At 47.4% G+C, this 68,317-nt stretch overlaps 4 protein-coding genes and 1 long non-coding RNA gene across 5 annotated transcripts in view; all 5 read left to right on the top strand.

Moving 5' to 3' along the window:
- The first annotated feature begins 15,057 nt into the window (after positions 1 to 15,057).
- LOC137462189 (uncharacterized) lies at positions 15,058 to 18,383 on the top strand. The gene is made up of 4 exons (XR_010993614.1): positions 15,058 to 15,338; positions 16,619 to 16,736; positions 17,055 to 17,142; positions 18,239 to 18,383. It is a non-coding gene; the product is annotated as an uncharacterized lncRNA (long non-coding RNA).
- A 756-nt stretch (positions 18,384 to 19,139) lies between these two features.
- On the top strand, positions 19,140 to 42,430 carry LOC137462013 (multiple epidermal growth factor-like domains protein 6). The gene is made up of 25 exons (XM_068171958.1): positions 19,140 to 19,499; positions 22,230 to 22,334; positions 25,563 to 25,755; positions 27,153 to 27,289; positions 28,780 to 29,004; positions 29,573 to 29,714; positions 30,480 to 30,708; positions 31,719 to 31,910; positions 32,460 to 32,588; positions 33,230 to 33,412; positions 34,008 to 34,202; positions 34,661 to 34,809; positions 34,959 to 35,127; positions 35,671 to 35,805; positions 35,897 to 36,040; positions 36,125 to 36,326; positions 36,676 to 36,816; positions 37,731 to 37,913; positions 38,299 to 38,370; positions 38,721 to 38,847; positions 39,070 to 39,209; positions 39,986 to 40,189; positions 40,610 to 40,759; positions 41,857 to 42,036; positions 42,216 to 42,430. Exons 1-25 carry the CDS (start codon positions 19,298 to 19,300, stop codon positions 42,413 to 42,415), a joined length of 4,128 nt encoding a protein of 1,375 aa, XP_068028059.1. The 5' UTR covers positions 19,140 to 19,297; the 3' UTR covers positions 42,416 to 42,430.
- Positions 42,431 to 42,701: 271 nt separating this feature from the next.
- On the top strand, positions 42,702 to 52,084 carry LOC137462014 (platelet endothelial aggregation receptor 1-like). Its single transcript, XM_068171959.1, has 14 exons — positions 42,702 to 42,835; positions 43,555 to 43,770; positions 44,528 to 44,632; positions 44,715 to 44,859; positions 45,388 to 45,487; positions 46,099 to 46,265; positions 47,341 to 47,574; positions 47,942 to 48,039; positions 48,589 to 48,766; positions 49,411 to 49,638; positions 49,851 to 49,943; positions 50,106 to 50,279; positions 50,917 to 51,072; positions 51,960 to 52,084. Exons 3-14 carry the CDS (start codon positions 44,585 to 44,587, stop codon positions 52,082 to 52,084), a joined length of 1,746 nt encoding a protein of 581 aa, XP_068028060.1. The 5' UTR covers positions 42,702 to 42,835; positions 43,555 to 43,770; positions 44,528 to 44,584.
- LOC137462015 (proline-rich protein 36-like) lies at positions 51,958 to 56,622 on the top strand. The gene is made up of 6 exons (XM_068171960.1): positions 51,958 to 52,672; positions 53,182 to 53,433; positions 53,534 to 53,725; positions 55,047 to 55,196; positions 55,314 to 55,417; positions 56,352 to 56,622. Exons 1-6 carry the CDS (start codon positions 52,487 to 52,489, stop codon positions 56,620 to 56,622), a joined length of 1,155 nt encoding a protein of 384 aa, XP_068028061.1. The 5' UTR covers positions 51,958 to 52,486.
- A 4,298-nt stretch (positions 56,623 to 60,920) lies between these two features.
- The window catches only part of LOC137461984 (uncharacterized), a 20,883-nt gene continuing 13,486 nt past the window's right edge, over positions 60,921 to 68,317 (top strand). Inside the window, exons 1-8 of the mRNA XM_068171892.1 lie at positions 60,921 to 61,022; positions 61,202 to 61,353; positions 62,586 to 62,754; positions 62,980 to 63,088; positions 63,874 to 64,019; positions 65,879 to 66,004; positions 67,255 to 67,434; positions 67,805 to 68,029. Of these exons, the coding sequence (XP_068027993.1) occupies positions 60,983 to 61,022; positions 61,202 to 61,353; positions 62,586 to 62,754; positions 62,980 to 63,088; positions 63,874 to 64,019; positions 65,879 to 66,004; positions 67,255 to 67,434; positions 67,805 to 68,029 (1,147 nt within the window). The 5' untranslated portion in view covers positions 60,921 to 60,982. The remainder of the gene's footprint in view (positions 61,023 to 61,201; positions 61,354 to 62,585; positions 62,755 to 62,979; positions 63,089 to 63,873; positions 64,020 to 65,878; positions 66,005 to 67,254; positions 67,435 to 67,804; positions 68,030 to 68,317) is intronic.

A 68,317-nucleotide genomic window follows, 5' to 3' on the forward strand; every position in this document is an offset into this window, starting at 1 on the left:
GAAAATCAGGCAGCTGAGGCAATGCACTTCGCTGGCAGAAAATACTGGGAAAATCTGCTTGTGGTCTAAAGTTCAGTAGTGAGAGTATGAAGTTCTTCTAAGGGGTGGCAAATGAAAAGGAATTCCTAATTCCAAAAAAACCTTCTTTTGTGAATGCTTGGAAAGGCTTGGCAAGGGCAGGAGTTGTAACACAGGTTTTGTTTCCCTTCCATCCATTTCTTGTGTGAGACTGATTATTTTACTGGGGTTCTTTTTCTTTTTTGGTCCTGCAGCTGCCTCTACCACGGTATTTATTTGGAAGAAAACCCAACCTAACAACTTACAAATATGCATTTGCACAGAGCAAGTATTTGTGGATAAACAACAGACTCCAGCTTGCTTTTCCTCTGCTGACACAATATTTCAGAAATAATGGTCTGAATAAACGCTATCAAAGCAGAGTGCTTAGCTCAGGCCTTTGCTGCTGAAGGAATTGATTATTGTAATGCTTTGTTTTGGGGATTATATTGTGTTTTACCTCCTTTAGTCTCTCTTGGCTGGTTGCTGGTTGGTTTCTAGTTGGTTTTAGAAGCTGTTTAAATTTCAACTTTGCTTTGGGTGCTTGTATTTTCTCACTTCTATTTCTGTGTTGCTGTACAAAACCATTAATTCATCAGAAAATTACTTCACTGGGGTTTTTCCAGCAGTGGTGAGAAGAGCTTTCTTCAGGACAGATATTTATTAATAAATAAATATTCCCTTGACTTCTGAGGGGTCTGGACATTCCTGTCTGGAGTCTGATCTATAGCTATCCTGAGCAAGGATTTATTCTGAAATAATGGTGCTGAAAGCCCAGCAGGAGGGTTTGGACTACTGGTTGCCGCATAGAGAAATTTAGGGATTGAGAGGGAAATTCTGATTAAATAATTTTGAAGAGTGATTCCCCCTCCCTAGCCAGGTTGGCCTGATATTGTCCCCCCTTCCTGTCCTGTAAATCACATTATTGAGCCCATGGACAAGTTCCTCTGCTCTGGATCTGCATGAGGGAATATAATTTTAGGGATGTTCTCATTCTGTCTCCCTCAGCCTCCAGGATTATCCTTGGAGTGAGCTCAGCACTGAAGTGCAACTGTGCAGGTGTTGAAGTGTTGGCACTTGGAGTTGATCTGGGATTTTTCCTGTGCCTTCACACCCAGGGAGGGCAAAAATTCATCACCTTTAATCCTCCCCTTAAAGAACTGCAAGGTTAAATTTCCCTAAGTTTCACTGCTTAAAACAACCTCATGTGGGTTATTCTGTATCAGCTAAAATGCAGAGCACTCCCCAAAAGCAGAAATTGAATCTCCCTTATTGCTGTTCTTTCCCCAGCCACTGTGTTCTTTTGATGATTAATATTGGTTCTCATTGTCTTAAAGCCAGATGGGTTTCCACACCTGCTGTGCCATCCCGAAAATAAAGCACCTTTTTCCTGAACTTGCATTGCTCCCAGTTTGGTGGGAGCTGGAGCTGTAATTTCCCTCTTCTGAGGTTACTTGGTGCTGAAATGGCTTTGTAGCTGTGGCACATGTCTTGATGCTCAAAAGCAGAGATTGAAGAAGGAAATGAAAGCCCAGAATGGAGAAGAAAATGAAACCCCCTGCTTGGAAAATTATTCTCTTGCACTCATCATGAATACAACTCGTTCTCTCCAGGTCCTTTCCCTGCCAAGATTTCCCAGCCCCAGCTCTCAAACCGGTGTTTTTCTGCCTTTGTCTCTCTGAGCTGACAATTAAGCTGCAGTTCAATTTCCTGAAGGGTCTCCAGCCCTGACCTTGCCATGATTGCAGTGTCAAAAGGGAGGCAGAATATGAAATTGAGTGCTGGGATTGCCCAAGGACCAGGACAGCTCTGCAAACTGGCACTGGGAAAACACTTCCCACTCGTTCAGGCATCGAACATTTCATCCACTTCACATTTTACAGGTGTCTGTGGCATTGCTGATGGCAGGGCTAATACAGCTTTGAGAAAATAACCTGTGTCTGTGAATTACTGCAAAAATCTGATTTTCTGTTTATTTTAAGCCAGTGTCACTTTTTTGGCATCTTTTCCTCCAAGTATCAACTGCTGGTGATACCTGATGGTGCTGGTGGCAGACCTGTGGATGTCGGGTGTGTTTTTCTTGTTCCAGCTGGCAATGCCCCTCAGGGGCTGCTGGGGCTGTAATCCAAGGATCACACAGGGGAAATCTGGGGTCAAAGCCAAGCTGGTTTCCACCACAAAAGCCACAGCAGCTGCTGGTGGTGCAAAGTATTTTGGCTCTGGTCTCGTGATGTGAAATCTCTGTTGAATTGAGAAGGTTTGAGCAATGGGAAGGGTCTAAGACAGGGATGGTGCCTGATCTGCCTCATTAAGTATGGGCAAGTTTTGCTCTCCTTAATTGTGGATATTCTCAGTTCAGTCAGAGAGAAAAAGAGAAAGATTTCTGCCAGGCTGAGCCTGGGAAAAAGTCCAAGAGGAATGTAAACAATCTATTATCTTGCTTTCCATTCATATTGTTTATGGATGTGTTCTACCACGCTGACCTAACTCCAGTGCACCAATCAGGTGAAATGTTTTTACTCTAAGACCAATGGAATTAATGTTCATGATGTTCTCTATAAAAGAGAGAGGTGTTTTTGAATAAAGATCATTCTTTGCCTTCTGAAGATGGAATCTCTTCATTCCCGTCCCTGCCTCAACAGCGACACTTAATGAGGATGGAACCTGAAGCCAAGGGGTGAGGAAGCAAATCTTCTCTGCCCCTGCAGAATGACAAAAAACATATTGCAAAATTCTCCAGCTGCTGCTTAAGAAGGCCCTCTGTGTCATCCAGCCCAGCTGAGCCTTGGTTTTTATCTGTACAATCCCAACCCTTCCCTGTTAAATTTGAGTTTGGATCCCCCATGGTACAGGATGGACACATCCCAGGGAGCAGAAGGGTCAGTCCCAGACCTGATTTCAGGAGTGCTGAGTAGGAATTTATGTGGAATGAGCTGAGAAGAGAACCCCTGGGCCTTCTCCCCCAGGCAGCTGCCCAGCTGGTGAGTGCAGCTGTCCCCTATGAGGGCTGCTGTCCCAAATTTCATATGCAAACAATAATTAAAGCAATAAATGCTCTGAATGCAAATTCTTTTTAGGGCTGGCTTTGAAATTATGTCTCTTTTCTGCTGCAATGGGGATGGGAGAACAATGGAAGTGAAAACCATCATTTTCACAGAAAAATCTTTGTGAATATCTTTGTGGCTTTAAAAGAAAACAGAGTACAAAAAACCATAAATACAAAATGCTTTGATTTTGAAGTGGAATTGACATTCACTTTTTCAGATGTAAACAAAAAGGGTAAATATCAAGAGAAAACAAGTTTCAGTTCTTTTTCTCCCTAGCAAATGTCCCTAGTGACATTTCACCAAGAAATCTTTTTTTTCTTCCTTGAATTTCCAGTAAGAGAATCTAACGTGTGATTGGTATTCTTGGAAATTGGTCAAACAGCCTTTCCAGGCAAGTTGGATGCTTTGAAGTGAGCTCAGCTATTAGAGACTGACATTTCCTCCTCTAAGAGCTCTGTGCAGAATTGTAACACTTGTAAGTCTTCCAAGGGCTCAGATTTCCAGAGGAGTTGAGGTCGAGGGATGTGTGGAGAAGAGAAGTCACATCTGTAACTTTTGGGGCTATTTTGATGAAAAATATCTTAATGTAGAGGGCTTTAAGTACTCAGTCCTGTCATTCTTGCGCATGATGAAGAATAAGAAAAATTGGATGCCTGGCCCAGAATAGGGTGCTAAATAAAACTTCCATGGGTAAGAAGAGCTCCAAGTGACCCTGAAGTGTAGGAAATAAATTCATTGCTGCCTTTGTCCAACAGAAATTATGATCAACAAATTAAAAGTCAGCTGTGTGATCTCCTAGGAGGGAGATGGGATTCCTGTAAAGCCTTCTCCAGTCAGAAAAAACCTCCTTAAATTTTTCCAGTTGTGGCAGCTCAGGAAGGAAAATGAGAGTGAAGTAATGGTGGCTGAAAGGAGCAAGGATCAGGGGAAAAGGGGAAAGAAAGGGATGGCAGAGCTGTAAAGATGAAGGAGCTGAATTAAGATAACTGAAGATAAATGAAGATAAATGAAGAGGGGAGACAGAGAAAACAACAGGTGTGGGGGAAACTTCTAAATTGGAATTGCAGTGGAACAATGGAACTAATCTTAGCTGGGGGTTAAACCTTGCCCCAGCTCTGAGAGGTACAAAATTAAACACAGATCCCTCACTTAATACAAATCCCCACGTTTAGTTCACCTGGTGAAAGAGATGAATTGTTCCAAAAGATGCCTGGTTCTGTTTTTCTAAGGAAAAACACAGTTCAGACTGGAAAGAAAGAAGATTAGTGAGAAGCAACTCCTCAGTTTTCACTGTCCAGCAAACCTGAAATGACAAACAACAAAATCAAAAAGGCTTTTTGTAACAAAACCTTTTGTCTCGAGCAGTCAGAGAACTGTCAACCATCCCTCCGTGTGAGGAGCTGTCTGCTTTGTTTAAAAGTGAAAGCACTGCCTCAAATCCTCAGGGCAGGGGATATGCAGTGACAGGAGATGCCAAAGAGCTCGTGTGACACAGCTGTTGTGACACTGCTGATAAGGGGACGCCCTGGTTCAGCACGGGCCTCTCCAGCTCAGCAAATTACCCAACAAGGGGAGAAGCTGCTGCAGAATTAATCTCTACCTGGAAAACAATTTCATGCTAGGCTAAACAAGGATTAAAAAAATCTCCCATGGCTGCTTCACAAGCCAAGCCTTGGGTTTGGAAAAGAATAAAAGAGTTATCTCCAGGTGTGACTACAAATCTGTCCTGTAAACAAGACCTGGGTTGGGGTGGCCTGACCCAGGTGAAGATCTACAGGACACTTGGCTACTGATTATAAATTTATTAAGCAGTATTTTTTTATAAATAAAAATTTATTTATTTTAGCAGTATAAATTTATTAAGCAAGGATGTCTTAGGTTGGAAATGGGGCTGCGTATTCTGTTCCTGTCTGTCAGAGGTGGGGCAGTTCTCTGCTGTTCATTGGGCAGTTTTTTCTTTATCCCTCCCACAACCAATCCTCCCTCCAGGATATCTCTTCTGTTCATGGACCATTAATTATTAATTATCTCCTGTTCATGGCCAGTGAGTGTCCCTGCATGGCTGAGAAAATTCCATCATCCCATGGGGAGAGGCTCCGCCCAGGGGGAGGAGCCAAGCATTCCTACCTGGATACAATCTGACTTTGGGAACACCACAGCAGCCTTTGCCCACTGCATTCCCAGACGAGCAGCTTTCTTCCCCACTGCATTCCCAGAGGAAGCCCAGGCCCATCCACACCAGCCCTGGAGCTGCAGAGGAAAACTCCACCCTTGTGCAGGATTCCTGCTCCAGCAGAAGCACAGCTGGCACTGCAGGAGGGCTGAGCCACCATGGGATGGGACTGCTGCCACCTCCCTGACCCACAGAGTGCCAGGGCCCGCTCTGACTCTGGCAGTGTTGGTTTGTATTACTGCTTTTTTTTTTTTTTTTTCCTAGTAAAGTACTGTTATTCCTATTCCTGTATATTTGCATGACAGCCCCTTAATTTCAAAATTGTAATGATTTGGAGGGAGGGAGTTTACATTTTCTATTTCAAGGGAGGCTCCTGCCTTCCTTAGCAGACACCTGTCTGTTCAAACCAAGGCAGCAGACATCTGCAACCGGAGTGAGTGGGGAAGGAGGGGTAATGGGAGAGCATCCAGAGGGGGTGAATGGGAGGATTTATCAGTCCCTTGCAGATCAGGGTGTAATCCAGAGTCCAGATGTTTAAAACCAAGTGCACTTATCCTGCAGAGTGTTGAACCTGGGGCTGGATGGTTTTCTTTATAATTTGCACTGACCTGAAGGAGAACATGGACAAGAATCTGAAATGCAGCATTTGTGTGGATTAAATGTTCACTGGCAGGGGCCACTTTGGGGCTATTCCCAGGTTTTCTGGATGGGAATAACCAACAATCCATCCAAATTTACTGATTGGATGGGAATAACCAACAATCCATCCAAATTTACTGGCTCAATGGAAATAGCTTTTCTTGAAGGAGTTAATGGGGAATATCTGCTTGAATTTTCAGGTTCTGTGGTGAAACAGCAGCTTGACCTGGGTACTTGCAGGAAATATTTTGTTCAGGTGGAGCAGGAGGCTCTTAAATTTGGGAATTCTGGGGCTCTGCTCCCTGAAGTGCTTTAAATTCTTTTTGGCCTTAGGCAAGGCACTAAAGGGAGAGTCTGGAAAAATTTTCAATGCTGCATCCTAAGGCACTGCCACTTCTGGGAGGTAACTGGGCATCCAGTGGAGCAGAAACCACTCCATTCCAGGTTGCTCTTCTGTGTTTAAACCAAATCCAGTCAAACCAGTAGGAAACTCGTCTAATTACACAGGATATTGCAGGTGCCCGAAGGGTTGGGTGTGTACCTTGGTTAACACAGAATAAAACCTCCCAAAAAGCTTTTCCTTCATGAATTTGCATCAAATATGCCTCAGTATCCCAGGTGTAAAACACATTTGGTGCCCTGAATCACGAGGATTTTCCTGTGGGGAATACAGTGGGTGACAGGAGAGAGTTTGTAAATAAATATAACAGCTCTGAGAATCTCCTGAAATGCCATGCCCTGGCCTCTGATCTTGATTTTTCTTTCTGTTTAAAAAAAAAGAAGAAAAAAAAAGTAAGAAATATTGAGTGAGAAACACCAGAGTTTAGAAACTCAGATTTTGTTTCATGTCTCACTTGACAGAATTTTCCAGAGCCACTTTCTCCATTAGAAGTGCTGCCACTCAGAGATGTGCTCCCTGTTTAAATTTCTTCCTTTTTTAAAGCCTGTAAAGTAGATCTTTGAGGAAAAAAAAAAAAAAACTTAAATGAACTTTCAGGCAAAGCTCAAATGAACTTTTTAGTGCTGCTTGCTGAGCAACAGTGACTCACCAGCACAGAAAAAACCCATTTTATGGAGCGTGGCCTTTGTTCCAAGGAATAGGGGATTTTAACAATGGCTTTAGAGATTTCTCTACAGCGAGGGAAGAAGTTTCATCTCTTCAGTTCCCTGGATGCAGCCCTGGTGCCTGTGCTAAAATTGCCCCTGGAAATAAGGGTGAGTTCCAGAAACTCAGCTGCCTGAAGACATTGCAGTGGAAAAAGGGATCTGAAAGATGCTTGGAAGAATGGAGTCAGCATGACTGGGCCAATCTTTAGGTTTTCAAGAGCTTTTTTCATAATTGCTAGTGTCCTGACACTCTTGGAGCAGGTAAAAGTGAGATAAAGAGGCTGTTCAAGTGTTTAAGCTTGGAAAGGAGAAAAAATGATTTTTGGGCATGCTGTGGGGAATAAATCAGGAATGTGGATTTAACACTTTTCTTTTCCTCCTGCTTATATAAATTCTAGTGGATGTAAGGCACCTCTAATTCAAACAGTACTTGTACAATGCTGCCTCTGTAAAATTTCCAGGGGTAAATAAACATCCCAGCAGCTTTGTTCAGGGCTGCAAAATAAGTCCAAGGCACAAAACCCTGAAATCAGGATCATATTGGCTTTTAAAGGGACTGTTTCCTGACAGGAATTCAGTTTTATTAAATGCCCTTTGGTTGCAGTTAGACATTGTGAGAATGTTTAATATTCTCAGCATTCAAATGAATTCCTGATGGGATCCAGCTGGCCTGAAGTTTTTCCTCCTGGATGGACACATTGGTTTCATGTCTCCTGTCCTGTCAGAGCCACTCAGTGCTTTCATCTGGATCTGAGCATTCCTCTGGAAACCTTTCCTTTGTCAGGACTTTGGGAGGAAGAGAGGGAGCGATCATTAAGTGCCTCTGATGGGTTATGTGAGCTCCCTCAATCTAACACTTGCAGCTTTTGATAAATTACCAGCCTGATGTTTTGAAAGCCTTTTTTTCCTCTTGTCCAGAACTCCTTTCAATCATTTCATATTCCACTGCTGGCACTCACTTCAGGCTTTTCTTCTTTCCACACTCTGCCTCTTAAGCCGCCAGCTTGGCCTTGGAGACTTCTGCCACAGACCAATTTCCCTGCTAAAATCTTCTGCAAGGTCTTGGCACGGCTTAAAAAGAGTTACTTCTGCTGCTGCTGGCTGACAGAATTGATCCTGGGTTTGAGAGGATGTACGAGGCTTTAAACTTTTCTGTCCCCTGCAAGAAAAGGCTTTTTGGAAGGGCCAGTTGCCACACTCAAGGCAATGTTTAAATCTCTGGTGGTAATGCTGATGCCTTTGTTGTTACCTACTCCTGTGATTTTATTAATTAAGAAATGAGGCAAATAAATAATGTCAGTGGTGGGGGGCACTTTGAAATTAAAGTGCAATTTTGTTGGAGTCAGCAGCTACCTCTGCTTTTCTGCTGTGGCAGCAGTTTGGTTTGCCAATAAAATGCAGGGCAGGGTCTCACAAAAGCAGATGTGCTTGTTAGAGCCTTTAAACTTGTGATATTTCTGTATATTTTTATTTTTTTATTTAAATTAATTTATTTTTATTTTATTTATTTTTATTTTATTCATTTAGTTCTATGCACATTATTTCTGCATATTTTATGCTAATTTATCAGTGTTGGGTTATCCAGACTCCAGTTGTTGGGTATTTTGAGGGGTTTTTTTTGTGTTTTAAGGTTGGACTCAATGCTCTGTGAGGTGTATACATGCTCTGATTCTTATATGCTTCTATTATAACTTCTAAACTCTCAGCTTACTCTGTATAATCACATTACTATACTATAGATCCTTCACTGTTTACCCAATACAGTTTCTCACTTAAGGCATGTTCTTACTTACAACTACAGAATTTTATGATTTTTCTACTTCAAGTCTGTGTACTTTATTTTTACATCAATCCAAGCTTTTTCCAAGGCTGCAGATCAAACCCTCCTGTATCTGTAGAGGTTTCTATCTTTCCATTTCCCACAGATTGGGACCTTTGGAGCTTGCTCAGGGAGAAGCCAAAAAACTCCAGAAAGCCCGAGCAGGGACTGAGAGGTTTTATTGTGAAGCTGCAGAAATTCCTGGGTTGTATCTCCAGAATGTTGGCTGTGCTGCTGCTCTTATTGTAGCCTGGACTGTCCTGGCAGACAGCAGAGCCCTGTTTATCACTCTCCATGCTCAAAACCCTCCTGTTTATCACTCTCCATGCCCAAAAACCTCCTGTTTATCACTCTCCATGCCCAAAAACCTCCTGTTTATCACTCTCCATGCCCAAAAAAAAATCCTGTTTGTCACTCTCCATGCCCCAAAAAACCCTGTTTGTCACTCTCCATGCCCAAAATTGCCTCCCTTGCTCCCCTTGGCAAGCCCTCTGCACATTTCTCTTGTTTCCTCCAGCTATTTCAGCACCGGCTTAGTTTGGGAGCTAAGCACTGGCCCTGTTTCTATTTTTTTGAAGATTTTATGATCCAATCCTCCTGCTGTAGTGGAGAATTCAACATCAATAGTCTGGATCCAACACAAATGATCCATTTTTGCCTATTTATTTACTTTCCAGTGATGCACAAACCATATTTATGGAGCCACTTCCCCCTGAGCCTTCCAGCAGTGGGAGCTGAGGGCAGTATTAGCTCCTGGGGAGGATTTCAGATGTGCTTTTTGACAGCAAATCAAGGGATGTCAATCAGACTCAGGAGCTGGAAGACACCAAGAATTGTAATTGCTGCTGGCACAACTGGGTGTGAAGGAGTATGGGCAGCAGGGGCCAAAAGGGACTGAATTTTCCTGTCCTCCTCATGAAGGACAATATGAAGAAATATGAGATTTCCAGCAGTGTCTCGGTGTAGTTTTCATTAATTGCAGCATAATTACATGGTTAGTTTAATAGGTGTTCCTTGAATCATCTCAGGGTGCACACAGCACCAACAGAAATACATCCTGTGTTCAAATGGGTTTTATAAAATTTTGGAAGTGTTGCCTGCCCTGTGACAACATCCAGGGACAGCCCTGGGCCGTGTTTCACCTTTAGCAGAGGAAAATCCAAAGTTCTGGGAGGCTGCACCAAGGAAGGATCAGTCTGGTCCTGCCCATCTCATAAAAGAAGAATTTTCTTCTCAGAGACAAGTGGGATAAATGCTCTGGTATCAAAGAGTGTTTAACAAAGTTTGATTTGCAGTGGGGCAGGAGCCAGAACTGATCCATCAACAGGTGTGAAGCAAACTGAGGGAGCCCTGCCCATCTGAGAGGGATTAATGAGGGCTTTTAGCAGAGTTTGTCACTGGAGCTGGGAGCACCTGTGGCTCAGTGCCTTGGTTTGAAAAGCCAGGTGTCTGCTAAGAAAGGCAGGAGCCTCCCTTGAAATAGAAAATGTAAACTCCCTCCCTCCAAATCATTACAATTTTGAAATTAAGGGGCTGTCATGCAAATATACAGGAATAGGAATAACAGTACTTTACTAGGAAAATTTAAAAAAAAAGCAGTAATGCAAACCAACACTGCCAGAGTCAGGCCCTGGCAGCCTGTGGGTCAGGGGGGTGGCAGCAGTCCCATCCCATGGTGGCTCAGCCCTCCTGCAGTGCCAGCTGTGCTTCTGCTGGAGCAGGGATCCTGGACAAGGGTGGAGTTTTCCTCTGAAGCTCCAGGGCTGCTGGAGATGGGCCTGGGCTTCCTCTGGGAATGCAGTGGGGAAGAAAGCTGCTCCTCTGGGAATGCAGTGGGCAAAGGCTGCTGTGGTGTTCCCAAAGTCAGATTGTATCCAGGTAGGAATGCTTGGCTCCTCCCCCTGGGCGGAGCATCTCCCCATGGGATGATGGAATTTTCTCAGCCATGCAGGGACACTCAGTGGCCCATGATCAGGAGATAATTAATAATTAATGGTCCATGAACAGAAGAGATCTCCTGGAGGGAGGATTGGCTGTGGAAGAGACAAAAAAACTGCCCAATGAACAGCAGAGAACTGCCCCACCTCTGAGAGGAACAGAATACACAGCCCAGCCACACTTTGCATTTCCATCCTAAGACACTCACACAGCTCTGCCCAGCCCCACTCTCACAGGGAGTGCCTCATTCTGTCCATGATTTCTCTGTCTGTCTGTGCTGCCTCTGCCACGCTGCATTTCAGTGCTGGGAGGGTTTGGTGGTACAGCAAAATTTATTTGTCGTGTGTTCCACCACTCTCTGCCAAAGCTGAGTTTAATGTAAAGACATCTGATATAGGCTATACCAGTGTTGTGTCAAGTCTTAGCCCTCTGGAAATCCAGGAATGTTTTGCTGTTGCTTTCTCTGGTTCTACAATTCCCCCCTTGGTTTTTTGCCTCCCCTCCTGCTGCCTTTCACTCCCTATTTCCATCAGCTTTCTGTGCTGTGCTGCTGGAGATGTCTGGGAAAGCTTTGCTTCATCTTCATCTAAATTTTCTTGAAGCTCTGATTTTCTGTGTTACGCCATTCCATTTTTCCTCTACATTCTTTATTGCCTTTGTAAATTCAATATTTAACTGTGCAAGCATAGTGAGGATGGGGTTTAACATGAATAATAAAGCTGTGCTGTGATTTTACACTGCTGCAGTTTATTTCAGAAGGGGAAAAACTTCCAGTTACATCTTGGGTGTGTGTTGGCATCCTGCTCATGCTACCCTCAGGTCAAGGGTTTGAAACCAAATGGTCTCTCAGGTCTTTTCCACCCAAAAACATCCCTGACTCTTTTTTTTTTTTTTTTTTTTTCCATGTTAAATCTGCTATTTTTTGTACTCTTTTCCCAACTTTCCCTAGGACTGCCCAACAGGAAAGTGGCCTCTGTGTCACTGCAGCGCCTCTCAGTAAATCTGCAGGGTTTTGCATTGGTGAGTGGTGTTATTTTGTGATATTTGCTCATATTTTTTTCTCTCTAGGTCATTGGGATGAACATGTGAAAAGCACTGGAGCTGCCCAAAATCCCACAGTGAATTATCAATGTGTTTTATAGGTGTCATTAGCTTGCAGAGTTATTTTTTTATGAGTGGGGCGTGTATTTATAGAAATGCCTGCAGGAAAGCGGTAGCCCTGACTCTGCTGCCTTAAAGGGGAATTTCAATGTATTAATCCACAGAATTCTGTCTGTGTGATAAAAAGAATGAAAAAAGGAGGAAAAGGGAGAAGGAAGCACAGGAGAGGAGGCTCCACCCTCACCCATCACTGCAATTCCTCCTGTCATTTTATTAAACAAAGGGGTGGCTTGGAGTTGAAATTCCTTCCTGCTGCTGTACAAGAAGTTTGGATTCAAAATCACAGATTTTTTCCTTTTGTTTTGAAACCTCTGTGAGCTGTTGGTGCTACTAAAATTTCTATCTTTACAAATAAGTAACAAATAATTCCCAATGTGATTTCCAGCTCCTGCTTTTCCCCCAGCTTTGAGCTCTGTCCTTTTCCCACTTCCCCTGTTCACCTCCTCACTCGCTGTGGGTGAAATGAGATGTGCAATTTGGGGCATTTGCATATTTTTCATTTAGGAAAGGGATATTTTATCAGGTTTGATGGCTGAGGAAAATTGCCTGTGTGGAAATGGAAACCAATTTCAGCATGAGTGATTGGAGCTCCCTGCGAGGTTCCAGGTCATTCCTGTCCCTTCCAGTGTGCTCACACCCAAAATTCTTGCTCTGAGAAACTCCTGCCCTTGTAGTGCTGCTTATTCCACACCTGGGTGGTGCCACTGAGCTGAACAGAATGAGGTTTTGGAGGTCAAATCAAGAAAAATTGTGAATGACTCCAAATATTTCAGGGCAGAGTGGTTTCTTTAGGATTGACCGAAGAGTTCAGGAGAAGTCAGAGCTTTCCAGACACAGCCAGGGTGGCAGGAGCAATATCAGAGGAGAGATGAGTGTGTCAGTGCTGGAAGCTGAGCTATTTGTATCCCAGAGGGATGAATATGCTGAATCTTGGTCATCCTCCAACACCTGCATGGAGAAGAAGACATTCCTATTTATTTTCCTTGCTGGAGCCACACTGCCATCCCTGGGGTTTGATTTATAATTCAATCCGTGTCCATTTGTTTGCTGACAGAAGAGGATGAGATCAGAGCAGCTTTTCTTTACAGCCAGGAAGAGAGAGCTCAGTGTGAAGTGGAGGGTTTTGGGGATGTTTGGGATGAATGATGCTGCTGCTACTGCTGTGTGGAAGCAAATCCCAAAATCCTGGAGTGAGTCCCAGGTCGCTGCTGCCTCACAGGGCTTGGGTTTTGTGCGTGAGGAGAAGCAATCAGGGCAGGTTTTCCTTGCTGACTGCAGTGGAAGTGGGAAGGCTCAAAATGGGTGTGGATGAAGCAGATCAGGACCTGCTTTGAGAGGTTTTGTGCTGGGAATTGGGAATTCTCAGGGGTGCAATCCCAGCTAAGGGTGTGACATCCAGCAAGTCAGGGCCCCTCAGAGCTCCAGTGGCTGATCAGAGGAAGGACAAATCAGCATTTCATCCCTCAAATGAGACCACAATTAAACAGCTGACCCTTCCCCATGCTCCAGTACCTGCCACAGGAGGTAATTTGACCTGTGAATTATCTCTGCATAGATCTGAGAATTCTGCAGTGCAATGGGAGGAGATTTGACCCCTGAGCTAACTCTGCATAAATCTAAGCATTCCGCAGTTAATTGGGGAACTGGAAACCAGACAAAGTGAATCAAAGCCTTCCTCTTATCTCTTCTGCCTCCTATTGCATCTTCCATCTTTTCTGAACTTTCTGAAGTACAAGGGACAAACAGGTCAAAAATGAGAAGACAATTAGAAGCACTTGGCCTGGTGCCTGCCTTTACACTGTGTTGATTAGGTTTTAATTGGCAATTCTTGCCTGTAATGTAGGATAATTACAGAGATTTTCAGGAATAGTTGTGCAATAGGAAGAAAAGACACATCTGAGTTCTGCTGGAGGAGTTTAATTGAAGACTTTTAAAAGTGCAACAGATGGTGCTTTGCTGGGTGGGAAGGGAGGTGTGAGGCCTCTCTGTGGACATGATGTGATGGTCAGAGCTTCTCCTCCCTCCTGCCTGGAAATGTTCTCCATCACCTCTGTAAGGGGACTTGGACAAAAGGATAATGCACAATTCATGTTTTGGTCCAAATTCTAAAATCTTTGTTCAGGAAGTGTTCAGACAGCCCTGGAGTGAAATTCCTTCTGTGTGTGTGGCAGGGCTGCCCTTCCCAGCTTTTTGCTGTCACTGAAGCTGTCCTCAGCTCCCTTCCAGAAGTCACCAGACAAGGGGGAATGGCTTCAGACTGGAAGAGAGAAGGTTGAGGTGGGATATTGAGAAGAAATTCCTTTCTGTGAGTGTGGTGAGGGGCTGGGATGGAATTCCCAAAGAAGCTGTGGCTGCCTCTGGATCCCTGGGGGTGTCCAAGGCCAGGCTGGACAGGGCTTGGAGCAGTCTGGGACAGTGGGAGATCATGGCAGGGGGTGGGACTGATCTTTTAATTTCCATTCCAACCCAAACCATTCTGGGATTCCATGAAACTTGGAAGAGCTTCTTCCTCTCCAGTGCCCAGCATCATCGGGGAGTTACCTTGGAAAGGGAAAAACGAGTGGCTAGTGAACATTCCAAGGGAGAATCCTGCTTTGGTAAGAGTTTATCCAGGCCTTCAGCTTCCAGCAAAAACCTCAAATGGCAGAACAAACAGCTGGCAAATAGGGAGTGTGTCACCCGCAATGTTACACCTGGAATGTGTCACCTTGGAATGTTTCACCTGCAGTGTTTCACCTGGAATGCTTCACCTGGAATGTTTCACCAGGAATATTTCACCTGGAATATTTCACCTGGAATGTTTCACCTGGAATGTGTCACATGGAATGTTTCACCTGGAATGTGTCACATGGAATATTTCACCTGGAATGCTACACCTGGAAAGCTTCACCTGGAATATTTCACCTGCAATGTTTCACCTGGAATTCTTCACCTGGAATGCTTCACCTGGGTGTTGAAGGAAGAGGAGACATTTGTGACCCCGGAGGGCCCTTTCCTGGGGGTGATTTTGGGCAGCCACACAGATCTGTGAGATGGTGACAAGTGCACTTCCAATTTTCCTTGGGGATGCTCCAAGGGTGTTCGTTATCTCCCGTTTAAAGGAGTTTTCTCACATTTCAGCCTCAGCAGGGCTGCAGGAGCTCCCCTGGGATGAGCTCTTTGTCCAGCTCCTCTTTCTGCAGCTCGGTTTGCATTTCATTTGGGCTGGGTTGGAAAGTGATTACCTGGAAGGGCTTGGGTTACCCTGGGCCTCAACGAAAGCAGCACCAGGAGCTCAAGAAACATTTTAATCAGAAGCTTTGAGCTTTTCTCCTTGTTGGGAACTGCTCACCAGCTCCCATGGCTCAGGCTTTGAGCTGGCTGGTTTTGTTCAGCAGTCTGAGGACCTTCCTCAGAGGTGAGTGGGTGACTTTTGTACAAGCAAACTTCATTTTTTGATTGTTTTTTCTGGGTTTTTTTGGTTGTTTTTTTTGTTTGTTTGTTTGTTTGTTTTGGGGGTTTTGGGGGGTTTTTCTTTTTGTTTTCTTTTTGGTTTTGGGTTTTTTTGGGTATGCATGTGGTTTTTTGTTTGTTTGGGATTTTTTTTTGTTGGTTTGGTTTTGTTGTTTCTCTTTTTGTTTTGGGGTTTTTTGTTTGTTTGGGGCTTTTGGTTTTGTTTTGTCTTTGTTTTTAATTGTTGCTGGAGCTGTTTCCTTCTCAAAGCTAGACAGCATTAAAGATGGCAGTTTTTAGCTCATTTTGCTCATAAAGCATGGCTGCACAATTCTTTAGGGATTCATTCAGAAGAGAAGACAAATCAGCTTTCACCAAAAAGCTTTAATTTTCTAAATAGAGAAAAAAAAAAACATGAAAATGTCAGTGTGCTGACAAGAATCCCAAGGTGGTTTTTGCAGTATGAAACAAAGGGGGAAAATTCCTGGAACTTTCCTCCCCACCCTGCACACTCGGGTTTGGTCCCTTGTGAGGAACTTCCTCTGAAATCCTCACAGTGAAACTCACTTTTAAAATCCAAAGTAATTCACTGGGACAGAGGCATGACAGAGTCTAAATCTGATCATAAGAAATGGAAAAAGGGAGATAATGAAGTGTTTGTTCAAATACTAAAGTTCAGCTTTCAGGTGTCTTCCTCTTTGTGAAGAATTTGTCACCTTCCTCTCATAGAATGTGATGTCAGGAGATTTCTTGAAGACAGATGGGTAAATTTGCCTTTACTTTGTGGACTGAACAGCTGAAATAGAGAAGAAAAAGCAGCATTTGGTTGAAATTCTGAAATTCTGAAATTCCAAAACACAGCACCTCCTTTATCTCTTGGCTCTTTCCATCTGAAAACTGAGGGTTTCAATTTCCTGGCAAACAAAACAAGATCTTTCCTAAAGCTGAGAAAGGCATGGAAAAGGTTCCCTGCTGCCTGTTCCAGAGGTGAATGGTTTAGTTTGATAAACCATCTGAAACTGGGGTTTCCCCCAGTATTTTGTGCTTAGAAAATTTACTTAGAAATCTTAAGGGAGCAGATTTGAAACTTTTTTTTTTAATTTTAGCCCTCAACACTTCAGGCTGAGTGCAAGCAGTGATAACAAGCAGTGATATTGCATCATGGTGTAATAGTAAGTGGCTGATTAGCTTGGAATCTTGAATATTTGTTAATTGCACCTTAATTTTTTTTTTTTTTTCTTTCAGGGGTCTCGTCCCTCTCAGCTGACTGCAGCCTGGATTGCCAGAGCCACTGCCTCATAGACTGCAGGCAGGGCCATTATTACACAGCTGGCAACTGCCTGGAGTGCCCAGCAGGGTTCTAGTAAGTCCCCTGAAAAAAAGAGAGTTAAACACCAAGGAATCTGATATTCTGAATATTCTGAGTGTTAGAATGCAGGGCTGGAGGTGAGGCACAAAAAAACCCTCCACATAATGTCATTTGTTATATGTGAATAATCAGCTGAGCAGGGAAACCATTAGATTTGGGTTAAAATCCATGAATCTATGGTCAAATTTTTTTTTTTTTTTTGAGCTGTAGGCAAAGGGGGATGTTCCTATATTTACACAATGGCTAACTGGGGGATGGAATTCCAAAGGAATTACAGAATTTCATTTTATAACTTCATTATTTTTGAACCAGCTGCCCTGGAGGCCAAGCAGCTCCAAGGAAATGCCCAGTGGGAACTGCCAATGAATTCACTGCTCAGGGAAACCTCTCAGCCTGCCAGGTGAGCTGAAGAGAGCAAACAAGTAAAGGTCTTTCAGCCTTTACACCCATGAATTTTGAACCACCCAATCTCAGGCTTCTCCTCAGATTTTTGCAGCCTGTTTTGAAGTTTCTCAGGAAATCCCAGCACTTTTGGGCTCAGAGAAAACAGGTTGTCCTTCCAGGTATCCAGCAAGGTCCAGATGGAAAAAGCTCCTGAGGGGAGCTCAGGAGTGGCACAGAGGCTGAGAATGATCCAAGATCCTTTCTGGCACCAGGGATCTCTGGATCTTGCATTATCTGTGTGTCTTGGTTTGAAAAGTCAGGTGTCTGCTCAGGAAGGCAAGAGCCTCCCTTGAAATGGAAAATGTAAAACCCTTCCTCTGAATTATTACAATTTTGAAATTAAGGGGCTCTCAGGCAAAGATATGGGAGCAGGAATAACAGTTTTTTATTAACAAAAAAAAGTTGAAAATATAAAAATAAAAAAGCAGTAATACAAACCAACACTGCCAGAGTCAGAACAGGCCCTGGCACTCTGTGGGTCAGGGGGGTGGCAGCAGTCCCATCCCATGGTGGCTCAGCCCTCCTGCAGTGCCAGCTGTGCTTCTGCTGGAGCAGGGATCCTGGACAAGGGTGGAGTTTTCCTCTGAAGCTCCAGGGCTGGTGGGGATGGGCCTGGGCTTCCTCTGGGAATGCAGTGGGGAAGAAAGCTGCTCCTCTGGGAATGCAGTGGGGAAGAAAGCTGCTCCTCTGGGAATGCAGTGGGCAAAGGCTGCTGTGGGGTTCCCAAAGTCAGATTGTATCCAGGTAGGAATGCTTGGCTCCTCCCCCTGGGCGGAGCCTCTCCCCATGGGATGATGGAATTTTCTCAGCCATGCAGGGACACTCACTGGCCATGAACAGAAGATAATTAATAATTAATGGCCCATGAACAGAAGAGATATCCTGGAGGGAGGACTGGTTGTGGGAGAGATTAAGAAAACTGCCCAGTGAACAGCAGAGAACTGCCCCAGCTCCGACAGATGGGGATGGAATGCACAGCCCCAGCCACGTCTTGTAACCTAAAACACTGTGTAAAACATCAGCGTTTCTGTGGCTGTGCTGTGTCCCTGCAGGTTTGTCCCCAGGGCTACCTCAGCCTGGAGAGCAGGGCTGGCTGCCGGCCGTGTCCCCAGGGCTACTCCTGCGACCCAGGCACGGGCACCCAGAGGAGCTGTGCGCCTGGCCAGCACTCGCCAGAGGGCCAACTGGGCTGCAGGGAGTGCCCAGCGGGACTCATCTGCCCTGATGGACGGGGCACACAGGTACAGCAGGACAAACTCCTCCTCCAGGGTATGCTGTCCTGCCTCTGGATACAAAGGAAGGCCTTGTCAGGAAAGAGAGTTCTGTGGTTTAACAGTAGGATGTGGATCTTGATGCATCAAAGAAAAGCATTCAGAGCTCTTTGTGATGGAGATCTAAGACTCAGAGAGTCACAGAATATCCTGAGCTGGAATAGACCCAACAGGATCATCAATTCAACCCTTAGCCCTGCACAGACACCCCAAATCCCACCCTCAGCATTCCTGAGAGCAGTGTTCAAACACTCCTGCAGCTCTGGGACCCACAGGGATCATCAGTCCAGCTCCTAGCCCTGTACAGGACACCCCAAATCCCAGCCTGAGCATCCTTGGAGTGGTGTCCAAACACTCCTGGAGCTCTGGGACCCACAGGGATCATCAATTCAACTCCTGGCCATCACAGACACCCCAAATCCTAGCCTGAGCATCCCTGGAGCAGTGTCCAAGGGCTTCTGGAACTCTGGGACCCACAGGGATCATCAATTCAACCCCTGGCCCTTTTCAGACACCCCCAAATCCCACCCTGAGCATCCCTGGCACTGCTGTCCAACCCCTTCTGGAGCTCTGGCAGCCTTGGGGCTGTGTCCATTCCTTGGGCAGTGCCCAGCACCCTATGGGGAAAGAACCTTTCTCTGACACAAATATCCTTCTATTAAAATAAATAAATACATTTAATCTAAATTTTGGCAATGTTAGAGCTCAGCTTTTCTGCCACCGTGAAAACCCTTGGGTGAGCACTCAAACTTGGAGGCGGAGGTACCATTTTTGCATCTAGAAATTGTCATCAGACAATAGAGTTGAGGCAGTGCAGGGCAGAACAGAAAGAACACAGTAATGGGGTTTTTCCCAACTCTGGCCTCTCTGGGTCACTGCTTTTGGGCCCAAATGAGACCTTTTTCTGCTGTGAATTTGTGTTTTTCCCCTCAGCAATGTTCGGCAGGTCAGCAGCCCAACCCCTCTCGCACCCACTGCGTGCCCTTCACTCCTGCTTCGCTCCCAGCTGAGGACACCAGGCCCTGCCAGCCCTGCCCAGCAGGTAAATAGATCTCAGAGGGTTCTTCTGTGCTCGTTTAAACACAGAATTTAAGGAGGCTGGAGTGGCATTTTGTTCTAGTGACACTTCTCTGAGGTAGTGGAACAGAGAGAGGCTTCTGGTGTTATGGTAAAAGTGGAGGTTAAAATTACATAATAATTTAAAATAATAGAAATTAATAAACATTAATAATAATTAAAATTATAGTTTTTTATTAAATTTAAAATATTATATTAAATAATAAAATAAAACCATAATTCCTGAGACAAAGCAGCTGCTGCTCCAAAGTGCTCATGAAGGGCAGAAATGAAAGTGAGAGGAGACCAAGGATCACAGCTGGGTTTGAGAGTTTATGGGAGAGGTGCAGCTGAGGCAGCCCCAGGATGGAAACCAGAGTGTGCAAATGTTGCTGAACAAGGAGGGAAGCCTTCGGGTTCTCTTCTCACACAGAAAGCAGAGCTCTCACTCTCTGATTCTTAACTGATGATCTGTAAAATTGATTTACGTACAGTCAGAGCTGCCTCCACTCCAGGCCTTGATTCACTGGCTACCACAAGTACCATTTTCTGTGAGCATTAGGAACCAAAGAGGGGAACACTGATTTCTTACCTAAATTCCCTTTCTGCTTGACACTCTCAAAGGAACCCAAACAAGCTGTGTTTAGGAAATTGTTGTGCATTGTTGAGGGTGTCACTGAGATGCAGAATGAGGCAGCAGGGGAATAGGCTGAGAAGGTTTTGTTGCAAAACCATTGCCTTTTGAAATTCTGACTCTTCAGCGAGAGGGAGGGAGAAATCATCCAGTACTGAATGGCCATGGGCCATAGTTTCCTTATAAAAAGAGAGTTTTCTGCAGAATTAAACTCCTGGCATGTCCCAGACAATGAGCATAAGCCCAGAGAGGATTTGGTATTCCAAGATGAGCTTATTCTTTGTGCTTGTTTCCTGTGAATTATCCCTCCAAGCCCTCCACATAAACCCTGTCCTATCCTTCAATACAGCCCCTGGCAAGGGCAGTCTGGGGCTAAAAGGTTGTTCTGGTTTGAAAGCAAAACCAGTGAGAGACTCCAATTCAGAAATACAATTTATTAGGAAAAGGGAAAAGAAACAAAATCCATGCAATAATACAAAATAAAAAAACCACTGACAGAGTCAGAATACAGCCTGACACCCCTCTGGCCAGCTTGTTGGTAGCAGTCCAAACTGGAGTGGCTGCAGTCCCCCTGGAGTGGCAGATGTGGTTCTGTGGGAGCAGTGATCCTGTAGAAGGGTGTAGTCTTCCTCTGAAGGTCCAGTGGAAAACCCCAGCTGTTCCTCTGGGAACCCAGTGGAAAGGCTGAGTCTGGTGTCCCCAAAACCCAGATTATATCCAGGTAGGAATGCTTGGCTCCTCCCTCTGGGCGGAGCATCTCCCAATGGGATGTTCTAGTTCTTATCAGTCACACAGTGACATTCAATAGCCCATTATCAGCAGATGTCTCCCCGGAGGGAGGATTGGTTGTGGAAGAGATAAAGAAAACTGCCCACTTAACAGAAGACAACTGCCATACAGATGGTAATGGAATACATCCTGCTTCTCTGTCTGGGACAAAGGAGCAGCAGCATCACCAAGCATTCCCTCCACACACCCTCAGCTTTAATCCCCATTTCCCAGCCCACCTGAACCCTCCGTGAAGAGGCCTGGTGGGCAGTGGGGTGCAGCTCTCAGCTTGTAGAAGGATTAGCAGTTGGCAATCCGAGGCCCTTCCATGGTTTTCTCTCTCCTCCAAGCCTTGGCTTGCCACAGGAGATGATTCCATCAGCAGCTCCAGGTGCCTCCTGCAGAGTAACCACTCTCAGTAACTCAATTCTCATGTCTGTAATTAGAACCCTCCTATTAAATAATGAATTCCTGTGCTCTGGGTACCTCCCCTGCTGTCCAGGAGAAGGGTGAATGGGAGAGCTAAAGAGATCAGGATCTCAGTAGTTCAGTTATAAAACACAGGGTTGGGAATAGAAATAGGATTTCTGTTATTTCCAGTGCCTGAGGTTCAGTACAAACACAGACTACCCCCTGCTGGAATTCAGTGTTCCTAAATCCAAGCCCCCCCAGAGCAATCCCAAAGCCCTGAGGTGATAAGGAGTTGGGATTCCATCAGCAGCCTGAGATTCCCATGTTCTTTTCCGTGCTTTGACTGATTTTAATGACACATAATCTGTGTATTTAGAGTTGCCTGCATGAGAGAAGTGCACAGCAATGGATTTCAGCATAGCAGTGGCTCAGTTAATCCTGCTTTCTTTTTCTTCCTGCCCTTCAAGTATCCATCTGGAGTTTAGGAAACCATTTGATGATCAGGTTCTGCAAAACCTTAATTGGGAAGGGCAATTAATTCTAGGGGAGTGTCAGCTTTTTGTCTCAGTGTACAACTGGCAGCATGATTTTAAGTGAAAGATCATGTATTGAACTGGGGAGAGGAATGTGGCACTTGGGAAAATATTAGGAACACCTCAGCTGACCTTTAATCTCCATGATCTTGGAGACACCAGAAGAATTGGAGTAGAAAGAGAGAACAATTAACTCTAACCATGCAAATAAAACTAATTTAACCAGAAATGTCATTGTATGTTTTGAATTTTAAAATGCCATTTTGTGTTAGATGTTTGAATTTCCTCTGCCAGCTCAGGAAGAAACATTTTTAGGCAGGTGGAGGCAGAGCAGCCTAGAATGTTGGGATTTTTTTTTAATTCTCTCCAGGTCACTTCTGTCCTGATGGCCTCGAAGTCCCTCCATGCCCAGCTGGGAGCTTCAAGCCCAAGGAAGGAGTTCCCAGAGCCAGCAGCAGCTCCTTGTACTTGCCAGGTCTGTGTCCTAAAATTTTAATTTTGGGCTTGCTGAGGTCACCCAGCAGGTCAGTTGTGATGAAAAACTCAGAAACTTTCTGGTTTTAAACTTATTTAACAGCAGCTTTGCATGGGAGACACATTTTAACTCTCAGAGAGCTTTTCCAGCACAGCCTCCTCACTCAGCCTTTCCAAGCTCTCTCCTGAGAGGGTTCAGAGGAGGGACACAATGAAAGCTGAGCATCACCGTTTCCTTTGGGAAAGTTTTTTTTTTAAGTTTGTCTTTGAATACTCACAACAGTCCTCATCCCTTTCTTGCATCCAGAGGAAATGAGGTTACAGATCAGGGAAAAATATATATTGTAACAGCGAAAAAAGCACTGGAATTTTTGCCTTCAGAAGCTGCCCTTAAATTTTAAAATGCCAAGCCAAGAAGATGAAGGAGTTCACAGTGTTTGTAATGTTCTAAGTGCTGCAAGGCAGCAGCACAAGGCTTCCCCAGATTTCCAGCTGTGCTGCTTCCTTCTAAATATTTTTGTTTTGCTTTGGTTTTCTAAGCCAGTAGAACTTTGTTTTGTACACACAGCACTGAGTCACCCTAATGACTGGGAAATGTGGGGAAGGCAATGAGATTTTAGTTTACTTATGGCGAAATTAAGTTTAAAAGGCAGAATAATAGAGGTTTGTTAGTCTTTTCTGGTATCAAATCTTTGCTTAGGCATGGAAAGGGAGATGTGGCTTTATAATCACATGTGGCTGAGGCTCTCTCTGCCCAGGTTTGAGCATTTCAGAGCATCTCAGTGTCTCTCACAAAGGTGAGATAAAGATCCCTATCTGTCCTAAAAATGTTGTACAAATAGAAAAATAGAGGGAGATTCAGGGAATGAGCTCAATCCACCAAAGTAAACCTTAGCGCAAGCCCAGAATGTTTTATCCAGGGTCAGAAATCCCAGCCAGGAGCACAAACCTCGAGTTCAGGTGCTCAGTCTGCCTTTGCATCTCTTGGGTTCTTCCCCTCGTGTGCTAAGAAAATAATTCTCTCCCTCAGATCAAACCATATCTTTGTCCATCTGATAATTTCTTTTCCAGAAAATGACTCAGCTGCTAAATTGGCTTGACTGTTGAATGATTTTTCTTTGCTCAAAAAGCAAGTCCAGGAAATTGCTGCCTTCCACCCACTCCTGGAATTAAGACCAGGAGTGCATTACCGTGGTGCAGCAAGGAGCAAACCTCACATCTCATCAGGACAGCCAAATTCAACAGACAGGGCTGGTGGCAAACAAAATCATTGTAGGAGCTGCACAGTGAATTAGAGTTTGAAAACTCTTTGGGTTTAATAATGTAAGCTGTTGTGCTGTGCTTTATATAATGATGTTGTCATCTCTCCTCAGGAACACTTGGAAAGGCAGGATAATTCCTGATGGCACAGGATACAGGGATAAAGTCTGAGAAGCCTCAGGATATTCCAAATACACTGCCCTGATGGTCTTGCTGTGCTCACCCCCTGCACTGCTGTGTGTCAAGTGTGACAAAATTGTTTTCCAATTTCAATGTTTCATATCACGTTTATTGCACAGTAACAGGTCTAGCTTGGTGCTGCAGAACAGATAACAGCTTAGATTGTCAGAGATAACAGACTTAGATTGGCCAGAGGAGCTGGGGCTGCCCTGGGAGTGTCCAGGGTCAGGCTGGAGCAGCCTGGGGTGGTGGAAATGTCCTTGCCCATGGCAGGGGTGGGATGGGATGTGCTTTAGGGTCACAGAATCACAGATTCACCAGGCTGGAAGAGACCCTAAAGATCATCGAGTCCAACCCAGCACCAACATCTCAACTAAACCCTGGTACCCAGTGCCACATCCAGGCTTGTTTAAACACACCCAGGGATGGTGACTCCACCACCTCCCCGGGCAGAACATTCCAGAACTTTATCACCCTTTCTGTAAAAAAACCTTTTCCTAAAATCCAACCTGTATTTCCCTTGGTGCAGCTTGGTCCTTTCCAGCCCAAACCATGCTGAGATTTTCTGCTGTAAATCTGCTCCCTCACTGATCTCATATGAAGTGTCCAGGCAGCCACACTGTTCCATCTGTTCTGAACTCCATCATCTCCAGAAAGTCAGGAAAGAATTGGGAATTTTCTGACCCTATACTCACGTGGTCCTGTAAAATCACTATTCTGCTGGATTTGCTGGGGGTGCAGATCCACATCAGGAAGCTTTTGTCAGCTTAAGTCTGAGTTTTGAGTGGGTCCCACAGCTCCATGAGTCTGGAGAAATTCAGATTTCATCCTGCTGAGGTTTTCCCACATGTGTGATGTAAATGTAAGGGGGAAATAATGAGATTTCTCTGAGGGGTGACAGTGAGGAGTGGAAGGCAGAGAGGGGAGATGACCCCAAAACTCATTGCACCCTGAGGAACCCCAGCGTGGCCCTGTGCCTTCGATCTGTGGAGGGGGAAGCCTGGATTTTAATGAATCCTGATATTTTTGGGGGTCTGTAAGGCAGCCTGCAGAGGCACACACACCAGGGCATGACTGAGTCTTGACAAACTCAGGTTTAGAGCAGTGTCCCCCCTGGCAGTTCTCCATCCTCAGGCAGCATTTTCCCTTCCCTGGAATTGCTGTTTGCTTTGGAAAGGCCTGGCTCAGGGGAGACCAGCGACCCCTGGGCTGCATTTGTGTTTCCTTTATTTGGGAAGGTTTTGTAATGAAATGCACTTTCTAAACATGCTAACAGCAGCCAGGGATCGTTGTTTTATTGCGTATTGATCTTGCTTTAGGTTGCAACACGAGCACCTTTTGTTTAACACACGGGATTTTAAGGATGATCGCTGCTTGTCATCCGAGCAGCTTTGCACTGAGTTTATCTCCAGCCTACAAAACCCCTTAATCTCCCTGAACTCAGACATGGAATCAGCCCGGTTTTCCTGGAAACCCCAGGCTCTCTCCCAGCTGAGCCCCAGGCACGGTGGTTATTATCTGTACCTGCACCAGAGGCTGTGTTCAGGCTGATGGTTTGTGTGTGTTTTAACACCTCTCTTCTTATCACAGCACAGAGCACAAGGGTTTAGTGCTTCCAGGACTAAATTCAGCTAATCCAACACCACCACCTCCTGGCTTTGCAGGAACTTTATTCCCGGTGTGGATGAGCCTCCATCAAATTTCCTTGCTGCGGGTGGAAGCAGAGGTGAAATATTTTGACCTCAGCAGGTCATAATCCCTTTCTGCCCTCAAACACCTCTCTCTTTAGGAGCTGGCTCGTGTTTGAAGTGCCCTGCTGGGTATTTCTGCCCTGCTGGAGCCAGTTTCCCCGTGCCCTGCCAGCCAGGGACACACAACCCTCTGCCAGGACAGGACGAGGCTGCTGACTGCAGAGCCTGCCCAGCAGGGAGGGCTTGCACCCAGGCTGGCCTGGCCCAGCCTGACACAGAGTGCTCAGCAGGGTAAGCCTGGATTATTTTCTGCCCACTTCATGTCTGTGTAGGCATTTCACCTCCACAGCTTTTGCTTTCAGCAGCTTTTTCTGCTTTTTCCTGCTCGCCTCTCCCTCAGCTCACACAGCATGGAGGTGTTGCTGTCTCCTTGCACCAGGAATATTTTGGCAGCCTTCAGAGCTGTTTTCCCTTGGGTGGTGGCCTCCAAAACCTCCTTCAGGCCCTGCTTGGTGGGTCTGCTCACCAGTGGAATCGTTTTGTCCTCCTGTTTTCCTCCCTGAACTCTTCCTGGTGTATCTGCTCACACAGGGAATCCTTTTTTCCTCCTGTTTTCCTCCCTGAACTCTTCCTGATGGGTCTTCTCACAGAGGGAATCACTTTGTCCTCCTATTTCCTCCCTGAGCTCCTCCTGACGGGCAGTTTTGTGCTGCTGCTGCCTCCAAGGGCTGTTTTTTCCTGCCAGCAGAGGAGTTCTCAAACCCCCCAGGACAGCCCAGCCCCAGGAACCCACAGCAGCTTCACCCCTCAGCAGTCTGGGGGAGATTCCTCCCATTCCCAGCTGATGGAATGGAGTGAAGAGAATGACAATTAGCTGAAAGAGCCCCTGAGAGTGGAATAGTTGGCACAGATCTCAGAAGAGCACCCTGAAATGAGCCCTCAGCTGCAGGTGGCTTCACACCCTATGCCAAGGTTTCACTGCAGTTTCTGGTCAATCAGTGTGACACAGACTGTGCTGGTGGAAGGTTCCACAAATTAAGTAAAAAGAGCCAAGAATGAAGCCAGGCCACAGAGCCCATGGCTGAATAACCCACTTTTGGTTTGAAATGCCTCACACATTCACAGAATGTGGCAGGCATATTCTTCTCTCTCTCAGGATTTTTTCATAGAGGAGCACAGAGTGAAGAAAGAGAAAACAATTTCTATTTCTGCTCCTTGATTTTCCCATGTGGAATGTGCTTGGAGAATTGTTTACCTGGGGTGATTGCTTGGTTGGATTCTGGTGAGGATTGTTTGAGCTGGTGGCCAATCCAACCCACCTGTGGCTGCACTCTCAGAGAGGGTCACGGGTTGTGAGGAGTTAAATATGGGAGTTAGAACAAATAGGTTTTGTAGTTTTAGTATCTCCTTTAAATAGTATATTAATGTATTATAGCATAGTTCTAATAAAGAAATCATTCAGCCTCCTGAGCTGGAGTCAGACATCAGCATTTCCTCCCATGGGTTCACCTGCATTTCCAATAACAGAGTTCCATTTTAACTGTGCATTATTGCTGCTCTGTGGTGTTGCTGTCAGCCACGTCAGCTCTTCCCCAGCTGCTTCACCCCAATATTTTTGTAGGGCACAGGGGTGGGGGTGCCTTCCCCTGGCGCCCACACCCCTGTGCCAGGTGCTGTGTGTGTTTCAGGTACGTGTGCCCCACGGGCTCAGCCAGCCCCCATGCCCCCAGCAATGCCTGCCCTCCAGGAACTGTTGGCAACCACTTGGACCTCTTTGACAAGTCCCAGTGTGAGCCCTGCCCTGCAGGGTTTGTCTGTGCCAGAGGTACGTGGCTGTGAGAAAAACGGCGCTCACTTCCAAGAATTTAAAAGGTTTATTAAAACCTTATCAAAAACACATCAGAAGACTGAATAGAGAAAATATTACAGCGCCGGGAGCATTTTCCCCAGCATGTGCTCATCCACACAATGGAGGTTTCACCTTTTAACCCTTTAGTTCTCCCAAAGTTCTGTCCATTGACTCCTTTTTTGCTGTCCAGCAAAGAGAGCAAAAATTCCTAAACTGCTCTAGAATCTCAGGGAATGACTGCAGTGGTCAATGTTATAATGATTTAATTTCTTTCCAAGGGAAAAAATAGGTGCCTGCAATTTGAATTTTATGACATCCAGAAGCCAGAAGACTTTGCATATGAAAACCAGTGATAAAACACCAAATGCAAACTACTGGTTTTCAATATCTTCCAGTGATATAATTTCCTGCAAAAAAGGAGTGGAGTTCACTTCCTGACACCTTGATTGGAGTCAGGTGCTGCCATAGTAACAATCCCACCCTCCCAAAATGTCCCAAACCCAGGCTCCCCCTGATAACAACACAAGGGGGGAGAAGCATAACTATAAATCTGTAAAACTTCTCCTAACATGTATCCATGATATTTGCCTCTTAATTGTGAGAGTCAACCCTGGCATCACTCATCTATCACGCGGCTTTAGCACAGAAATGAGCTGAATTCTTTGGTCACCGCTGCCCCAGAGCCCACCAGATCAGTGAGGCATCACAGCGATGGGAAATGGGGAAAAGTTTCCCTCTGTGCCTGCTGGGTGTGGTGATTTTGCTCTGAATTCTCTTTTTGTGCCATCCCTGGTTGCTATTCTAACTTCCTGGCCTCGAGGCAGGCAGTTTTTAGAGCATTCCAAGTTTTTTAGCTTATTTGTGGCTTCTTCACCTTCATGCCAGCTTTGGGCAGGGGCACCATGTAGGACACTGGAGCTGGTGAATAACTGCTTTAGTAACCAGCTCTGGGCTAGAGCAGAGGCAGTAATTATTATTTATTCTTATTATTTCTTATTATTTCTTATTATTTCTTATTATTTCTTATTTATTATATTATTATATAATAACATAGAGTATATAATTTTATATTATATACTTATATAATAATTGTGTAATATTATCCAATTATTAATAATTATGTATATAATTGTTTTCTAATTATATAATAATTATTATATAGAATATACAGTAATAATATACAATAGATTAAATACAGTCATTATTACATTATATCATATAGTATTAGGTATTGCTATTTATGTTATGTTATTTTATTTTTATTTATAATAATAACAATAGCAACAACAACAACAACAATAATAATAATAATAATAATAATAACCTAAAATAGAGAAAAGGCCCAAAATAAGGGGGAGGTTTAACTCAGGGCTGCTCACAAAGAGCTGAAAACTCTGAGAATTTGGTGCTGTGAATCCCCCATGCCACCCTTTGCTGCCTTTACATTTCCCTTGGTGTTTCCACAGGAACTGGGGGGCAGCAGAAGCCTCCCAGCCCGTGCCCAGTTGGTCACTACTGCCCAGCTGGCACCAGGCCCGCGGGCCAGCTCAGGTGTGCCCCGGGCACCTGGAGCAACAGGAGCAGCCTGGCCTCTGCCCAGGAGTGCTCGCCGTGCCCTGCGGGCTGGTTCTGCGTGGGAGCAGCTCCTGTCCCCACTGGGAGATGCAGCTCCGGGCACTACTGCCCCCAAGGTAGGCAGCTTCTCATGGCAGTCATGGAGATTTCATTCATTTTTGGGAGATTTAGTTAATTTTTGGCTTTGTGAACTCTGATGAAGACCCACATTTGATTTTTTCAGCGTGTTTTTTGCACCATGGATAGCAGACTGTCCCTTCTGCGGTCACTATTTTATATTCTTTGAACAGAGCATGTTTGTCCCATGGTTTTCCCCCCATTTATTTGAAAAGAATTAAAATGCCCAATCAAGCACCTGTTACAAGCAACCGTTCTTAATTTGAATTTTCCTGCAAAGATTCTGCAATGGCTGCTTAATGCTGATTTTTTTTTTTTTGTTGTTATCAGACAAATGAAACAGACAATCAGAAATGCTGGTTGTATTTTTTTTGTGTTATCAGACAAATGAAACAGACAATCAGAAATGCTGGGTTTTTTTTTGTTGTTATCACAGCAAGCAGCTTTTTTTTTAATAAGAATTTACAAGTAAACAATTACTAGCCACAAAAAAAAACCTTCCTGCCTTTCGTGTTTGAAGCTGTATTAAGATTTGGGGTGGTTCTCTGCTCTCTTTCTCTTGGAAAGGCAGCTGGAGGAGCACGCAGTTCCCCTGCCCTGCAGGAACCTTCAGCACCAGGCTGGGCAGGGGCAGGGTGGAGGATTGCTCTGCCTGCCCTGCCGGAGCCTTCTGCCCCCCTGGCACCTCCAAACCAGTGCTGTGCCCACTGTAAGTGCAGGACAACGCTGTGGGGCTGTGCAGGTACAAGGGAAAATGGCTTTTTGTGGCATTCCATGACTCTTCTGGGTTTAATTATTATTTTGCTGCTCTTGGAGTGTTAGAGGTGCCTTGCACCTCGTGTATTACTGGGTGGTCCAGGCAAGTTTTGTCAGAATTGGGTGGGTTTTGCTGCAGAAAGAGAACATTTCCTCTAGGCAGAACACCAGGATTTCAGGACAGAGGTGCACTGCCGATGCCTTAGGATTTTAGCTTTTCTATTTTTCACATGTTTGTAATCCTGCAGTTCTTTAGTGTGTAACTCTAAACTCCACACACAGTGTGAGCTGCTGCTTCCCCATTTGGGGCAGACACAACAATTCCTCTCCAGGCCTGGCAATCAAGGACACCTCACTGCCTCAGGCCAGAGAGATGGAAACAAAAGTGAGTTGGGGGAGCAAACTTGGGGTAAATGACTACATTAGCTGAAGCTGTAATTGGAAGATCCCCAATAATAATTAGAATAACCTCCAAAATGTAAATGGACCAAACTTATAAAAGTGAAAACCCATGACCCATCATCCATTTTTGGGTGTAGCCCCTGGAGGGGTTTTGTGTGCCCTAAATGTACCTGAAGGCCCTTCAATAAATAGAACTGCTTTTTATTCTCTTCATTTTGTCTGGCCTCTGTTTTTAGGTAGCCCCAAAAGGCATCAGAGTATTTCCTTTTTTTGCCTGGCTGCTGTCTGGAGTGTCTCTGTGTTGTTTTCTCCCCAGGGGATCCTTTCGCTCGGCCCCTGGAGCGGCGGTGGCTGCAGACTGCACCCCCTGTCCTGGGGGCCACCACTGCCCCGAGCTGGGCACGGTCACCCCTCGAGCTTGTGGGGCTGGCAACTTCTCAGTGCGTAGCAATCCTTCTATCCCGCCTTCCCTTCAGCACAAGGCTGGATTTTGGCACAAGGGGAGCTCCCAGGGGAGGCTGAGGCTGGGAGCCTCCACGAGGGAGGCACTGGGATGAGCTCACCTCCTTCCACGATGAGTCTGGGAGTTTGGGGTGGCTGTGTGCAGAGCTTTAAACAGCACTGGCCACCCTACAAGGGGTTAAACTGCTATTCCAGAGATTGGGAATGGTCCTACAGCGGGTTTGGGGCTGCTCCAGACAGGAAAAGCATCTCCCAGGAGTGCAATCCTGCTCCTGCTGCTGTTCCCAAGCGCTGAGGCCATCCCAGTTCACCTGTCCTGCGGCTGCTGGGTGCAGACCTCAGGTTTTTGTGGCACATTTGGCCCTGGCAGGGAGCAGACAGCTCTCTTTCCTTCCTGCTCAAAAGGAGGTGTTGGACAGCACTGGGATTAAACTCTCAGCTGGCTTGGGGAGGGAAAGCAGCAGGGTGGAGTCACAAAAAGGGGACAGTGATGGCACAACTATTCCCACAAACAGGTACTATGGTTTGATTCATATTTATCTGTCCCAAACCTCCAATTAATTGTTGTACTGATAATTGCCACTGTTGGTGACAAACTCCTGTGAAGGACCCTGGCACCTCTGTCCTGACCAGTTTTCATCCCTGCAAAAATTTGGGAGCTACCACTGGATCTCTCCACTGAGACTGGAGAGGAGATAAATTACAAATGGAGATTTATACGTGGCATATTGACCCAGCTTACTCCTCGTTTGCCCTTGGAGTTGGGTGTAACAAGGAAAGATGAGGGAATATTTCTGTATTTCCCCTGCTCCTGCTGGCAGAGGCATTGGACTCCCTGCTCTGAGTGTGTGGATAATCCACAGGTGAGCCAGGGCTGATTTGTGGAGCACAGGCTCCTTCTTGCAGGCTGGGGGCTCTGAGTTGCACCCGAATGCTGGCAGAGCTTGGGGGCAGGTTGGAAACGGAGGGGTTTTGTTGCTGCTGAGCACAGCAGGGAATGTTTGATCAATCTGGCTGCACTCCCAGCCTTGGCTTGGGGCTCGCACGGACTGTTCAGTGCCCCGGCGGTGACACAGGGTCCTTTCTGTCCCAGGAGCCGGGCTCAGCCTCCTGCTCGCCCTGCAGAGTCGGGCACTTCTGTGCCAGGGAGAACACCAGCCTGGAGGTGATGCTGCTGGCCATGGTGTGCCCGGCAGGGCTCCTGTGCCCGCGGGGACAGGCACAGGTCCCGGATGCCACTGCCAACGCCTGCCCACGGGGACACTTCTGTCCCCAGGGAGATGCTGTGAGTGCTCTGCTCTGGGCACCCGCCATTCTCTCTGACTGGGGTCACTGCTGTGGGAAAACCTTTCCTGATAATATTCTGTTACTGATTTCTGCCCTCTTTGTGTGTTCACAGACCTTAGCAGTATTTGCCCCACATAAAACTATTAATAATATAATAATATTTATAATATAATATAATATAATATAATATAATATAATATAATATAATATAATATAATATAATAATATTATATAACGTGTTAATAATATAATAATAATAATTAGTATGATATAATAATACATCATTATATGTAATATTGTTGTATTATGATATGTAATAATGTAACTGTTCTTATGATATAATAATAAAATAATTAATAATATGGACTGTAAATAATATGATAATAAATAATAATCTTATAATAATAATTCCAGGATAGTACTCTCTGAGAAGCTGTACACAATTATTCTGAGCTGTTTTCGCAGCTTTGACTGCTGTACATTGGCCTTGTGGGCTGGAGGATTCATTTTAGGGTGTCAAAACCCCCTTTTCCTATTGCACTTCCAGGCTCATCCCTGCCCCAATGGTACCTACGGTGAGCAGAGGGGGCTGAGCAGTGCTGCTGGATGCTTGCCCTGCCCTGCAGGGAAGTTCTGCTACACTGATGGGACAGAGCCTTCAGGAATTCCTCACCCTGTAAGTACAGCCCAGCTTCTCCCAAATTTTCACCCCAAAATTCTTACCCCAGGCTGAATCTCTTAATGGAGCCAACTCTGTGCTTTGTGCACGTTTTCTGTCTTTATTTTGCCTTCTGCCTATCAGTGCGGGCTGGGAAAGAGGGTTCAAAGGTGAGGAATTGCTGCTGCTCCTCATCTAATGAGTTTTGGGATTTTTCTTTTCATTGTTCTGTCTCAGAGAAGAATGAACTTGTCAAATATTAATAGCTGTTGAAAAAAAAAAAGTAATAAAAAAATACAGATGGATTCTCTTCCACATGGATGAATCCACGGGTTTATTGAAGAGTAAGGTGATAATTCTGTCTCAGTTACAGCTTTTCTCCAAGTGTGGAAGAGCATCTTCCTCACAACTCTACAGGCAGAACTTGCAGGGCTTGTCTCAATGCCAAGATTTTGCCCCAAACCCACCTTGCCCACAATAATTATCCCACATGGTCAGAATTTTACTGGCAAGAGTGTCAATTCCCTTCCTTCCCTTCTTCCCTACCCCATCTGCTTGCAGTGAAGAAACACCAGGTTATTCAGATTGCAGGTGGAGCTGAACAGACTCCTCTCCTCTGGACACAAACAGCCAGGCCTGAGTGTGTGCTTTGTTCCCAGACAGGGCAGTGCCCAGCTGGCTACCTGTGCCCTCCAGGGACTGGATTCCCCTTCTCCTTCCCCTGCATGCCAGGCAGCTTCTGGGACAACTCCAGCACAGAGGGACAAGGGATTTGCAAGCCAAGCCCAGCTGGGCACTTCTGTGACTCCCCTGCCCTGACAGAGCCCAAGCCCTGCCCAGCAGTGAGTGGTTTTCTTTGCTTTTGAGAGGAATGAGGGATTTGTCTTTACAAACAAGCTGGTAGAGAAAACCAGCACTGAGAGATTTAAAAAAAAAAAAAAAAAAAAGGGAAGGATTCCACTGATTGATGAATGGGAAAAGATATTTGCTTTTACAAATAAAATGTAGGTTTGCTGATAAATGAAATTGGACATTGAAAGATGAAAGAAACAATGGGGAAAACACTAAATTTCATAAGAATTAAAAATTAAAAGGCAAGGCTATGCATCAGAGGGGAATCTTTGGTATCAGGCATTCCGGGAAGTCTGAACCTCTCAAGTACCTCAGCCAATGGGGAAGAGAGAGGGAAATGTGGCTGGGAAATTGGGATAAAAAGGAGGCTGCATTCCCTAAAAAATTGGAGGGACCCCAGGGGGATGCCCCATGGCCTCTCCTTTTATTGGAATAAAGTTCCAGGACTCCTCTGTCTCCTTTGTGGACATAAACCTCTGATGTTTGTGGATGAATTTTCCTGACACTTTCATGTCAGGAAAGCTGCTCTGGGGGGTTTAGTTCATAGAAAACCCTTGATTGTAGAAATCTGGCTTTGTTTTGTAGGGTTTTTACTGCACTGAAGGCAGCTCCAAGCCTGAGCCCTGCCCGGAGGGGACATTTGGTGACAGGCAGGGGCTGTCTGGACCCTCGGGGTGTAGCCCCTGTGCTCGGGGCTCCTACTGTGCTGCTCCAGGACAGACTGGCCCCAGTGGGCCCTGTGAGGCTGGATTTTTTTGCCAGGGCAGGGCTCTGACTCCAGTAAGTCCCACTGATGAGTTTTGCTCCTCTTCTTCTTTTTTTGTGTTGTTTTATTTTCCCCACTGTGGTGCCTTTTTTGAATCCAGTGATTTGGACAGTCACAATTTTGTGCTGCTCACGCTCAAGTTTATGGCACGAGGACCCTCAAAGGGAGTGTGGCCATGTCATATTTTTCCCCTCTCAACACTGACACCCTCTTTACTAAAAGGTCACCAGGTAAAAAGTCCAGTGGGTGTGAATCAGTGTAAAATTTATTTACTATTAATTAGTGTAATTTATTAATAATCAGTGTAAAAATCTGTTTATTCTCTTTGAATTTCCTTAAGTTGGTGTTTTCTATTCTCTCCACAAGAGCATTTCTTTTTTTTTTTTTCTTTATTGTCTACATCAGTTTAATGCCTTAAATATTTTAACCTCATTTTCTCCCTTTTTTTTTATGATCCTTTTCCCATTTTCAGTGGCCCATGGACGGTGTGACAGGAGCTGTGTGTCCTGCTGGCTCCTACTGCCCACCTGGCTCTGCCTTCCCCATCCCCTGCCCTCCAGGGACTTTCAGCAACACCAGTGGGCTGAGGAGCCTCCAGGAGTGCTTGGATTGCCCACCTGGGTGAGTGTCCTCCGGATCTGGAAGCAAACAGGAATCAGGTCTCTAAAATTCCAGGGACTTTTTTTTGTATTGGGATTGTGCTATCCAGTGGGGAAAGAAAAAATTAAAAGGCATTATTGCTACCCAAATTTGTTTTTTTCCCAACTTAGCTTGTATTGTGGTGGGACAAACAACCAAGCCCCCTCAGGACTTTGTGAACCTGGTTACTTCTGCACAGGAGGGGCCAAAAGCGCTCTCCAGCACATGGTGGTGGAGGGACATTATTCCTTAGCAGGAGCTTTCAAACCAGAGCCGTGTCCCCTTGGCACCTTCCAGCCTGTGAGTACCTCGGGGTCCCAGCCTGGGGCATCAGCGGAGCCCTTGGAAACTGAAAATGTGGGAGTAGAAATTCCTCAGGTGTTTGGAAGCTGTCACCTTGAAAAAAAAGGGGGGTTGGGGCATTTCTGCTAAGTTGGGTAATCACCACCTGCTTTGCTTTTACCCTGCAACAGAAGAAGAACCAAAAGCCTTTGGGTGAAGACACCAGGTCCATCAGTCCAGGCCTGTTGCCTACCCCTCATTTGGCACTTTCTGTTAAGTTTTCTTGCACAGTACAAATTTGGACGGGCTGCTGAGTCTTTGCCCTGGCAGGGATGAATTAACTTGTGCATTTCCCTCACTTCTGTGATGATCAGGGCTGTGCCTGCCACTGCTTTAGTGCTGCAGGTACCCCAGATTTGTTGCTTTTGGACTGCAGGTCATTCCCTTCAGTGTTCATTTTGCAGCAGGGACTCCCCAGGAGTTGGTAGAACTCGCAAAGTTTATTTATTCTCATGGTAACAACAATACCCCACCCCTGCCAGGCTCTGTGTTCTCTTTCAGGGCCGTGCTCAATCTCTTTGTAGGGACTGCCCTGAGGGGACTTTCTGCAGTGAGCCAGGCCTGGCTGCCCCCCAGGATTGTCCCAAAGGGCATTTCTGCCTGGCTGGCAGCTCCGTGCCTCTCCCATGTCCCATGGTAAGAGTCAAACATGGATTTGTTTCCCAAGCAGCGATTTCCAGGAGGGTTCCATCCCTGGGCAGGGCACGCAGTGGCTGTCTCTCTGCAGGGAACTTACTCGGACGCGGAGAGGGCAGGTTCCTGCAAGCCCTGCCCTGCAGGGATGTTCTGCAGCAGGGCTGGGCTGCCTGAGCCAGAGGGGCACTGCCAGCCTGGATATTACTGCACTCAAGGCTCCAGCACCTCCTCACCCGTGAGTGATGAACATTTTACATTGCTCAGGATCTTTACCAAAGCTCTCGTGAACCATAATAAATTGAATTTCAACTCCCTTCAGGTAGGGTTTCCATTTGGAGATCTTTGCCCACGAGGACATTATTGCCCGGCTGGCACCGGGCACCCCAAAGAGATGCCGTGTCCTGCTGGCACTTGGAATGGCCAGAGAGGAGCGCAGGATGTCACTTGGTGCCTGCCCTGTGCCCCTGGGTTTTTCTGCAATGTGTCTGGCCAAGATGCTCCCGGGGGACTTTGTGCACGAGGTGAGACAAAGACACAATTCACAGAATTCACAGAATTCACTGAATTCACTGAATTCACTGAATTACTGGGTTGGAAGAGACCTCCAAGATCATCGAGTCCAACCCAGCCCCAACACCTCAACTGAACCCTGGCACCCAGTGCCACATCCAGACTTGTTTTAAACACACCCAGGGATGGGTGCCCTCCCCGGGCAGCCATTCCAGAACTTTATCACCCTTTCTGTAAAAAACCTTTCCCTAAAAATCCAACCTGTATTTCCCTTGACATAGCTTGAGACTGAGAACTTATAAAGCTTCTTAGAAATGGGTTTTGACTTGGGGGAAGAGCTCCGGTGTTTTCTGTTTTTAGGCTATTACTGCACGGGGAGGACAAAGACTGCAAAGCCAGAGGATGGCGTCACTGGAGATCTCTGTCCTCGAGGACATTTCTGCCCTGCAGGCTCAGCAGCACCTTCCCCCTGCCCCAGTGGGGAATACAGCAATGCCACAGGTCAGGAGCTACAGAAATGCAGCAGGTCAGGGGCTGCAGCTTCGCAACAGGCCAGGAACTACAGAAATTTGAGAGGTCAGGGGCTGCAGCTTTGCAACAGGTCAGGAACTGCAGAAATGCAGCAGGTGAGGAGCTGCAGCTTTGCAACATGGGCTGCAGCAGTGGGACAGATCAGGAGTTGCAGAAATGCAGCAGGTCAGGAACTGCAGAAATGCAGCAGGTGAGGCAATGCCACAGGTCAGGAAGTACAGAAATTCAGCAGGTCAGGAGCTGCAGCTTTGCAATAGGAGCTGCAGCAGTGGAACAGATCAGGAGCTGCAGCAGTGTCGCAGGTCAGGAACTGCAGAAATTCAACAGGTCAGAAATGGCAGCAATGCCCCAGGTCAGGAGCTGCAGCTTTGCGACTCCAATGTGACTCAGGGGAGATGGAAACGCTGCTCGTAGCTTTTGTCAATATCCAAGAAGGTCCTGAAAGCTGCTGGCCACTGGGAATATTCAATATTTCAGGGACTGGGGCAGAGAAAGGGGTCGAGCAGGGATGTTTTGTTATGTTTCCCCTGGTGTCACATGAGGAATGTATTTCCCCCTGCAGCAGCCCATGTGGTTTTAGGTTTGTGGCAGTGACACTCAGTGCTCCAGGGCTGGCAGCAGTTTCCAGCTTTCACTCCATTCCTCTGTTCCTAATGGGGACGTATGGAGGTGACTCAGGCTGGTGGAGTGGAGTTTGCTGAACTAAATGCTCCGAGGAGATATCCATATCTGAGGCCAGTTACTGCGGGAGAGCATAAAAAAAATAGATTTATTTCAATTTCTGCTTCTTTAAGTGCACAACCAGGCAGAGGGAAGCTGTGCACCTGGCATTTTCCTTCCATTTAATTCCATGATTCCTTTTAATTTCTGTTTTTCCCTCTCAGGCCAAGACAAATGTCTTCCTTGTCCTGCTGGGTTTCACTGCTCAAAGGGGTTCCGGCGCCGCTGCCCTCCCGGATTCTACTGCCCTCAGAAAACTGGGATCAGTTTTTATCCTTGTCCTCCTGGGACTTACAACCCCTCCTACGGCCTGAGCCATGCTGAGAGGTGCCAGCAGTGCCCTGCAGGTGAGGGAATGCTCTCTTGGGACCTGTCTAAGAGGGTGATGATCTCTCTGCAGCTCTCTTCTCGTTCCTCTGATGTGTTTTGGCCTCCAGGAAATGCAAACATAAAAATCCGCAGTCAAAGGAGGATCCTGGTCCCACTGGTGGTGTCCCCACAGGGTCTTGGAGGCTCTGCAGAAGGGTTTGGTTCACACTCAGGGCTTCCCAGAGGAGCATGAGCTGAATTAGGAAAGGGTTCTGTCCCAGTTGTGCTGATGCTGAGGGATTTGATTTCTCAAAGTCTTCCCTTTGCCTTCCAAAAGTGTACGCAGCACAGCAGCTCTCCTGGGGTTTTTTGGGTTTTATTCTCCCAGTTTGCTGATTCTCTTTTCCCTCGTTGTTCTTCCAGGACTGTTCTGTGGAGAATGGGGATTATCCTCTCCCAGTGGTCCCTGCTGGCCAGGATTCTTCTGCACAGCAGGTACAGAATTTAGGATTCAGAGGGCAGAAAGAGTGAAAAGGTGGGGAGCTGTGGCCCTTGTGGTCCTTGCTGTTATTTATTCCATTCCACCATGGATTTCTGCCTCTATTGTCATGAGCTACCACCAGCTCCTCTCTTCTTTCACCTATAGAAATGATTCTATGGTCCTTATGGTCCTTGCTGTTATTTATTCCATTCCACCACAGATTTCTGCCTTTATTGTCATGAGCTACCACCAGCTGCTCTCTTCTTTCCCTTGAGGAAATGGCTCTTTAGCCATGGGGAGCAAACTTGCCTTGAGAAACAACCCAAATAATTCAGGATACTTTTGCTTTATCTTTCTCATGTAGGAGCAAGTGTCCCAAACCCCAGTGGAGCCTCAAACACGAGCAGTGGTGGCCCCTGCCCACCCGGACACTTCTGCCCAGCTGGCACCAGTATCCCCCAGCCATGCCCTGTGGGCACTTACTCAGACAGGTGAAGCTCTGTGGATCTGCTGATGCTAATTTTTAGTTTATTTTCATTTTTGTTTATCCATCAGTCCTCTAAGCAATGAAGTGCAGCTCAGTGAGGCTCATTAGACACATCCTTCCATTGATCAGAAAAGTTTTGTGGTTGTGGTCACTTCACCAGGGCTGTGACCCCCGCCGTGCTGAGTTTACCACTCACCAGCTGAAACCCTGCTTCTGTCCCTCTCAGGCTCCACAACGGGCAGGATTCTAGCTGCACAGAGTGCCCACCTGGCCAGTTCTGTGGCTCCCCTGGCCTCACAGCCCCCTCAGGACCCTGCTCACCTGGATACTTCTGCCAGCCTGGTGCTTCCTCACCGTCACCACCCGGTGAGCGGCACTGGGTGATCCGGGGTTCTCTCAACAGGCAGCTTTAAAAATGCCACCTTTCCTCCCAGTATCCCACCTTTCCTCCCAGTATTCCTGGCCCTGCCTCCTGTGAGTCATCCAAATCCCTGTGTGAATTTTCTTTGAGGGGTTTGTGTCAAATGACGCCTCAGGTTTGAGCTTTTCTATTTTTCAGATTCTGTGCTGCTTCAGTGTGTGGGTCTGGGGTTCACATGAGGGGATGGTGAGCTCTCTGCACAGAGCAGGGAGACAAAACAATTCCCGCTCCAGCTGGGGACCAAGGACAAATGATCCAAATCTCAGCCCCAAGAGCACAAACAACGTGGGCTGGAGAGAGGAAAACAAGCAGGATGGGACTGCACGGGCTAAAGCTGGAATGGGACAATGAACTGCAATGTGCCAATGGAGCAGAGCTGATCCCAGTGAGAGCCCCCGGGAGCGCTCGTGCATTTTGGGACCATTTTGGTTCATCTTGGGTGCAGCCCTGGCTGGGCTCTTGTGCTGCCCAAGGTGGATCCATGGAGGAGATCCTTTGAATAAATCCCTGCTTTATTCTTTAGCTCTGCCCAGCTCTGTTCTAGGCCAGCCTGCACAAGGCATCACATACATGCCGGTGCTACTGAAGGAAATGCCTGCACTGAGCATGGGGCAGTCATGGGGGTCTGCCTGTAATGGGCACAGCCATCACCATTTGATTGGCTCAAATAATCATTTCCAGAGGAGATTTCCAACCCCTGCTTCTCCTGTCTGTGTCCCAGGTGTGTGGCAGAAAGGAGGTCCTTGCCCTGTGAGCCACTTCTGCCCAGAAGGGACCAGCTCTCCCTTGCCCTGCCGTGCAGGGACTTACAACAACCTCTCCAGACAAGCTGCCTGCTTCCCCTGTGCTGCAGGCTACTTCTGCCCAGAAAACACCACCAGCTACAGCACAAACCCCTGCCCAGCTGGATTTTACTGCCCCAAAGGTGAGATGGGCCCAGAGAACCCAGCAGTCCTTTGACCAGGCTGAAACGTCCTCCTTAAAGACAAGAAATTATATTTGTGGATAAAATATTTAAGTGTCAGCCTGGATCTTCACAGAAAAATACGCCCAAAAATATGTTTTTACATGTTTGAGTGTCTTTTTTTGTTTAAGTGTATTTTTGGACATGTTTAAGTGGTTAGGAAAAAAAAAAAAGAGAGAACAACAATACAATATTTTAAGCTGTAGATGTGGCTGTTGCTTAACAGCTTCACAAATTAAACAGCACCCAAACCCAATTTTGGCCATGAGGGGATAAACAGTGGGATAAACTCACAAAGAGGACATGAAATGATGCAGCAGAATTCAGAGCCAGGATCGTGTTCATATTCCATGAAAGCCTCCTGCTCTCTTTATCCCACAGGCACCAGGTTTGCCACAGAGTTTCCCTGTCCCAGGGGCTACTACAACCCTGACCCCATGAGCCAGAGCTTGGACAGCTGCCTGCCCTGCCCACCTGGGCACTACTGTGGGCAGGAGGGGCTGCCAGCAGCCTCAGGCAGGTGTGACCCAGGTGGGTGTGGGGCTGCTGGGGTGCCACTGGGGACAGGGTGTTTGGGAGGGTGATGCTTTCACCCTGGAGCCTTCAGCACAGCCCTTGCAGTCTGTTTGCTGGGTTCTCTGTGTAGGAGTCCAGGACATCCCTCTGGCTGCCCTGGCTGGCTCCAGACCCTGGAGGGGGCTCGGAGACCTTGGCATGAAGTCAAAAACACCTGTGGCTTCGATTTTAGCCTGTGGGAAAAACTGCCAACTTTGTGTGAGGAATTACAAGCCACAAGGGTTTGAGTAGTGTGGTAGTTGAGTTAACAAACGGCGGAAAAGTAGAAATTTGGGGTTTTTAGAATGGGGTTCAGGGGTACAAGATGGAGGGATTTGGGTGTGTCCTGACCTTCTTCTCCTTGCCCTCCATGTCTTGCTGTGATGGTGACACTTTTCTGTTGGTCTAAGGCACAGACACACTGTCCAAATGTGTGGAAATGACAGATATTGGCATGTTATTGTAAACATGGCACACGGAGTTTTGGGTATAAAATGTGAACACCGCCCTGAGGGCAGACAGAATGCCATGGCCGACCTGCTGGACAGAGCTCAGCAGGGCAGAGAGAGAATGTGATAGATTAGGAGAAATAAACAACCTTGAGAAGCTGACCCTACACATTCAGACTCCTTCTTTGGCTGCACGGGCTGGGAGAACGAGGACTTTTACACTCTTGGGGTCATCCCAACACCCAGACCCCAAGATCTCTGGAGGTATCCAGTAAGATAGAACACATCTCTGCTGGGCCCCAGGCTGTGCCTTGCAGCCAAGGGCAGTCTCTGCCCTCTGAGCCTGCTCAGGCAGCTGAGCTGAGCCCTGTGACCATAAAGGAAAAGTACTAAACTTGATCTTGCAAGATGTCTTTGTTAATATTGTATTTATAGTATTAAATTTGACGTATTGCTGCATGGGACATTTTGGCCTGGTGGAGATAAACTTTGGTGGGATGATCCTGTCCCACACCCAGTGTTGTGCTCGCATCACACCCAAAGCCACCCCAGCTGGTTCATCTGTGATGTTTTTTTGGAGCTCTGTCACTGCCAGAGCTCCTCAGTCCCTTTTCCTGTTCCCAGGCTGGTTTTGCGTCTCAGCAGCCTGGACCTCGCGGCCCTTTGACCTGGACAATTACACCAGTGCCAACTGCCTGTGCCCAGCCACTGCCACCGGGGGCAAGTGCACAGCTGGCTTCTATTGCCCCCAGGGAAGCCCAGAGCCTCTTCCTTGTCCCCCAGGGCTCTTCTGCAATGCCTCAGGTCGGTGTCTGTGGGGAAGAGCAGTTTCGAGGGGATATTCCTGGCATTTCCATGGGGATGTAGCAGTGCTTGTCAGATGCCCGTGGTGTCTCCCAGAGGGAGGCTGTGAGCAGTTGTTTTCCCTGCTTTCCCCCCTTTGTTTCAGTGCTCTGAGTGCCACCATCCTCTCTGTCTTGCAGGGCTGCCTGTCCCCAGTGGGGAATGTGCTGCTGGCTTTTACTGTGCAGGGGGAGCTGTTGGCCCCAAACCCATGGACGGTGTCACCGGGAACATCTGCCCCGTGGGCTCTTACTGCAGTGGGTATCCAGCACTGAAGACTCCATGGCACAGAACTCCTGAAACGCTCACAGGGTGTGGCAGCCAAGTGGCCGGGGTCTGACCATAGTGCCAAAGCCCCAGATTCTTCCCCTAATTCTTCCCCTTCCTTTCAAAATGGGAGGTGACACCTTTGTCTCAATATCTGAACTTTACTTGGCTTCACCTGTGGGTAAAATGAAGCCAATGATTTCTGTCCCACCCCACGCAGAACTGTTGGATTTCTGAGTGGAAAAGAAGACTTCCCTGCTGCTGTTTTGTGTTCATCCAACCCCCAAGTGCAGCCATCTCACTCACTCTGTCATTTTTCATCTCTCTCTTGCTTCTCTTGCAGCTGCAGCATCAGCAGTGCCCCAGCTCTGCCCAGCGGGCACCTTCTCCAGCCTGCCAGGGAGGAGAGCACTGTCTGAGTGCCAGCCCTGCCCCTCTGGCTTCTACTGTGAGGAACCTGGCCTCAGTGCCCCCACTGGGGAGTGCTGGGAAGGTGAGTGGGGAATAGAGTGTCCTGCAGGCTGTCACAGTGCCTGGGGATATGCTCAAAGGGCTGTGGGTGACAAATCCAAAAGAAATGTCTTTCTGTGAGTCACTGGAGTGGAAAAGCCATTTCCCTGCTGGGAGATCTGACAGAGGTGCTGCACATCCAGAAAACAGGAGTTTGTTTTACAGGATCCAAATGTCGTTCTGTGCTCCCCTCAGACAAGAGATGACAGCTTGTTGTTTTCTTTAGAGCCTTCCCATGATCAGAGATCTGCTGCCCACATGGTTTCTTCTCTGTACTGGAGGAGAACATTTTCTGTCTCTCTGAAAAGCCCATTAGAGGTTAAAGCAGCTCAGATGTGAAAGCACAAGTAGCAACATCTGTGTATTCTGAGCAATTTGAACACTGATGGGGAAAAACTCTGATGTTCAGAGGGAAAACTTTACTTGAAGTGTTTCAGTGGCTGCAGGGAAACACATCAATGTCGGGTCATTAAGTGTTTTCCTGTGTCAACTGTGAGTCTTGCCCTGGTTTTTGGGGACCACTGGGTGTTAAATTTCCTGTTAAGGGTGCAGTGTGTTTGCAGCAGCAGTGGCTCACATCAATAGCTTTTTAAGGCCAGCAGCAGGTTTATCCTGTGAGATGTTTGTGTGCCTGGAGAAGCTGTTCCTCCCTAATGAGCAGCTGCTCTGAGCTAAATTCAGCTCTTCCCTCTGTCCCTGCAGGGTTTTACTGTGACAGCCAGCAAGGGCCACTCATCGATGTCACCCTCTACCCCTGCCCACGGGGCTTTTTCTGCCCAGCAGGGACCAGCAGGAGTTCTCAGCACAGCTGCCCTGCAGGGACCTTCGGAGCCAGGCAGAAACTGAAATCTCTCCAGGAATGTCAAAGATGCCCAGCAGGAAAATACTGTGAATTCCCTGGCCTGGCTGCCCCAACAGGTACATTGGTGCCTTTCTGAGCAACCTCCTTCCTGCTGAGATCATCAGTGGCTGATAACGAGTGCAGGGCTTGGAACTGGGCTCTGGGGTTCTCACCTCAGCTAAGGTAAAATGTCCCATTTCATTTGTCTAGAACTTCTTGAGAAAGGAAAACCCCTCATTTTTCTGAGCAAGAAGTGAGAGAAGGACTGCAGAAACCAGAATTCTATGTGTGATACTTCTTTAAAAAAAAAATTCAGTGTGAAGATTTTTTGTGTAAGAATTAGTTTGGGTTTTTAGCTTGGTTCCCAAAGAACTACTCCTTCCATGTAATTGATGTGCACGTGATGAGGTTTAGCAGAGAAACACAGGGCAAAACACCCAGCAATGACATCTCTCCATTTTTTCCAAGATTTTTTTTCCACATCTGATGATTTTTCATTGATCCTTATCCCGAAAGGCCCTATTTCAGCAAAACACAAAACTAAATTCTTAATATTTCAGTCTCCCCTTAAGGATGTGTGGAATATGATTCTGAAGGGAAATGTGTGCTAGAATATTTATTGGAGTGTGAGATATTTATTGGAGTGTGGAATATTTATTGGAATGTGGAATATTTATTGGAATGTGGAGGCACTGCCCAGGCATTGAAGGGTTTCTCTGTCTCTGTCAGCTCCTGGCAGGTGCAGCAGCTCCTCAGGGATTCCTAGGTGGCAAATGGCTGGATCTGAAATCTGCATTTACATGGTTTTATTTCCCCATTATTCTGTTTTTCCAGGAGATTGTGCTGAGGGGTTTTGGTGTAAAAGTGGTGCTCGAGTGAGGAACCCCCAGGATGGAGAGTCAGGGCTGCCCTGTCCTGCTGGTCACTACTGTCCTGAAGGTAGGGGAGCTTTGGAGCAGCACTTTCCTCCATTCCTAGAAATCCTGGGAGCCATTTCCTCAGCCTGCTGTGACCTCACCAGGTGCCCCAGTGCCGCTGCAGTGCCCTCCTGGCACGTGGTCCGGGCGGGAGGGCAGGAGGAGTGTGCAGGAGTGCCAGCCCTGTCCTGGGGGACACTTCTGCAACAGCTCTGGGCAGAGGGCACCCTCGGGGCAGTGCAGCCCTGGGTGAGTAGTAGAACAACCCCATTCCCATGGTCCTAAAAAGACTGGATGTGGCACTGGGTGCCATGGTTTAGGTGAGGTGTTGGGTTGTACGCGATGATCTTGAAGGTCTCTTCCAACCTGGTGATTCTGTGATTCCGTGAATTCTGTGGATTCCATGCCCTGCCGTGAGCAGGGATGGTCTCCTGGGGTTTCTTCCCTGGGTGAAACCCAGAGGTGTGTTCTGGCTGCAGGTTCTACTGTGCCAGCGGTGCCCAGACCCCGACACCCAGCGACGGCCTCTCAGGAGCTCCGTGTCCCCTCGGTCACTTCTGTCCCCGCGGCTCCAGGAGCCCAGTCCCGTGCCCCCCTGGCTCCCACGTGCCCCATGCCCAGGGAGAGCAGTGCCAGGCTTGCCCAGAGGGTCAGTTCTGTGTCTCTGGTGAGGAGCCACAGCCGTGTCCCCAGGGTGAGTTAAAGTCACACAGAAATGCCTGTTTTGACTTTGACTCTCCCAGCTCTGCTGATTCTGACCTGCTCTATCTTTTCCAGGGTATTTCTGTTCCCAGGGCACAGCTCTTCCCATGGCTTGTCCAGCAGGATCCTATAACCCTTCACTGAGCCAAAGCAGCTGCCTGCCCTGTCCTGAAGGGTGAGACACAGAAATGCTGGAAATAATTGTTTATCCAGGCATCCTGGAGCAGTGTATGTGGGGAAAATGAGATTTTTTTACCACTGGAAAGCACTTGAGGAAGTGCTGTGAGGCAGCAGAGCAGCTGCTGAGCTGTTTCACACCACCACACAGTGATTATGGGACCAGGAAAAGCCCCAGCCCCACACACAGCCCCACTGGAAGGGAATTTAGGCTGTTCAGAGCGCAGAAACCATTGGCACCATCAACTAATTCCATGTCTGCAGTAAAAGCTGGTTCCCTTGGCAACAGGCTGGCACCAGCCTGCTGAAGTGGAAGAGGATCTTGAAAATCACCTGATGCTGAGCCTGGCTTTTCCTTGGGGGATTTATCTCCAATTACTGCCTGGGTTTGAACTTGATTAACTTTTACAAGTTGATGAATCACAGCTTGGATGTGTTGTGATTCAAGTTAAGAAAATTACGTCTCTGTGGCTTTTGCAATTATGCCATCAATTTGGCATTTGAGGAATCAACTCGGAGTGCAGTGAAATGCACTTTTAGGTCCCTTCTCTGCTCAACCCAGCACAGGAGCCAAAATCCTCATTTTTTTTAATTCTCTCTTTTGCCCAGGTTCTTCTGCCCCAAGAACTCCTCTTCCATTTTGGAGAACGAATGTCCCCCTGGCCACTACTGCCCTGCAGGCACTGCCTCTGCAGCTCAGTTCCCATGTCCTAAAGGGACTTACAACCCCCAGCCTGGCAGCAGCCTGAGGTCCCACTGCAGCCCCTGCGAGCCAGGTGAGTCACAGGAGCCTCTCTCAGCACGGTGACAGCAGGGACAGAGTGTCCTTGATGTTCAGAGGGTGTTTTGATCCCTGAAACATCTCCTCTGGTGCAAAGCAGGTTGGGGGGAAGCACTGACAGGAGCTGCTTTGCAGGAGAGTTTTGTGTATCCCTGATTTCCCAATCCCAGCCCACTTTCCCCCCATTCCAGCCCCATTTCCCCCCATTCCAGACCCATTTTTCCCAAATTTCTCCCCATTCTGACCCATTTTGCCCACATTTTCCCCCTCTCAGCCCCTTTCTCTCCCATTTTTCCCAATCCCATTCTATTTTCCCCCCATTCCAGCCCTGTTTCCCCATTTGCCCCAGTTTTTCACACCTCCTAATCCTTTTAATCAGATTTTTCCTAATCCCATCCCATTTCCCCCTTTTTCCCAGTTTTTTACCCCTCCCAGACCCTTTTAATCCCATTTTCCTGATCCCAGCCAATCCCCTCCCACCCCATTCCAGCCCCATTTCCCCCCATTCTAACCTGTTGTTCCCACATTTTCCCCTTCTCAGCCCACTTCTCTCCCATTTTTCCCTATCCCCATCCCATGGTCCCTCATTCCAGCCCTGTTTTTCCCCACTTTCCCCAGTTTTCCACCCCTTTTTATCCAATTTTCCCCCATTCCAGCCCTGTTTTTCCCCACTTTCGACAGTTTTTACCCCTTTTTATCCAATTTTCCCCCATCCCAGCCCTTTTTTCCCCAGTTTTTACCCATTTTTATCCCATTTTCCCCATCCCAGCCCTGTTTTTCCCCATTCCCCCCAGTTTTAACCCCTTTTTATCCCATTTTCCCCCCTCCCAGCCCTGTTTTTCCCCGTTTTCCCCCATCCCAGCCCTTTTTTCCCCATTTCCCCCAGTTTTTACCCATTTTTATCCCATTTTCCCCCCTCCAAGCCCTGTTTTTCCCCCATTTTCCCCAGTTTTTACCCATTTTTATCCCATTTTTCCCCCATTCCAGCCCTGTTTTCCCAATTCCAGCCGTTTTTCCCATTCCAGCCCTGTTTTTTCTGCCTGTGCTGATGGTATTGTTTGCTCTCTCAGGGCACTTCTGTGCTCTCCCTGGGCAGTCCCAGGTGACAGGACCCTGCCTGGCCGGGTTTTACTGCTCTGGAGGAGCTGCCAGCCCAACCCCCAGGGATGCTGTGGTGGGGAACACGTGTCCCCAGGGGTCCTACTGCCCTCTGGGCTCTGCCTCCCCACTGCCCTGTCCTCCTGGCCAGTACAGCAGCTCAGCTGGGAACACTGGGATTCAGGACTGCCTCCTGTGTGATGCAGGTAAAGCACTAAGAAATCCTGATTCCTGAGATTTCAGCCATTCCCGGGGCTCCTGTGGCTCTGGAGCAGGAAATCCTGAGCAACTGCTTCCCTCCAGAGAGGTGTCAGGTAGGGCTTTGCTGAACAGAGGTGTTTGGTAGAGGATAGAGACTAAATGTGCCACATTTCCACCTCAGAGGATGCTCACAATAAAGTGTAGATGTTCCGTTTCCACCCTCTCTCTGGATGTTCTCACATTCAGAGGTGACACAAGTGCTGTTTGTTCTCTGTAGCTGTAGCTGAATCAAACAGGATGAATATTTCCCCATCCCAAATCTGCTGTTGCCTGTCTGGAGCGACCAACATCATTCTCTTCATTTAATTTCAGGGTATTTCTGCAATGGGACGGGACTCGTGTCCCCCACTGGATTGTGTGAGGCTGGCTTCTACTGCACTGGAGGAAGCCTTTCCCCCAGACCTCCCAGGGTAAGCTGAGGTGTGGTGGGAACAGTGGAAAATAGATAAAATATCTGTTTTATCTATTTTTTATTGTGGAACTGAGAGCCACAAGGTCACCTGAGTTCTCCTGCCCTGGATTAAACTCTCCCTTTCAACATTTCCTCCTTTGTCAGGTGCATCTGGTTGATTGACAATGACAGGGGAACAGAGATAACAAAACACATCTGGCTTTGCTTGAGCTTTACATTTAAAATTGAAGCAAAAGTAGCTCTGTCTTTGCATGTTGATGCTGCAAAGCAGCATGGAATGCCACATCACATTAAAATTCCAGAGGTTAATAGTTCATGAGTTTGATTAGAATGCTGCATCTGCCAGCCCTCCTCTGAGGCAAGATTCAGCAAGAATTTTTAAAGATGATGACAAGACCCAGCCCTGGCTTTGTGCAGCCTTCAGGAGCGAGGGGTGAGAGCAGGATTTCACAGTGAATGCCTGCTTCTCTTCACCTTCACCCTCTGACTCAGATATTTTTGCACACGAGGAGTTTTTAGGCTGTAACTGTGGTGTTTTCCTTCCAAGCCGAGCGCCAGTGGAGGTCCCTGCCCCCCTGGGCACGTCTGTGAGGAGGGGAGCAGCAGAGCCCAGCCGTGCCCTGCAGGGACCTACAGCCCATCCTGGAGTGGGAGCCGGTGCCTGGAGTGCCCAGAGGGCTTTTACTGCACCTCTGCCTCCACCAACTACACAGATTGTCCTCAAGGTGGGTCTGGCTGCACCCACCCGGGGGCACTGGGCACACCTGATGGGATGTACCTGTCAGAGCAGTGACAAATTGCAGGATGGGCCCGCACTCACGCCTTGGGATCAGTCCTTCTGATGCCTTAGGATTTCAGCTTTTCTATTTTCCATCTATTTGTAACCCTGCAGTTCTTTAGTGTGTAACTCTAAACTCCACACATAGTGTGAGCTGCTGCTTCCCCATTTGGGGCAGACACAACAATTCCTCTCCAGGCCTGGCAATCAAGGACACCTCACTGCCTCAGGCCAGAGAGATGAAACAAAAGCGAGTTGGGGGCAGCAAACTTGGGGTAAATGACTTCATTAGCTGAAGTTGTAATTAGCAGATTCACCCCCAAAATAAAAATGGACCAAACCTATAAAAGCGTGAAAACCCATGAGTCCATTTCTGGGTGGGTTTTGTCTGCCCTAAATGTACCTGAAGGCCCTTCAATAAATAGAACTGCTTTTTATTCTCTCAATTTAGCCTAGCCTCTGTTTTTAGGTAGCCCAGAAAAGGCATCACTTCCCACAAAGAGATGAAGGGAATGCCTCATGTGCAGGCTGGGAATCCTTCCTAGGCTGTTCCCAGCCTGTCCCATCCATTATGAAACCTTTTCTCTCTAGGTCACTACTGCCCCAGGAGCACAGAATTTGCCACGCAGCATCCTTGTCCTCCGGGAACCTACAGTGAAGCCCTGAATCTCTGGGATGTGTCCAGGTGCCAGCTGTGTCCTCCTGGAAGGGTCTGTTCCAGGCCAGGCCTGGTGGCGCCAGATGGATTCTGCACACCTGGCTGGTTTTGTCCACCTGGATCCACATCAAGCAAACCAATGTTTCCTGGAAATTTCTCTGGTAGGGAGGAGAACAGCAAAAAGTGGTTATTGAGGGGTATTGGGGTCACCTAAAGGATGTTAGGGTCGTTAGCCGGGTTGAGGATTGCTTTCTTTCCCCTTTTCCCCCTAAATTCAGCGCTCTAGCTCTCTTCCTCCTGAGCTGTTCCAATAAAAGAGTGTTTGTTTGCAGTTCTGGTGTTTCAACTCACTCTGTGTCTTTCCCATTCACAGGAAAGGCAGCTCCAGCTCCAGGATCTGTTGGGCTGTGCCAAGCAGGAACCTTTTGTCCTGCTGGGTCATCCCTTCCCCTTCCCTGCCCTCCAGGTAGGAGCTGAGTCTTCCTTCCAGCACACATTTTTTGGGTTCGATTTTTGGTGCCTGCATCCCCTTTCCCCTCCTGCCAAGACCCACAGGTGATCCCAGCCTCATGCTGGGGCTGCTCCTGCCATCTCCAAAAGCTGCTCCTGGTTCTGCCCTGTGCTCCAGGTTGGTTCTGTGCCAGCCCAGAGCTGGCAGCTCCATCTGGGCCCTGCGAGGCCGGGTTCTACTGCACAGGAGGCTCCACAACCCCGAAGCCCAGGGATGGAGCAGTGGGAGACATCTGCCCCCAAGGCCACTTCTGTCCTGCAGGGAGCTACTCCCCATCTCCGTGTCCTCCAGGTAGGTTTGGTGGCAACTGGTCCCAGGTGGCATTTCCCTCCCCAGAGCCCAGCTGAGTCTCTGCAGCCCCTTTTTAGGCTGTGCCGAAGCTTTCCTGTGTTCCCCAGGGAAAAGCTGCTCCCAGCCTGGGAATTCAGCCCCTAACCCAGTGCTGCTGCAGTGGGACAGCCCTCAACCAGACAGGAGTGGCTGCACTGCCCTGGAGCTGCTGGGGGGGAGGGAAGGTCCTGCTGAACCCTCCTGAAGGACAGGTCACCCAGCCTCTGCACCCCCCTGCACAGGGAGACATCGTTAGCAGCATCACTAATGAGACAAAGGGTTGATTAAATACGAGGCTGTGGAACATTAAATTTATGGTTCTATTAGCGAGGGATTGCACTGCTCAGTCAGAAATAAAAAGGAATTCACCTCAGCAGTCAGGAGCAGCCAGGACCCACTGACAGGAAGCTCTCATCCCAGGGAGTGCCGGGATTTTGGGAATTCCTTCCTAAACCAGCATCCTTCTACATCTTCTGGGCCAAATGCAGCCAGAAAGTTCCTGCTGCTTTGGGATCCAGATAATTCCCCCACAGCCACTTCCAGCAGGGTGTGTGAGGATGCAATCATATGATTTTGGTGTTTTTTTTTCTCTTATCAGGCTCCTTCTTGCTTCATCCTGGTGGCCGCTCAGCACAGGACTGCCAGCCCTGCTCCCCGGGCTGGTTCTGCCCCCAGCAGGGCCAGAGCTCCCCGCAGGGGCTGTGTGAAGAAGGATGGTTTTGCCCTGCAGGCTCTGTGTCAGACCAGCACTCAGGTGGGAATTCTTTGGGGTCATTCTTTGTCGGAGTCCAGGACATTCCTCTGGCTGCCCTGGCTGTCTCCAGACCCTGGCAGGGGGCTTGGAGACCTTGGCATGAAGTCTAAAACACCTGTGGCTTCGATTTTATCCTATGGAAAAAACTGCCAACTTTGTGTAGGAATTACAAGCCACAAGGGTTTGAGTAGTGTGGTAGTTGAATTAACACAGGGTAAAAAAGTAGAAATTTGGGATTTTTAGAACATAATTAAGGGGGTCAAGATGGAGGAATTTGGGTGTGTCCTGGCCTTCTTCTCCTTCTTCTTGCCCTCCATGTCTTGCTGTGATGGTGACACTTTTCTGTTGGTTTAGGGTAGACACACACTGTCTAACATAAATGATAGGTATTGGTAATAAATTGTAAACATACCACACGTAGTTTTGAGTTTATAAGGTGGGTATAAGTATATAAGAATGCTATGGTGGACTTGCTAGGCAGAGCTCGGCAGGTCAGAGAAAGAAAGTTATAGATAAGAAAAAATAAACAACCTTGAAAACACAATCGGAAGCATTCCAGATTCCTCCTTTGGCTGCAACGGGCTAGGGAAAGGACTGTCACAATCTTGGGGTCACTCCAACAGACAAGCAGACCCTGACAATTCTTCACCTACAGGAGTTTCAGCAGCAAGATTGGTTTAAAATCTGACCTTAGTTATGGTTTAGAAATGAGGATTGAGGTGAGAAACATGTTTCAAAAATTATTCCAAGTAACACAAAAAATGAAATTATTAAATTCTTGGGTAGTAGTAGGAAGTATAAAAAATAGGGGATCCTATCAAGAAAAAAAAAAAGCTGAAAAACTAAAAATATTTTCACCACAGGGGTATTTCTTGTTTTGCTCCCAGATTATTTGTGTCCTGTGGGTCACTACTGCCCCCCTGGCAGCCCGGAGCCCGTGCCTTGTCCTCCTGGAGAATACCAGGAGCAGGCTGGGAAAGGCCAGTGTGAAACATGCCCAGCAGGAATGTGAGTAACATGGATTTGCTCCTTCCTCTTGATGCTTTCTTAGGAATTATCAGGAGTGTTTCCCTCTGCCTCAGGCTGCTTTGTGTTTGATATACAAGACACACTTTGATATACAAGAATGGTTCTGCTGTTTCTGTTTTCACATCACCTTTCCCTTCACTGTGCCATTTTCTGTACCACAAAATGATCACAGGGAATCCCTCCTGGCAGTTCTGCCTGCTGGGATGGGCAAGGCGATCCTGGCAGGTCACACCTGAGCCCTCCGCTGGTATTTCCAGGGAATTTCCTCCCCTTTCACTGTGTGGTCACTGCTGTGCACCAAGTTTTCATTTCTGGCAGAACAGAGATAGAGCACAAGTGCTGTTTTTTTTTGGCAGGTTCTGTGCCCCACAAGAACACCCAGGTGATGTCCAGCAGAACATCCGTGGCGTGGCCAAAGCCCTGGAATGCCCAGCAGGACATTACTGCCCACCAGGAACAAGGGCTGCCAACCAGTACCCGTGTCCAGAGGGCACCTACAGCCACCAGCCTGGTCTGGCAAACCCCAGCGACTGCAGGCCTTGTCCTGGGGGCACATTCTGTGCCAGGGCAGGTGGGAATCGTGTGGGTTACACCAAATCCTCATCTGCTTTGGGTCTGGGGGTGAGGGAAGTGTTCTGTGCAGTTCATCCAAATGTTATGGAGCATTTGCAGTGATTTCTTTCTGCAGGGACCCCTTGAGCAGATTTTAAAGGGTTTTTTGCAATGTAAATTAAAGGCAGATCAAAGTGGTTTTCTTCTAGCAGAGGTTATGAAGCCAGAAATCAAGAAGCTTGGGGGCTTTCATTTGGGTTTGTCTCTCAGTGGAAAGGCTCATAATGATCAGCCTCCTCTAAAATGGTGATTTAGGAAACAATTTGGGCTTGTATGCGTCTGCTCATCAGTTGTGTGAATAAATATTGAGAGTACAGATTGTGCTTTTAACTAACAGAGCTCCTGACTGGCTAGGAGGCTCGGGGATCCTCGTGGTGACCAGGCTTGTCTGGTTGCTTTAGTCCTAGAATTCTAGGATGATTTCTAGGGTGCCTCTGACTCATCTGACGTGATGCTCCTTGCCTTTAGGACTCTCAGCCCCGAGCGGCCCGTGCTGGCCTGGGCATTTCTGCACTGCCCAGGCGCGTGTGCCCACCCCTGTGGGCGATGGGACAGGGGGCCTGTGCCCAGCTGGGCATTTCTGCCCTGCAGGGAGCCCCGAGCCCCAGCCCTGTCCCAGCGGCACCTTCCTGCCCCAGTCTGGGATGGCTTCCCGTAACTCCTGCCTGCCCTGCCCTGCTGGGAAGTTCTGCCAAGGAGAAGGTCTGGCTGCCGTTTCTGGTGTGTATTGCATACGTCCAATATCCTTTTTCTCTCCCACTTTGGATATTTTTTATATTTTCTGGTTTCAAACCTAACGCTGGAGATTTCTCTCTTGCAGGACCGTGTTATGCTGGGTATTTCTGTGATCCTGGCTCCACACAGCCAGATCACAGGCACTGCCCTGCTGGCTTCTACTGCCCTGAAGGCTCTGAATTCCCAGTTCCCTGCAGCCCTGGAAGCTTCAGCCCTGTCAGTGGGAAGGGGCAGGCAGCAGACTGTCAGCTCTGCCCAGCTGGGCACTCCTGCAGCGGTGAGGATGTGCAGGGGTTACAGAGTGAGGAAAGAAAATCACCCACCACAGACTCATTTCTGACAGCTTTGGGTACAGCGAGAACAAACTGAGTGCCCCACACCATTTTTAGTCAGTGATGGTTCCTCGCACCAAGCAGAAAGGCTCCAAATAATTTTAATTCCAGAACTCCTGTTGGGTTCTTGGGAGCAGCCTCAGGTCACGCAGAGCTCCTTGTTTGCTGTTAAACCTCCTCTGCACCTCCTGTGCATGGCTGACATGGCTCTGGCCTCGCAGGGAAACAAATATTCCTGCCAGGGAGCTCTTGGTCTGGCCATGAGCCAGAGCTGCTCCTGCTCAGAGCTTCTCACCATCTGCCAGCCCAAGATTTATCTGCTGCTCCCAGCACCGAGATCTTTGTGGTCACTGTGACAGTAGAAAATTCACCCATCACCTTCCTGGGGACAAAGAGGCTTTTCCTTTCTCAGGTGAGCACCTGAAGCAACAGGGAAGGAATTGTTTGACTGAGCTAACGTGAGTTTTAGCAGAGCTGGAACCACAACTGAGACCCTCAGAACCCCAGCTGAGGTTTTTGATGGGAAGCCTTTGTTTTCCCCAGGCATTTAATTCAGGACTGACTCACCTGTGTGGTAAAATGCTCATTTTCTGAGGCTGAACTTCAGAGAATTGGTACTTTCTGATGCTTGGTGGAGGAATATGAGGAAGGAGATCATTATTTTGGGTTTCCATCGTCTCTGACCTGTGCAAAAGCAGATCTGAAGGACCATGTCCTGTCTCATCACCTGCCAGACCCCACTGCTGTCCACAGGGATCCTCCTGCCCCATGGGATCTGCTTTCCCTATGCCCTGGAGGTCCCTACCAGCACCTCCTGGCTGCTGCTGGGATGCTTTCTGCCTGCAAAAACAGGGGAGGGAGCCTGGTTCTGTGTCACACTGCAACACGAAATAACTCACAGAAGCAGGCTAGATGTAAAAGGAAAGAAAAAGAACGTAAAGAAGCCAACTTTATTTTCTGGCTCCAGTATATATACAATAGCAAAAGTGACAGTGGATTGGAGGGTGAAACTGCCACCTCTCCAACCACACTGGGCAAACCAACAGTCCATCAATTCTCTCCACCCACAAAGAAGATTGCAAAACAATCATTATTTGCATAAACATGCATGAGAAAACTCAGTTGAAATATGTAAATATCAGAAGGCATAAGAACTTTTAGAAGAACTTTAAAACTCTCAAAAAAACAGAGCAACAGTTCTGCTGATGGAGAATGTTATCACCTGTCACCATCCCTTCTGAGCAAGCTTCTTCCCTTGTGTCCCAGGTCCTGGAGCAAAAACTCCTGAGCTGTGCCCTGCTGGCCACTTCTGTCTGCCAGGGACCACCTTCAGCACGGAGCATCCCTGTCCCAAGGGCACCTTTGGCCCCAGGCCTGGTGCCACCAGTGAGTCTGACTGCGAGCCCTGCCCAGCAGGTGTGAGGGGACTGGGCAAAGGGAATGTGCAAATGGTTTCTCTTTCCACGTGATTGAAAAGAGACCGTGTGCTGTTCTGTGCAGCCTCTCCCCTGCCACGTTCTCTGTCTGTTTCAGGGATGTATTGCTCAGCTCCAGGGCTATCCCAGCCCTCTGGATTTTGTTACCCAGGTTATCACTGTGCCAGGGGAGCCGTCAGCCCAGCCCCCTTCAAGCACAGGGTGAGTGCCAGGCAGCAGCACAGTGATCTGGGCACTTGGGGACCAGCACTGGCCTGTGACAACCTCCACACTACTGGTGGGACCAGCACTGGCCTGTGACAGCTCCTGGTTGCTGGTGGGATGCTTTCCAAGCATTTCTGCTCCCTCAGCTGCAGGGATATGCTGCTCCTGATGCCTGCTGGAATACCTGGCTGCCCATGGATAATTTCTGGCCAGGCTTTCCTTTCTACATTGCACTGGAGCATGGGCTCTGACATCTCCTCCAAGATAAGCACCTGGGCCCTGTGTTTTGAAGTAAAAACATTTTTATATTTTCATATTTTCAGTGACAGGATAACCCCCCTTCAGAAGCCAGGATCCTTTTACAGAATCACAGAATAATGAGGTTGGAATAGACCTCCTAAGATCATCAAGTCCAACCCATGCCCTAACATCTCAACTAGACTATAGCACCAAGTGCCATGTCCAGTCTTTTTTTAAACCCATCCAGAGATGGTGACTCCACCAACCTCCCTGGGAAGACAATTCCAGTACTTTATTATTCTTTCAGTGAAAATTTTTTCCTAATATCCAACCTGTACCTGCCCTGACGTAGCTTGAGTCTGTGTCCTCTTGTTCTGTCAGTGCTGCCCAGGGGAAGAGACCGACCCCACCTGTCTCCAGCCTCCCTTCAGGGAGTTCTGGAGAGCAATGAGGTCACCTCTGAGCCTCCTCTTCTCCAGGCTAAGCAACCCCAGTTCCTTCAAATGTTCTTCATAGGGCTTGTGTTCCCAGCCCCTCACCAGCATTGTTGCCCTTTTAATGCCAGTGCTCTTTGTTGAATTTCAAATCTGCAGGACTCAGCCCCTGTGTGCCCTGCCCAGCACCTCTCTCTGTGCCCACTGTGCCAAATCTCCTCCTCATAACACCTTCCCCCTGTATTTTCCTCACCCAGGTGGAATCCTCCAGCCCTGCCCTGCCTGGCAATGACATCTGCCCCGTGGGCCACTTCTGTCCCCGTGGCACCGGGCACCCCGTGCCGTGTCCCCCCGGCTCCCTGTCCAGTGCCCTGGGCCTGGGGGCAGAAGACCAGTGCCAGCCCTGCCCAGCTGGGAGGGTCTGCAGTAGCCCAGGCCTGGCTGAGCTGGCCCAGACGTCGCTGTGTGACCCAGGGTGAGTGGCACTGTCACCGGGCAGTGACCAAACGCAGCCTTGCTGTGTGTTGAAATCAAGGGGCACCAAAATTTGCTGTGTGTACAACAAGGGGCACCCACAATCAAGGGACACCCAAATTTCCAGCTCCTGGGCTTGTTCTCAGCCCTTTGGCTGAGATGTGGCATCTCCTTGTCGGTGTTTCAGAGGCATTCCTGTTCCCTTCACATTTGCCTGGCATTCTTATGAATATTTTTTCTCTCTTTTCAATGAAAAAAAATCATTATTATAAATAAATTGCTGCTGCAAATCCCTTATTTAGCCCCATAATCACACTTGCTGGTAATTTAACGTTGGTTATTTTCCCTTCTGAGTCCTCTTCTCCCACAAGGTGGTGCAAGAACCAGGGACAAGGCACCATTCCAGCCTGGGCACAGTGCCCTGAGCAGTGTCTGTCCATCTCATGAGCCTCAGAGCAAGAAGCTATAGAAATTTGATTTATTCTATAAGTGTAAGAGAGCCTTAGAAGAGATTTCAGTGCAGTGTAATGAGATTTCATGAGATTTCCGACAGCAGCTGGCTCTCGAATGGAGCAGAGAAAATCACAATGAAATTTGTTTAGAAGTTGAAGCTAAGCTGGGAATACAATGAGGGCTACACTGAGAAGGACAGGAAATAAATATTCTTGAGAATATGAGGGATTTGAACTGTCTTAGTTGAACTTTCCCAACATTTCATTTAACCCTAAAAGTTAAGACTTCCCAAAAGTTCCTTTAACCCTAGAAGTTATTACAGCCTAGCTGTAACAGTAATGATCAAGATTTTCTGAGCTGGATGGTAATGAAATGTAAATTATAAATCATAAATGACCATTGACTTCCAAAATCTGTGTCCCTCAAGAGGGAGCAGTTTGGTGCTTTTCAGCACCTTTATCACACAGCATCCATCACTCCTCAGAACCTCCTGCTCAGTGGAATTGGTCTTGTTTCCAGGCAAAAAAAGAAAAACTTCTTTTCTGGTTTTCATCCAGTGCTGTTCCTTTCACACTCAGTCGTTTGCCTTCAGGAGTGGGAATTTTTTCTTCTCCAGAAACTCCATTGCTTGAATCCTTGTCTGTGATGGGATCACAGCTCTCCTTTCCGTGTTGCTCAGCTCTTAGGACCATCATGGTTTCTGAATTTCTTCATCTCTGCTCGTTGTGAGGGGCTGAAAGTGGTGGAGGGAAGAGAGCACTGGGGATAAAAAAAGCCACCAGGGACTGAACCTGGGCCCTGTGTTTTGAAGTAAAAATATTTTCATTTTCAAAGGCTTTTTTTTTTTTTTTACAGAATGAGAACACTTTACCAGGCAGCCTGGTGTAAAAAAGCTTTTCCCAGGGCATGGAGCGGGGGGAAGCTGCTGGCACAGCTGAACCAAGCTGCATTTTCCATTTTTTGTGTGCCTCCCCCATCATCACCCATGAGCAGGGCTCCTTGTTCCAGGTGCATTCTCTCTCTCTCTCTCTCCCTCTCTCTCTCTCTCTCTCTCCAGCTACGTTTGCCTGGAAGGAAACTCTGCTCCCTGCCCTTCGGATGGCATCCATGGATACCGGTGTCCCAGCGGCTCCTACTGCCCGGCAGGCTCGGGGCTGGAGCTGCCCTGTGAGCCCGGCACCTTCAGCCCCGTGCCCGGGGCCAGCGCCTGCCTGCCCTGCCCGGCTGGGATGTCCTGTGGCAGTGCTGGCACTGTGCAGCCCCTCACCTGCCCCAGAGGTGAGCACGGGTGTGGCAGGGGACTGGGGGATTCCTCTCTCCGCTCAGACAATGGGGGATTTGCTGCTGGTTGGAGCAGCCCAGCACTTCCCTTCTCCCCTGGTTGTCTCCTTGTTGCTGTAAGGATGGACAAGATACTTATTTCTTCACACACAGTAGCCCCCTTTTATTCTTCACAGCTCATGTTTCTATGGTTTTCTAAAGGCATCGTGTGTAATTGGTTAGTAAATTACTGCAGCTCAGCTCATTGGTTAGTAGCTGCTAGAGTACGTGTCTGTCAAAAACTTTCCTCTCTGACCACGTTTACATTCTTGTCTGCTAAACAGAAGATGTTTCACATGGGTAGAAGTCTCTCTTGACACAGGTGCAGATTTTTTTCTTACAGGAACTAATCAGGCTAGCTGTTAGCTGCACTTAGCCAAAATAGCAGGCCTGAGCCATGATTTAATGGTTGGATGGAAGGGCAGAGTCCAGTAAGATGGAGTTTAATAAATCCAAGTGCCCAGTCTTGCATTTTGGCCACATTTGGCCATAATCCCCTGCAATACTCTGGGCTGGGGATGGTGTGGCTGGACAGAGCCCAGGTGGAAAGGGACCTGGGGGCACTGGTCAAGAGCTGACACAACATGAGCCAGCAGTGTGCCCAGGTGGCCAAGAAGGCCAATGGCTCCTGGCTTGGATCAGGAATGGTGTGGCCAGCAGGAGCAGGGAGGTCACTCTGCCCCTGTCCTGGGCACTGGTGAGGGCACACCTCGAGTGCTGTGCCCAGCTCTGGCCCCTCAGTTTGGGAAGGACCTTGGGACACTCGAGCACGTCCAGAGGAGGCAACGAGGCTGGAGAGGGGCTGGGAACACAAACCCTGTGAGGAACGGCTGAGGGAGCTGGGGGTGCTCAGCCTGGAGAAAAGGAGACTCAGGGGTGACCTCGTCACTCTCTAAACTCCCTGAAAGGTGGCTGTGGCCAGCTGGGGTTGGGCTCTTTCTCCAGGCAGCACTGACAGAACCAGAGCACACAGCCTTAAGCCAAGGGAAATATAGGCTGGATATCAGGAAAAGGTTTTTTACAGAAAGGGTGATAAAGTTCTGGAATGTTCTGCCCGGGGAGGTGGTGGAGTCACCATCCCGGGGTGTGTTTAAAACAAGCCTGGATGTGGCACTGGGTGCCAGGGTTTGGTTGAGGTGCTGGGGCTGGGTTGGACTCTTTGATCTTTAGGGTCTCTTCCAACCCAGTGATTCTGTGATTCTGTGTGATTTCACAAGGGAAACAAGACTGTAATTTTATAAGGCTGTACCTAAATGCGACATCTCCTGGCCCTCTCCGTCACAGGGTACTTCTGTCCAGGCCGCACTGCTGTCCCTGTGCCCTGTCCTGAGGGGACACTCAGCCCCTTGGAGGGGGCACTGGCGCCCACAGCCTGCAGGCAGTGCCCCGTGGGCAGGTACTGCAGGGGAGAGGCCAACTGGGAGCCTGATGGTGAGTTTGGGTGACACCAGAGCTGCCCCAGCATGGGAGGCAGACTGGGGCTAGAGGATGTGGGGAAATTGGAAACATCTCCATGAACAGGGTAGAGGCTATTGCAGGACACCCTGCGGCTGTGCTTACCAGCCTCTTCTTTTTCTTTGTTTCATTCTTCTCACTGAGCATTTAGTTTGGTTTAACTATTATTTCATTTGGTTTTATTGCTATTATTTATTGTTATTTAATTATAATATTTATATTATTTATTATTATATAATTATATTTTAACATTTTGTTGTTTTATTATTATATGCTATTACTTATTATTTTATTTTGGTTTTATTTACTATTATAAAATTATATATTATAATAATCTTATATACTTTAATAATCGTTATAATACATTTATATATATTATATACAGAATATATTATTATTATTATATATTTTAATAGTCATATATTATTATTATTTATTATTATATTATTGTATTCTTATTATTTGGTTGGTTTTTTTTTTTTTATTTAACAGTTATTTCTGTTACTGCATTGCTTTTCCTTCTCTCCCTTAGTTATTTTTCTGCTTTCTCTTCCTTTGCTTTAACATTTTATCTCTGCTTTTTCTGTCCTCCAAAATCCTTCCACTCCTATTTACGCTCAGAGTAATTGTCCCTGGGCCAAAACTCCAGGCTGGATACCTGGAAAGAAGAGAGGCAGAATTCTTCTCACAGGAAACAGAGTGTAGGGAAGCAGTTATAGAGGAGATAAATGAGCAAACACCAGGTGAGGTCAGTGCCAGCCAAGAAAGGGATGGAGGCCAAGGGTTGATGGGAGGAGGAAGGGCAAGGAAAGGTGACCAGCACAGGCTATCAGCAGCGATAACCCGGCACAAGCATGGGCTCTGGCTTCTCTCGGGAGCTCTCTGCTGTTGGTGAGGTGTGAGGAGCTGCTGTGGGTGGTGGCTGCCTCCCTCTGTGCCACACAGGGCTGTGCTCAGCTGGGTACTTCTGTCACGGAGGAGCCACCGACGCCACCCCGCGTAGGACAGCCGGCTTCCCTCTCAGCGGGCCCTGCCCTCTGGGGCACTACTGCCCACAGGGAACGCCTTTCCCAGTTCCTTGCCCACCTGGGACCCTCAACAATGCCACTGGTGAGTGTGACCTCCCCTACAGGTTTGTCCTGTGGGGACTTCAGTGGTGACCACAGTAGTGAGGGTGACCTCTCCTATGGGTTTGTCCTGTGGGAACTTCAATGGTGACCACACCAGTGAGTGTGACCTCCCTTACGGGTTTGTCCTGTGGGGACTTCAGTGGTGACCAGCTGCCCCTGAGGTCAGTGGCCACGTGTTACCAGTGATGGTGGCCACGTTACCAGTTCAAACAAGTGCTGCTGGTGCTGGGAGTGCACTGAGTGCTGTCCCAGCTGCCGTGTTTGTGTCCCCTCAGGAGGTGGCTCCCAGGACAGCTGCGTGCCCTGCTACCCCGGGGCTTTCTGTGCCAGCACGGGGCTGAGCTCTCCCACAGGACCTTGTTCTGAGGGCTTTTACTGCCCAGCAAACTTCAGCTCCATCAGCCCCACAGCGTTCCTGTGTCCCAAGGTACTGCTCAGGGCTGGTACAGGGACTTTGCAGCTCTGGGCAGGGGTTGTTGGAATCCGAAATGCAGGGAATTCTCAGAACTTTGGGCCTGGAAGCCAAAGCTTAGAATTAAACACAGGATTTGATCTGAAACCTTGGAAAAGGCTTCCAAACTGAGGTGCTAGAAGTGAGAATGTGGATTTATAGTTTAAAGCAGAGACATGTTAAGCGAAGTAAAAGTAAACAAGAAGTTTAGAATGCAGTACTGTAGGTTTGTGTATCATGACTGGTTAAGAAAACTTACACTGTAGCATGAGTCCATAAGATGAAATACTGAAGGACTGGGTCAAAAACATAAATATAATTGTTGGCAGTGTTTTATTGGTCAATAAATGCTTAAAAGGTCTTGTAACTGGGGTCTTGTGACCTTCAGAACTATGCAGTGAAGATGTGAACCAAACTCACCCTTCCTGCCTATGTAGAAGATAAGAAAAATAAATCACATAATCTAAAAACTCAAAGGTCCCGTTTTTAACTCATTCAAAACTCCTTCAAAAATCCCCATACTCTGCATATCCCACAGTGGCAAAGGGTCACCCACAGCTGACTGAAGCATTGGTCACATCCGCAGAGGTTTGGGTGATTCTGGGATTTATACTGCCCCTAACTTTGGCAGGTATTTACTGTTGTTAGATATTTAGTGCTGTTAGTTACTAATAGTAGATATCTCGAATAGAGACTCAACAAGGTAGAGGCCTTGTCAGGGGAATGATGCCTTAGGATTTTAGCTTTTCTATTTTCCATCTATTTGTAATCCTGCAGTTCTTTAGTGTAGAACTCTAAACTCCATATCCAGTGTGAGCTGCTGCTTCCCCATTTGGGGCAGACACAACAATTCCTCTCCAGGCCTGGCAATCAAGGACACCTCACTGCCTCAGGCCAGAGAGATGGAACAAAAGTGAGTGGGGGGAGCAAATTTGGGATAAATGACTTCATTAGCTGAAGCTGTAATTGGCAGATTCACCCCCAATATGCAAATAGACCAAACTTATAAAAGTGTGAAAACTTGTGACCAGTTGTCCATTTTTGGGTGTAGCCCCTGGGGGGGCTTTGTCTGCCCTAAATGTACCTGAAGGCCCTTCAATAAATAGAACTGCGTTTTATTATCTGCATTTAGCCTGGCCTCTGTTTTTAGGTAGCCCAGAAGGCATCACCCTCTCCATGAAATGCTCTCCCTTCTCTGTCCTGGCCAGGGTCATTTCTGTAGCTCAGGGACAGCCCTTCCGAAGCCATGCCCCGCCGGGCAGTACCAGCCAGCCACAGGCTCTGCCTCCTGCATCCCGTGCCAGAGAGGATTCTACTGCCAGGAGCTGGTGGCAGGGGACCCCAGGCGCTGCCCACCTCATTCCTACTGTCCCCCAGGTACTCTGGCACTTGCCAAGGGCTCAGGTGTCCTGTGTTTGCTTGTGACCCCAAAGATGTGCACTCCTGAGTGTCTCCCCCAGGCCAGGTAGTGAGGAGGTGGCAATGAGCCAGTGTGGCACAGTGGCCACCTGAAAGTCAGTCACTTGTTACAGCTTGAGATCCTTGTCACATCTCAGCACTCTTAATGAGGTTTATTTTTTGTGTCTGTGCTCTCCCTTTTAGGGACACGAGTTCCTCTTCCCTGTCCTGAGGGCACCTTCACTCCTGAAAACATGACTGGCCTCTGGAATGAGAAGGAATGCCTGCCTTGCCTCCCTGGCCACTACTGCAGGTTAGGATTCAGTTCACCCTGGCATTTTTTCCCTTCCTCTAGAGCAGTTTGACATCCTTGTTTCGTGTTGGGAAAGTTCTTCCTAGCTCCCCTCCTGCATTTCTCTCACTCAAAGAAAAGAAATAGAAGCTTAGCCACAGAGCTGGGTACAGAGGCATTGGATCTGGGAATTCTGGGAGGCAAAAACAGTCTGGCATTGTTGTGGTACAAAGAAGCACCTGAAAGAGGTGTGGGTGGCATTTATTCTCTCCATTTTATCTGCTTTCCAATGTATGAAATCATGGGAGTAATGCAGAAAGTCCAGCCCAGTGGAAAATCACCCACAATTCCATTTGTAGCAATGTGCCATGTTCATGGAATTTGAACTGGCTCACTTTAGTCGTCTGTTGGAACCCTAGCTATTGAGAATACTGAGAATTTTGTGCTAAGAAGCACTAAGCCTCAAGAGAACCCTACATTTAACCTGAAGCTTCCAAAATTGAATGACAGAACTAAGATTATGAGTGTATAGCTTGAAGGGAAGTGTGTAATATCACACAGTAGAAAACTTGGAATTTAAAGTTTTAGAATATAGCAATATATATAAAGCAAAATAGAAGTTTTAAAGCAGAAGCTAGTCCATTTACATGGTTTTTAAGTGGAAAAATGTGTCTATTTTCTCTCTCATATCAGAAGTTATTTTTCATTGCAAACCTTGCAGAGTTCCCCGTCAATACTCTGCTTTTGCACCAAATGAGCAGCAGCAGCTCAGAATACACAAATTATTGTTTTCCTCTCTGCTCCAGGCATGGAAAGCTGGAAGGGAAATGTGCTGCAGGATATTTCTGCCTGGCTGGGAGCTCTCAGGCTGCTCCCCAAGGCCTCCCCTTCTCCTGGCGCTTCCTGGCCGGGTGCCGCTGGGGCCAGGTGTGCGCAGGGCTGTGTCCTGCAGGTAGGTGTGGGTCTTGGTTTGAAAAGCCAGGTGTCTGCTCAGGAAGGCAGGATCCTCCCCTGAAATGGAAAATGTAAACCTCCTCCCTCTGAATTATTACAATTTTGAAATTAAGGGGCTCTCAGACAAAGATATGGGAGCAGGAATAACAGTTCTCTACTACGGAAATTAAAAATACAAATGCAATAGTACAAAAAAAAAAACAACAAAAAAAACCCAACATTGCCAGAGTCAGAGCAGGCCCTGGCAGCCTGTGGGTCAGGGGGGTGGCAGCAGTCCCATCCCATGGTGGCTCAGCCCTCCTGCAGTGCCAGCTGTGCTTCTGCTGGAACAGGATCCTGGACAAGGCTGGAGTTTTCCTCTGCAGCTCCAGGGCTGGTGTGGATGGGCCTGGGCTTCCTCTGGGAATGCAGTGGGGAAGAAAGCTGCTCCTCTGGGAATGCAGTGGGCAAAGGTTGCTGTGGTGCTCCCAAGGTCAGATTGTATCCAGGTAGGAATGCTTGGCTCCTCCCCCTGGGCAGAGCATCTCCCCATGGGATGATGGAATTTTCTCAGCCATGCAGGGACACTCACTGGCCATGAACAGGAGATAATTAATAATTAATGGCCCATGAACAGAAGAGATCTCCTTCTTGGAGAGGGAGGAGGATTGGTTGTGGGAGGGATAAAGAAAAAACTGCCCAATGAACAGCAGAGAACTGCCCCAGCTCTGACAGACAGGAACAGAATACACAGCCCCATTTCCAACCTAAGCCTGTGAGGATCTCAGTCATATCTCAGTTCAGAATATTGCTGCTAACCAAGTGGATTATTGTTGGAACCCTGCTTACTGAAAATTTGATACTTGCAGTGCTACTAAGCACTAACCCCCAAAAAACCACTACATTTAACCTAAAACCATAAAGAAAACTTCCAAAATTAAAGAATAAAATTTAAATTATGCGTGTATAGTTTAAATAAAACCACATACTATATCACATAATAAAATTATTAAATTATATTACATAATAAAATAATATCACATACAATAATAAATATAATAAAATCATTATAATTACAATAATAAAGTTATAATAATTATTATATTATAGTAATGAATGTTATGTAAAGATAATAATTATAAATAAATTAAACTAATAAATAATAATAAATAATAATAAATAATAATAAAGCTATAAAACTATGTGACATAATAAAAAACCTTAAAATTTAAAGTTTGAAAATATAATAATAGATATAAAACAAAAATTTTAAAAGAAAAACTAATCCTTCTTCACCTTCTTCTTCATAAGTTTAAGTAGTATTATATAATTGAATTTAAAAATCCACATTGCAAAAAAAAAGTAGTTAATTATTACGTTAAAAAATGAAAATAATTTAAGTATCATTTATTAAATAAACAATTTATCCTTAAAAAATCTTTTTAAGAGAAAAAATACAACTCCATTTCTAACTTGTTAGGGAGAAGTACTGTAGAACTCAGTTCAAGAAAATATGATGTAAATAAAAACTAATAAACCTCTAAATCCAAAAAAAACACCATCTCACAATTTAATCCCAACCTTGACAAAAAACAAAATCCACGGATTATATAATAGATTGCATAATATTTTGCATTATATCTAGTTAAAATTATCATTGCTCATCCATTTCCTTGGTTTTGCATTTTTTTGAACCAAAGTGTGCCAAACCAAAAAGGCCACCTGGAATTTGCTGCCAATCCAGAAGAGTTTGAGGGCTCCTGGCTTCCCAACAGCTGTAAAAATTCATTCCACAGCAGCAGCAGACGCTAGCTCTCTTGTTTTTGCCACTGGAGGATTTGCATGTTTTACTTTTCTCTCTTTTCCACCCATTTTTAGGTCACTACTGCCTGGAGGGCTCTGAGGTGCCTGCCCCGTGCCCTGCCAACACCCTGCGGGCTCTCCCAGGTGCTGGCAGCAGGGAGGATTGCCTGCCCTGCCCTCCGGGCCGATGGTGCCAAGCAGGTTTGGGTGTTGACAGCTGCTTTTTGGGACACTTTTGTGTATCCCTGATTTCCCAGCCCCATTTTCCTCCATGCTGATGCCTCAGGTTTAGCTTCTCTATTTTTCACATTATGTGCTGCTTTAGTGTGTGGGTCTGGGCTTCATATGAGGGGATGGTGAGCTCTCTACACAGAGCAGGGAGACAAAACAATTCCTGCTCCAGCTGAGGACCAAGGACAAATGATCCAAATCTCAGCCCCAAGAGCACAAACAACGTGGGCTGGAGAGAGGAAAACAAGCAGGATGGGACTGCATGGGCTAAAGCTGGAATGGGACAATGAACTCCAATGTGCCAATGGAGCAGAGCTGATCCCAGTGAGAGCCACCGGGAGCGCTCGTGCATTTTGGGACCATTTGGGTTCATCTTGGGTGCAGCCCTGGCTGGGCTCTGGTGCTGCCCAAGGTGGATCCATGGAGGAGATCCTTTGAATAAATCCCTGCTTTATTATTTAGCTCTGTCCAGCTCTCTTCTAGGCCAGCCTGCACAAGGCATCAATTCCAGTCCATTTCCCCCCATTTTTCCCAGTTTTCACTCATTCCAGACCCTTTTTATCCCATTTTTCCTCATCCCATCCCATTTCCCTCCATTCCAGCCCTATTTTCCCAAATTTTTCTCCATTCTGATTCATTTTCCCACATTTCCCCCACTCCCATCCCCTTCTTTTCTTATTTTTCCCAATCCCATTCAGTTTCCCCTATTCTAGCTCCATTTTCCCCATTCTAGCTCCATTTCCCCCCATTTTTCCTCCATCCCATCCCATCCCATCCCATCCCATCCTATCCCATCCCATCCCATCCCATCCCATCCCATCCTATCCCATCCCATCCCATCCCATCCCATCCCATCCCATCCCATCCCATCCCATCCCATCCCATCCCATCCCATTCCCCTTTTCTGCCATTTTTCTCAATCCCATTCAATTTCCCCCATTCCAGCTCCATTTTCCCCACATCCCCCCCCATCCCAGCCCCCTTTCCCCCCATTTTACCCAATCCCATCCTGTTTTCCACCATTCCTGTCCTATTTTCCTCCCATCCCAGAGCATGGCTTGGATGTCAGATGTGGAATTGTGAGAGAAAAGAGGCAGTGACCTGTTGATCCAGTGACACCCCTTGGTGCCACCTGGCAGAGAAGGGGCTGGGAGGACACAGAGCAGTGCTCCAGTGGCATTGGGGACGCTCTTTAAATCCTCTTTTTCTGTTTTTTTTAGGGGATTCTGAGGCTCACCTGTGCCCTGTGGGACACTACTGCTTCGGGAGCAATGGCAGTGCCCAGAGCAGTGTCCTGGCCCCTCAGGAGTGCCCTCCACAGACTTTCCGTGGGCACCCGGGAGCACGGAGCCTGGCGGAGTGCCAGCCCTGCCCGCCGGGGTACCACTGTCCCCTGCCAGGTGAGTGTCCCCTGGGTACCGCTGTCCCTGTCCGATGAGTGTGGAGCACCCTTTTCCCTCCTCCGGGTGACAAAATTCCCTCCTTTTTCCACCTCTGGGTGACAAAATTCCTTTCCTTTTCCCACCTCTAGGTAACAAAATTCCTCACAATGAGAAAGGCAAAGGGAGGGAGAATTCCTGCTCACAGCCACCTAAGAGCCTTTCTCCATATTTCCCCCTGACCACCCAGCCTCCTTTCCCTTTCCCTTTCCCTTTCCCTTTCCCTTTCCCTTTCCCTTTCCCTTTCCCTTTCCCTTTCCCTTTCCCTTTCCCTTTCCCTTTCCCTTTCCCTTTCCCTTTCCCTCTCCTCACTCCCTTCTCTTCCCCACAGGTCTGACCAGCTTTGAGGATTATCCCTGTCCCCCTGGGTACTGGTGCCCTGGCAAAGGGGACACCTTCCTGTGCCCAGCTGGCACTTCCAGGATCCAGCCTGGTGCCAAATCCTTGGAAGAGTGTGATCCCTGCTCGCCTGGATATTACTGCCCAGACCCAGCCCAGACAGGGCTCCCCAACACCCAAGGAATACCCTGCAAACCTGGCTACGAGTGCCCAGCAGGTGACACCACCTTTGTTCTCCTTATTTCCAGCCATTTCTGAGCCTAGATGATAGATCAGCAGGGATTTTGAGTGACTCTTATCCCATTCTCCCAGGCCATGATCCCTCCCAGCCCTCCCTGCTTTTGTTTAGCTGAGGTTGCCAAGGAAGTGGTCTGGGCTTGGAAAAGGAGATATTTTCATGCAGGGCTGGGCATTGAGGTGTCAGCATGCCATGCTAAATAGTAAACTGGTGTTATTATTGAACACGAAGTAAGCACACAAATGCCCGGCAAGTTCAAAGGCTAAA

Source organism: Anomalospiza imberbis, chromosome 24 (genome assembly GCF_031753505.1).
Source record: "Anomalospiza imberbis isolate Cuckoo-Finch-1a 21T00152 chromosome 24, ASM3175350v1, whole genome shotgun sequence".
NCBI lineage: Eukaryota > Metazoa > Chordata > Aves > Passeriformes > Viduidae > Anomalospiza > Anomalospiza imberbis.

Bases quoted from the DNA above. Each gene is read 5' to 3' on its own strand.
- LOC137462014 (XM_068171959.1), top strand. From the start codon at position 44,585: ATGGAGAGTCAGGGCTGCCCTGTCCTGCTGGTCACTACTGTCCTGAAG. The intron at 47,575-47,941 runs GTAAAGCACTAA...ATTTAATTTCAG, and splicing joins CTGCCTCCTGTGTGATGCAG to GGTATTTCTGCAATGGGACG. The intron at 51,073-51,959 runs GTGGGAATTCTT...TTTTGCTCCCAG, and splicing joins TGTGTCAGACCAGCACTCAG to ATTATTTGTGTCCTGTGGGT.
- LOC137462015 (XM_068171960.1), top strand. From the start codon at position 52,487: ATGTCCAGCAGAACATCCGTGGCGTGGCCAAAGCCCTGGAATGCCCAG. The intron at 52,673-53,181 runs GTGGGAATCGTG...CCTTGCCTTTAG, and splicing joins CACATTCTGTGCCAGGGCAG to GACTCTCAGCCCCGAGCGGC. The intron at 53,434-53,533 runs GTGTGTATTGCA...TCTCTCTTGCAG, and splicing joins AGGTCTGGCTGCCGTTTCTG to GACCGTGTTATGCTGGGTAT.
- LOC137462013 (XM_068171958.1), top strand. From the start codon at position 19,298: ATGGGGTTTTTCCCAACTCTGGCCTCTCTGGGTCACTGCTTTTGGGCC. The intron at 27,290-28,779 runs GTACGTGGCTGT...GTGTTTCCACAG, and splicing joins AGGGTTTGTCTGTGCCAGAG to GAACTGGGGGGCAGCAGAAG. The intron at 39,210-39,985 runs GTGAGCGGCACT...TCTGTGTCCCAG, and splicing joins TTCCTCACCGTCACCACCCG to GTGTGTGGCAGAAAGGAGGT.